This window comes from Brachycentrus maculatus, unplaced genomic scaffold, assembly GCF_059751285.1.
Source record: "Brachycentrus maculatus isolate JH-2025_06_01 unplaced genomic scaffold, ASM5975128v1 h1tg000248l, whole genome shotgun sequence".
Lineage (NCBI taxonomy): Eukaryota > Metazoa > Arthropoda > Insecta > Trichoptera > Brachycentridae > Brachycentrus > Brachycentrus maculatus.
This window is the reverse complement of record NW_028280999.1, coordinates 258287-330375: the sequence shown is the minus strand read 5'-3', so window position 1 is coordinate 330375 and position 72089 is coordinate 258287. Positions and strand designations below refer to the sequence as shown.

Sequence of the window (72089 nt, the reverse complement as noted above, 5' to 3'; positions counted from 1 at the left end):
GCACTGAAATTACAAGATGGTAAAATACTGCCCGCGGATTTTTTATTATTATTTTTTAATGGGAGTTGTATTAATTATTTACAAGCTTTATAGATCATTGGTGGATTTTTGTTTCTTCTAACTAAAAACCATGTTTTATTTTAATTTGTGTTGAGAACAGGAGTAGTGTGAGTAACTAGTTTAGTTGTCTATCATGGGTAGAATGGTGAATGCTATGTGTGTAAAGTAAACACTCAAACCAGCTGATGACAGATCGTATGCGCACAAATACCCAGACTTCCAAATTCTTTCTCGTCTATATTGAGATGTCAAAGTATGGAAGTTTTTAGCTTTGTTTCTGAATTTGAGTAGTGTGGTTGTCAATAATGGGTAGAATTGGTGAATGTTACACGTGTGTAAAGTGATCGCTTAAACCAGCCTATGACGGTCGTCAGCCCCGTAAATGCCCAGGCTTCCATATTTTTCTTCATCTTTGAAGAGATGTCAAAAAATAATTTGTTTCTGTATATTTTATTTTTTTCGCTTGAATTTTTGGTACAGGTTTAAATACAAAACAGTTACAATTGAAGTTTATCGTGGCCAACGTCACCTAGGCCATGCCTTTCAATCATGTTATCTTTCTGTACCATCCATGTATTTGTTGATCTTCCTCTAAATGTCTTTCGAGATCGTCTGGTTCACAATAATATGTACAGGTTCTCCGCGCGCCCATTCCATCTTCTTCATCTGTGTTGAGATATCAAAGTGTAAAAAGTACTCCTATGTGGAGAAACCCAGACTTATGAACAAGGATTTAGATAATAATAATAATAAAACCCTTATCCGCACCCCAATGGTGCATAGGGCACTGTGTCATATAAACGCAGTGTTATCTTGATCGTTTACGCATGAAGGAAAGGTGATCAGCCCTCCGCTTCAGGTAACAGTCCATGGTAATATTTAATAAATATTACAGTGGAAAAATCACTTATATTTATTTTACCCCCCTTGGGAATCGAACCCGGGACCTCCAGAACGGTAGCCGAGCGTGCTGACCATTACACTACGGAGGCGGACATTGGGACAATAGGATTTAATGATACATCCAAAAATTTGTGAACAATTAATTTAAAAAAATATATTTGATTCAGAAGGAGCGACATTCGCAAAAGTTTGAGAGCCACTAAGATAAACGGTAGGTGGCTGCGTTTATTGATTGAGGTAGGTGCCTATATGTACATACCGAAATACTACCTTTGGCGTTCTTTATAGAAAACGATTCAATTTATAACCCAGCTTTTATTTGAGCCATGAGGAAATACGCTGGTATGTATGTATAAGTCCGCCTTCGTAGTGTATGTAATAAACAGCATGCTCGGCTACCGTACTGGAGGTCTCGGGTTCGATTCCCAGGGGGGGGGCTAAATAAATAAATGTATTTATATATTTGGCGTTTAATTCGTAGAACTCCAATTTAATGTATTTATTATATATTATTTTTTGACATCTCATCAAATATGAAGAAGAATATGGAAGTCTGGGCATTTACGGGGCTGACGACCGTCATAGGCTGGTTTAAGTGATCACTTTACACACGTGTAACATTCACCAATTCTACCCATTATTGACAACCACACTACTCAAATTCTTGGAAGTTCTGTATATATGAACCAATTTAGAAACCTTGTTCTTGAAACACTAGAACTTCACTAGAGACATCTATTGGTGAGATAGAAGATAGATAGCCCCGTAAATGCCCAGACTTCCATATTCTTCTTCATCTTTGATGAGATGTCAAAAAATAATATATTTTTTAGTTATGCAATATATGCATTATATTTGTATGAATTTATTGCATGTTGCTAATTAACCCTGACAAGACCCGTAAATGCCCAGACTTCTATATTCTTCTTCATCATTGATGAGATGTGAGAAAACAATATGAAAATAACTCCTGTAATTGGAGATAATCCAGATTTTGTGAACAAGTATTTGGACACACTCAAAATGTTATATTTATTATATGTTATATCAAACACTGATTTTTTGTGTCTACTAATATATATTTTATTGTTTAAAAAACACATAAAAATCTATTTTGTGACAGTTGTGTCGGGTTGTGGTCACGTGGTTAGTGACGCGGGCTCTCGAGTCAGAGTTTCTCGGTTCGAACCCAGTCTACCACAATTTGATACCATAGTAAAATAAACTCGTCTGAAAATGCCATATGTTAAACAATTTACACAATATTGATTTTTAACAATTAAATACAAATTCAAAAAAAAATGGCTCAAAAAATCTGTGTTTGATTTAATATTTAATACATAAATTAAAATGGAGTTCTACAAGTTAAACGCCAAATTAATAAATAAAATAAACTAAAGTGGTAAAAAACAAGTGTTTTTTTTTACGATTTCATGATAATGATAGGCAAAAAATAAAAACAAATTCAAGTACGTTTCATATTATTTTTTGACATCTCATCAAAGATGAAGAAGAATATGAATGTCTGGGCATTTACGGGGCTGACGACCGTCATAGGCTGGTTTAAGTGATCAGTTTACACAAGTGTAACCTTCACTAATTCCACCCCTTATTGACAACCACAGTACTCAAATTTTTGGAAGTTCTATATATTAAAATTATATAATTTCAAAACATTGTTCTTGAATCACTAGAATTTCACTAGAGACATCTATTGGTGAGATGAAAAGAAGCTTTTTATTTGGCAGAAACTCTTTTATTAGTATGTGAGGTCCGAATCCTAGATTATAATCCCACATGAGAAACGTCGGAAAATATCATTTTCACATTCTCAACATTATTAATATTTAAAGCATTTACTTTGTCGTTGGTCATTTTTACTTATTTGTTTTTATTACATAAATCTTAATAATATAAGTATATAACCACTCACCAAGATTTTAATGTCTACCGGTTTCGAGACCCGTCTCTTCGTCGCATGGTGGTGAAGGGTGGTATTGTTTGCATGCTGTTTTATAAATTGTCCTGACGAAGAGACGGGTACGTCTCGAAACCGGTAGACATAATAATCTCGGTGAGTGGTTATTTACTAATATTAATATTATTTTTGTAAAAAAATAAAAAAGTATTATTTTCATTTTTATTATTCAAGCTTATAATTTGAAGTACGTTTGCTGAACGTTGGATACCTCTGATAAGGATTATTGATGTAAAATTAGTAGGATATATTTTTCAATCTTCTTTGATCGTCTGCCATCTCGTTTAATCTATCGGTCATGCTCCCGATGAAAGGAGGAAGACTGCGACAGGATATTCATATTGACGCACGTATTTAAGTGTTTTATTGTGGATGCTACAAAGGAAGAATGATCGTTGTTTATCGATCAAAGGTGAATGAGCATTAAACAAAGTACTACCAACCTGTCAGAATGGATAAAAACATTAACTGCAGACATGTGTGCTTAGGGGGTTAAATTATGTGAACTACAGGGTGACAAGGAAATACAAATGAGTATCTTTTTTCCTTGTTAGATAATATATCCAAAATTAAACACGGTTATTGGATTGAATTTTACTTTTATATTAATATTTTATTTTATTTATTTTCATATTAATTAAAATAGGTAACGCGTTTCGTTTTATTAAGATATTATCAAACACTCAATGTGTTTGATAATGTCTTACGATAATAAGACACATTTTCTCTCCCAGTATATAACAATAATATGGCACACTTTAACTCCATTTCTAAGATGCTAAGATTGTATAATAATTTAGAAAATACTGATAATGTCACTATCGACATATTTAATGATGGCACGGAGAAATACAAGAGGACTATTACCGGATTGGTGAAATCAATTTCAAATTGATTTCACCAATCTGGTGGAGTCTTGAATTTTGTACCTTATGTAGCGTAGTTTAATTTCACTTTTAATTTTTACTTCTAATTTTTATTTTTATTTTTCTTATTTCATAACTTTTAATTGTTATTACCCTTTTTACAACCAAATTACTATTATGTGGATATGTGTTTAACCTGCACCATTATTGTTTCTGTAAGCTTGTTGTGTTCCCATCTAATTGATGAAAAACATCAAAACTGTTTGTATTGCACTGTATTTCGTTTATTGTAATATGTTTTTCATTGTTTGTGAACCGTAAATAATAAATAAAAAATAATAAAAAAAGACTAAACGCGTCACATATTATCATATATGTATATATAAATAAAAGAAGAATTCAATCCAATAACAGTGTCTAAGTTTGAATATATTACCCAACAATTGTCTGCAGTTACAATAAATAATCTTTTTTCCTTTTTAAAAACCCTTATCCGCACCCCATGGTGCATAAGGCACTGTATCATAGCGATGCAGCGTTATCTTGATCCTTAATTTCATGAAGGGAAGGTGATCAGCCCTTCTTGTACCTGTCCAGGGTGATATGAAGTAAATTAACACAATGTGCACCATTTTCGTAAAATATTACCCCAAGGCCGCTTATACAGATATGGATTATGATAATGATCAAATGAATAATAGTGATAAATACAAAGAAGATAATGATAAATAATAATAAAAATATGAAAGGAAAACGTCGTCAAACGGCTGAGTCTGAAGGGGGGAAAGTGGAGCCGTCGTATTATGGCGCCTTCTTCTCGGTCTTCTTGGGCTGGAGCATGGCCAAGATGTTGGGCAGGACGCCTCCCTGAGTATGGTAGCGCTGGAGAGCAGCTTGTTGAGCTCGCGTCATTGTGGATAGTCAACTACAGATGGTGGGGGGTGATGCTGGTCTTCTTGTTGTCACTGGCGGCATTGCTGGGCATCTCTAACACCTTGGCAGCCAGGTACTCCATGACGGCGGCGAGGTATACGGGCGCACAAGCCCCAACTTTCTCAGCCTAGAAGGTGCGAGCTGGCGTATTTAGGTGTTTAATATTGCCCCTGTATTTACATTTGTATAAGATCAAAAATAAAACCGCATAAAACATCATTATTTAAGATCAAATAAAGTTGAGCAGATAACTTACAAGCTAATAAATTAATGACATTGCTTTTGAAAGATTAATGGAATTACATATTTCAGATCTGTGTTACAAAATATTTTTGACATCTCATCAAAGATGAAGAAGAATATGGAAGCCTGGGCATTTACGGGGCTGACGACCGTAATAGGCTGGTTTAAGTGATCACTTTACACACGTGTAATATTCACCAATTCTACCCATTATTGACAACCACACATTATTGTCAGCCCCGTAAATGCCCAGACTTCCATATTCTTCTTCATCTTTGATGAGATGTCAAAAATAATATGAAAATAACTCCTGTTATTGGAGATAATCCAGATTTTGTGAACAAGTATTTGGGCACACTCAAAATGTTGTAAAAAAATATTTGTTTGGGAAAGTAAAACAATGCATATACCATGGGAAATCAACTGTTTAAATAGTTAAATAACAGTCTAAATGTCGTTTGTTGTAATGATCGGGTTGGTATAAAATGTATTTAATTATAAACCTGTAACAAAATGCAGAGCTATGTGTACAATAAATGTACAACAAGTGTATAGAATGATAAATTTATGAAGTTTAATAGTTTTAAGTATTTTTTACTGCAAGGATATTTAAAGTAAGGATGGAACCAGGAAGAAGAGGCAAAAGACACATTGTGACCACCCTATACATCAGATTTTCTAACCCATTACCGCCCGCCCCGTGTTATTTGCTGCGCACGCTCCGGACACGGCCCGGGCACGCGGGCCAGGTGACGTCACGCGCCCGCCGCGTGCCGCCGCGTGGCGTGCCGTGATTGGTCGCCAGCAGGGGGTAAAATAAAGGCGGGGATGATTGAAAACGCAAATAATAAACGCAGGTAGATAGTGATTATTGTTATTTTGTTAACCTTTTTCGTGCGTGGGGGGCTAATCTGCGACACGCCATTTCAATATATCATCTGCCACTTCCAGTTAGGTCGTATTGGATGAGATGAATTCATTAAATCATCGGAGAATATCAGAATTTTTGCTGTACCTGTTATATTATATTAAAGTAACATCATATTAATTTAAAGTAATGAGGTTGAATGTATTTTACCTTGAGGTTGTACATATCGCTCACTCCTTTCAAGAACGTCATAAATCAAAAATCGTCAATTTTCAGTTGTGCATGTTTTTGGAATGCCCAGATAATGTACTATATCCCAGCAAAAGAGGCATATTTTAACTTAATATTTACCCGCTATAAGGCAGAAAGTGTTGTTTTTGCATTTTAAAGAAATGGTATTGTTTAATTATTTTTTTTTAAATATACTTAATATTTTTCAAATGGAGAAATATCCTTCAGGTTTTACCTGTAAATATCTGTTGCACAGTCAAAAGTTCAATAAGTGGCTAGTAATTTATTTTTAATACATTGTATTATATTTTTAAAATTTAAAAATGTTATCCGGAAAAAATCAAGTTTATTGATTTATGACTATCTTGAAAGGAGTGAGCGATATGTATATTAACTTCATAAAATAAAATAACTTTTTTTAACCACTTTTTTTCAAAATATATTTTTTAAATCATATTTTCATATGGTGTACGGAGTGCGTGGTTTTTGGTATCGTAAGGGAAGGGTAATTAACTATAACCTAACTATGAGTATTGCAATGTTTTAGAATTTAGTACATAATCCCTGATGATGAGAAGGTTCTAGACGAAACCGGTTGAATAAAGCGTACCAATAAAAATGGTTAAAACAAAGTAGTTTTTATTTTAAAACAAAGTTTATAAAATGGGCCACAAAGTATATTAATTCAGGATATTTATATGTATTTCTTTCTTATATTTATTTAAAGCAACGAATTAGTATTTTACATTGAGGTACCTAGTATATATTAATTTTAACTATTTCCAAGCAATAAAATTGTATTTTACTTGGATATAGTGTATTAGTTTATATTTATTATAATTTATATATTTATTTAAAGCAATGAAGTAGTATTTTACCTTGAGGCAGTACATTTATTAATTTATATTTATTTTAAGCAAAGAAGTAGTATGTTACCTTGAGCTAGTATATTTTTTTTTCATATTTTAGCAATGAAGTAGTATTTTACCTTAAGGTAATATATTAATTTATAATTATTATTAAATTTATTAATGGCAATAAGGTGATATATTAATTTCTTTAATTATTTATAATTTCTGACATCTGAACATAAATAATGAAGAATATGAAACTCCAGTAGTATTCCTTGAGGTAGTGTTTTAATTTATATTTGTTTATTGTATTTATTTAGAAGGAATGAGCGAGTATTTAACCTTGGGGTAGAATGTATTTATGATATGTCTTTATTTAAAACAATGAGGTAAACTTGAGGTAGTATATTAAATTATACATTTTTACATCTCAGCATAGATGACGAAGAATATGAAATTCTGAGTATTTACATGGCTTATGACCTATCATAAATTGTATGACGTTTTATGTATGAGTTAACGAAACCCATTTTAGGCTGATTTTATGAAGCTCTTTTATTTTGCAGAGACCCTTACATTTATTTATTTTTATTTTTCATGTCAAAATGTAAATATAAAACTTGTTGGTATGTGATGACAATTAAATTCAATTAAATTGATTCCTGGCCCCTTAATGCGAATCGAGCGTTTAATGACTGGCTCCTTAAATCATCCCGCTAGTGGCTGGTAGGTACACTTCGCAGGATGTATACCATATATATATATACATACATATATATATATATATATATATATATATATATATATATATATATATATATATATATATATATATATATATATATATATATATATATATATATATATATATATATATATATATATATATATATATATATATATATATATATATATATATATATATATATATATATATATATATATATATATATTATATATATATATATATATATATATATATATATATATATATATATATATATATATATATCGTAGTCATACAGGAGAAAGTGACCAAGTGCATTGTTTTTCATATATATATTTATGTTATAACTTCGAATGACTAAAGGCATCAGTGTTAATTTTCTTGCCAAGCAAAAGGGATTTAAATGGCCCTCCTGAACATTTTACGTTTTGGTAGTTGGTCACTTTCTCCTGTACGACTACGATATATATATATATATATATATATATATATATATATATATATATATATATATATATATATATATATATATATATATATATATATATATATATATATATATATATATATATATATATTTATATATGTATATATATATATATATATATATATATATATATATACATATATATATAAATATATATATATATATATATATATATATATATATATATATATATATATATATATATATATATATATATATAAATATATATATATAAATATATATATATATATATATATATATATATATATATATATATATATATATATATATATATATATATATATATATATATATATATATATATATATATATATATATATATATATATATAAGGCTTTCCCAGACTCTACCCAATACGCGCAATAAATCACTGCGGCTCAATTTCCTACGGCAAATACTTAACAATATAGTTTTCCAATACAACCGATCCGTTGGTCGTTACGTAACGGTCGTTAAACGGCCCATTCGTATGATCCCGACCCGCCGTTACATCGACACATCGCACCCTGTACAATATCACGGTGTATATGCAATACCGGCTACAGGGTGACCGAGATATGACTCATCCCTTGTAGTCGAGTTGCAGTCTGTTATACTGTTGTGGACTATGTATAGAGTTCGGCATTGCATCATCCTTTAAATGCACACCAAGTCCTACCGAAATTCATTTGTAAATCGTGCCTGCGATATCGCTTACTCCTTTTAACAACGTCATATATTTAAAAAATTGATTTTCAGGAGATCGTTTTAAATGTTTTAGAATATATGAAATGTATTAAAAATAAATATCAAGCCACTTATTGAACGTTTTACTGTGCAACAGATCTTTCCAGTTGAAACTGTATGGCTTTTTCTCCATTTGAAAAATATTTAGTGTATTCAAAAAAATAATTAAACAATACATTTTCTTCGAAATGCAAAAACAACACTTTCTGCCCCGTAGCGGGTAAATATTAAGTTAAAAATATGCCACTTTTGCTGGGATATAGTACATTCTCTGGACATTCGAAAACATACATAACTGAAAATTGACGATTTTCGACATATGACGTAGTTGAAAGGAGTGAGCGATATGTGCAATGTAATGCTTAATCAAATAGACATAAATAATGTTTCTTTTAATACGTTTAAGAGAAATATTGTTGATGTCTATTTGACTAGCTGATAAAGAAAATTTCCATTCATATTCTTTTTGACATCTCATCAAAGATGAAGAGGAATATGGAAGTCTGGGCATTTACGGGGCTGACGACCGTCATAGGCTGGTTTAAAGGATCACTTTACACACGTGTAACATTCTCCAATTCTACCCATTATTAATAAATAACTCCTGTAATTGGAGATAATGCAGATTTTGTGAACATGTATTTAGACACAATAAAATGTTGTTGAAAAAATTATTTGATGAATACATGTAATGTAAGTTTATTATATAGTTATACTTGTATGTACATGACAGTTTATTTTTATTTTGAGGTTACTTAAGTAAAAACATCTAATTGGAAAGTTATTTTAAAAATTCTATTAAATTATGTTATTTTTGTTAAATATTCTGTTGGTTTTCCAATAAATAATAAATAAATAAAATCACAACTTGATTCTGTTTATGGGCCACAAAATGGGCCGCAAAATAATAAATATTAAATATTTATCCATATAATATTACCAGTGACTCATTGCCCTATGGTGCATAGGCATGACCCTTTTCCAATTTCATTAATTGATTCGGCAGTCACTTTCTGGTAACATCTTCATATTTTAAATTAGGGTTTTAATTGGTGAATTCTACTATTTCTAAAAAAAATCTTGTGACACGTGCTTCGATGCATTCCGCATCATTTTGTTTGGAAATGTTGCGGAATGCATCGAAACACGTGTTACAATAGATTTTAAGAAATAGCGTTGTTTACCAAGTATAACCTAATCTTAAAATACTTTTTTTTCCTAGCTACATCCTATGTTATCGTCTTTGTAGACTGTTAAGGTCAGCTCTCTTCGTCTTCAGGTTGTATAATAACGAGAATAGTGTAATAAAGTTCGTATGATGTGATCACTTAAGTCGGCCAAGTACCAGGTCATCAACTCTGTAACTACTTCGACTTACAAATTCTTCTTCATCTATGTTGAAATGTGAATAAAAAGTAACATTTGTTGGAGGTGTTAATTAATCATACACCTTCTCAGTCAAGGTTTACAAAGAATAACGTCTTAACTTTTGGAATACCCTGTATCACCTATGTAGTCGTTATATCGTCGTTGCTTATATCGTAACGGCCGTTATTGAGCAGTTTCGTTATACCGTGAGCCGTACGTTTAGCGCTGATGTGCCGTTAGTGGCGAAGGCACTATCTCAAGGGTGGCTACCCTCCCTTCAGCGCACAGAGTAGCATCAATATTACGCTTAGGTATAGCTGTATTATCGTTTCTATGCTGGCAAAAGACCCAGCACAAAATACTATTTTTTACATTTGAAATTTTAAAGAAAAACTTAAATTATCATAGCCAATCCTCAAGATTCTAAGATTTTTTTTATTTTTTATTTATTTAACACTTGTATAATACCTACCAATAATTGAGTTTTATTTCATTATAAATTACTAGTTTCGACAACTACAGTTGTCTTCATATGAGTGAAAAATCTCTTAAATATATTTAAACCCCCCTGGGAATCAAACCCAGGACGGCCAGCATGGTAGCCAAAAACTCTAACCATTATACTACGGAGGCAGACAATTTTGTACGAACCTTTAATTCGAGCGATGTATATATATATATATATATATATATATATATATATATATATATATATATATATATATATATATATATATATATATATATATATTTATATATATATATATATATATATATATATATATATATATATATATATATATATATATATATATATATATATATATATATATATATATATATATATATATATATATATATATATATATATATATATATATATATATATATATATATATATATATATATATATATATATATATATATAAATACATATATGTATATATTTACATAAATTTAAAATAGTTTAATTAACAAAATGGCAATTTGGTGTTGTTTTACCACACAATCGTTTAAATGATCGCATTTCTTCTCCTCTATATGTTTAAACATATTTTATTTATTTTTCAAAATGAATATTTATTTCTTTAAAGTGTTAAACCAACTCTAGCTTGAAATATTAAAAGTTACTAATATTTGTTCGCAATACGGCCTGCGCGAAAGCCTATTTGTCCTTGCACTCACGCCCTTCAAACAGGGTAATAAATTTTCCCTTCATAATCCTACCCGGGCGTAAGGGATGAATCGCGGAATAAGGGAGGCTTTCAGGGCGATTACTGAAACGTATTCCTTGCATCTGAATTTCAGCAAGCTGTGCTGAAATATTTCACAAATTAATTTATATCTTTTCATAAGTCAATTCAGCAGTTACTTATATCTAGATGCTTTTAATTTAAATTTTACTTAGTAAATACAATTTTTTTTTATTGTTTTTTGTGTATATTATTTATATCTGAATTCCATAATTTTAGTAAATCAACTTTACATGTAAGCCTTTATTTCTTTGTTTTTGTTTAGATAATCTAGAAAAATTAGAAATATGTAAAGCAATAAACAAAGACTTAGGTACCCATAATAAATAACTTTAAAAAAAAATCACTTCAAGTCCACTTTTAAAAATATTCACATTGTAATTCATTTGCTTCTTTCTCTCTTTAAAAAAATTATTGTTGTATAAATATCAAATTCCAATCATTTTATTTTACTGACCTGATGATGGAATGATTGTTTCGAAACCGATGGTCACGAATGACTGTTTGCAAACGTGGTATCACACAAAGTGAACGATGAATGATAAGAAAAGTGTTATCATACCATTATTTCTTGAAATCTATTATTTCTTTATTTATATATTTAAAATTTATGTACAGAAAAGAAATCAGTACAGTATTGCGACACGTGTTACGATAAATTCAGCATCGTTTTCAAATACCGTATTCATTATGGAGTTTAAAAATTATGCGAAATGTATTGAAACACGTGTCACAATAGATTTTAGGAAAAAAATGGTATTTATTAAGTAAAATTTATGTTCATAATTTCATATAATTCTTTATCTATGGTGAGATGTCAAAAAAATTATGAAATTGTAAAAGAAAAACACATGTTTTTTTACCACTTGAGTTTATTTTATTATGACAACTAGTTTCGGAAGCTATGCTTCCATCTTCAGGTCTAAATATAAACATTACATTTAGACATCTAGTTTACATTTAGATCAGAGGATTGAAGAATAGCTTCTGAAACTAGTTGTCATATTAAAATAAACAAGCGTTTTTCTTTTACAACTTCATCATGTTTTACCACAAAGTAAATGCCGAAAAAATGAATAAAAAAAGTATGTAGGTAATTAAGTAGTGTATTATAATAATATTACATATTTGATATGGTAAATAATATTACATATGTTATGGAGTACTTTTGGCCATTTCGATATTCGCACTCGATCCAAGCATCCACATATCCCTCGTACGATATTAACAATTACGTCTTATTACGGTAATTGGGATAGCAATGCGACACACGGCTCGTTGATTGAATGTCGCGTTCATATTGGATACAGGCAATAATTGTCAAAGACCAGGTAGGTACGTGCGCCCTAATCAGATGGTTCTCTAGCTACCTCCTCTGATTCCTGCCTCCCTGGTAGCGCGGCACAAAGGAACCGCTATTCTCGTCGATGCGCAAGGCATTTCTGATCAAAAATAACTAGCAAAATGTCCAATATTAAACCAATTTGACGTTTCATTATTTAAAAATTAATATCAGCTTTCTTTGTGGAGCATATAGAGTCCATAAACTGATTCCAAGGGCTTCTGTCATGATTTCAAATCATCGCGACACAAAGGAACCACTTTTCTCGACGCAAGGCATTTCAGATAAAAAATAACTAGCAAAATGTCCAATATTAAACCAATTTAACGTTTCATTATTTAAAAACTCATATCAGCTCTCTATGTGGAGCATATGTAGTCCACAAACTGATTCCAAGGTCTTCTGTCATGATTTCAGATCAGCGCGACACAAAGGAACCACTATTTTCGACGCAAGGCATTTTAGGTTAAAAATAACTAGCAAAATGTCCAATTTTAAAGCATTTAAACGTTTCATTATTTATTAATCTATATCAGATCCCTGTGTGCAGCATATGGAGTCCTCTAACTGCATTCAAGCTCGTCTTTCCTCTGTCGTCAGGTATAACAAAAATAACGCTTTAACAAAATTTTGAAAAAAATCTATGATCTCAATTTTTTTGGTATGAATAGGTATCAGATGGTTCTCTTAGCTACCTCTTTTGCTTCCTACCTCCCTGGTAACGCGGCACAAAGGAGTCACTATTTTCGTTAATGTGCAAGGCTTTCTGTTCAAAAATAACTCGCACGATGTCCAATATTAAACCAATTTAACGTTTCATTATTTAAAAACTCATATCAGCTCTCTATGTGGAGCATATGGAGTCCACAAACTGATTCCAAGGTTTTCTGTCATGATTTCAGATCAGCGTGATACAAAGAAACCACTATTCTCGACGCAAGGCATTTCAGATAAATAATAACTAGTGAAATGTCCAATATTAAACCAATCAAACGTTTCATCATTCATATCAATCCATATCAGATCCCTGTGTGCAGCATATGGAGTCCACTTACTGCATTCAAGCTCGTCTTTCCTCTGTCGTCAGGTATAACAAAAATAACGCTGTAATAAAATTTTGAAAAAAATCTATGATCTCATTTTTTTTTTGTATGATCTCATTTTTTTTTGTATGAATAGTTATCAGATGGTTCCTTTGCTTCCTACCTCCCTGGTAATGCGGCACAAAGGAACCACTATTCTTGTCAATATTCAAGGTATTTCTAATAAAAAATAAGTAGCAAAATGTCCAATATTAAACCAATTTAACGTTTCAATATTTAAAAACTCATATCAGCTCCCTACTGGAGCATATGGAGACCACTAACTGCCTCCAAGCTCTTCTGTTGGCTGACAGCTCCATAGCATCCTTACAAGTAAAATATGAGATTTTCATAATAATAAAGAAGAAAAAAATCTTATAATATCTTGGTATGAGTAAGTATTAGAGTTGACCTAATAAGGGAATAGTTATTCCGAAACCGACAGTCGTGAAGTACAGTTTTTAAGTGGTATTACACAATGTGAAAAATGAATGATAAGAAAAGTGTTATATTACCTAACCACAAATTCAATTTGCTTTTAAAATACAAAATAAATTATTTGTATATTTTTGACATCTCAACAACGGTGTCAGTCTCCGTAGTGTAATGGTAAGCACGCTCGGCTACAGAACTGGAGGTCCCGGGTTCGATTCCCAGTGGGGGCTCAAATAATTATAAGTGATTTTTCACTCTATTATTAATATTTATTCAATACTACTCTTGACTGGTACCTGAAGCGGAGGGCTGATCACCTTTCCTTCATTTGTTAACGATCAAGATAACACTGCTTTTATATGTTGCAGTGTCCTATGCACCATTAGGTGCGGATAAGGGTTTGAAGACAACATAGACGAAGAAAAATATAAAAGTCTGGGTATTTACATAGCTTATGGCCATACCAAATTCATAAACATTTATATACGTTATACATATATACGTGAATTTGAAATTCTTCTTCATCTACATATATATAGATGTGAAAATGTGGAGAAACCAGATTTGTGAACAAGGACCTACCAAAAATGTTGTGAAACCGCCTGTAGTTTCATAAAAACGCTTCGCAAATTTGTAATTATTTTTCTGAATAACGATCGAATCAATTCCGGATTCTCTCGGTCGGAATGAATTAAGAAATACCCGTCCTTAAAAAAGGTGGAATGTATATTTGCCGGGAGCTTTCTCCTATTCTTACAAGATGGCACTTGACGTTTATATTGAAATTAATATCCGCCCCAAAGAAGAAAGTTTCTCCAGCCACCGATAGGGTGGAAACAGGGGGTAGGGCGGTTTGAGGGTGTGAGGGTGGCAGCCTGGCAGCCTGGTAGAACGAGGGTAGATCTCACCCTTATTCCAAACGCTTTGCACGAGGAAATTCAAAGCTCCTAAACTGTGGAAAAGAAAATATATCACAAATATTTTTTTTTATTTTTATTTTTATTTATTTAATATAGTTTTTTATTATTTAATTCATTTTATAGATATTTCTACTGTACAATCGGAAAGTTAATAACGCTGTTCTCTCGTTTATAAAAAAATCATTATTCCACATATAGATGATTACTGCTCGACAATATTATATTTAGCAAATGAAAAAAAATTAAATAAATTAGAAATTATACAAAATAAAACTATAAGTAGAGTAATTAAGAAAAATAGATATAATAATACAGAAAATAATAAGGAAGATCTCAACAGGTTATCTATAAAAAAGAGACTGAAATTGAATATGCTGATCTTTATACATAATTTTTTTAACGAGTAATTACCCAAATATTTTATGGATAGAATGGTTTTTGTAAAAATTTCCATGAACATATTACTAGAAATAAGGATAAAATAAGACTGCCATTGTTGAAAAAAACCGAGTCGGAAAAATGTTTAATGTAGATACCTATTAGGGTTTGAAAATGTATGATGAGATGCCTGAATGTATGACGAATGATAGAGTCTGAAATAATTTTAAAATAAATGTTTTGCTTACTGTAAGGAGATTTAAATTTGTTAATATATAAAACCCTTATCCGCACCCAAATGGTGTATAGGGCACTGCGACATATAACGCAGTGTTATCTTGATCTTTTTTACACATGAAGGAAAGGTGATCAGCCCTCCGCTTCAGGTACGAGTCCAGGGTAATATTGAATAAATATTACAGTGTTTATTTGAACCCCCCTGGGAATCGAACCCGGGACCTACAGAACGGTAGCCGAGCCCGCTGACCATTACACTACGGAGGCAGATGAAATTTGTAAATAGATTATGTAAATTAAGTGTAAATAATAGTTTATATTGGTTGTAATATAAGCTAACATAAGAAATAAAAAAGAGACCAGGCTCTTGTGCTTGAAGAGGAACATAAACATTTCAACATTTTTAGTGTATTTAAATACCTGTTCACAAATCTGGATTATCTCCAATCAGGAGTTATTGTATTTTTAAATTGACATAAAAACATAGATGTAGAAGAATTGGAGGTCTGGGCATTTACGCGGCTTACTACCGTCATAGGCTGGTTCACTGGTTTAGGATGTAAACTTATTAATTATTTTTCTTATAATTTTTTGACATCTCAACAAAGATAAAGACGAATATTGAAGTCTGGGCATTTACGGGGCATACGACCGTCATAGGCTGGGTTAACTGATAGACCTTAGACACGTGTAACACTCACCAATTCAACCTATGATTGATAATCACATTATTTAAACTCGTGGAACTTCAAGATATTTTATATTATTTCGAGAAATAAAAAGACTTTGTGTTTTGATCCACTCACATTTTTACTAACCAACTAGTTTCAGCAACAACCTGTTGCCCTCTTCAGGGTTTAATTAATGACAATTTATGACTATAAACCCTAAAGAGGGCAACAGGTTGTTGCCGAAACTAGTTCTTTAATACAAATGTGAGTGGATCAAAACACAAAGTCTTTTTATTTCTCGAAATAATATATCAATATGATCCACAAAGTTAATGCTTTCAATTTTCAAAACATCAAGATATATTGATTAACACAGTCATTAAATACAAATAAATTCACAAGGGATATCTATGGTGGGATGAGGCAAGCTTTTTAAACATTGTAAAAATAACTCCTAATTGGAGATAATCCAGATATGTGAACAAGTAATTGGACACATTCAAAATGTCGTAAATTAAAATATATTTTTTAGATTAATAAGTATAATAAAAGTATGTTTGGGAAACGCTGGGTGCATCTCGGCATATGAAAGAATAGAATGGAGATATCAACTCTGTGATGGATGCTAAGTGAAAAACCACGTCGCACAGAGATTCTAAAACTGTGCTCCTCCTCGGCTGAAGGATTGCTTTTGGATATTGAACAGTAGGCACCACGTATTGGGTAATATACGGGTATGTGAACGATTTTTCGTTATTTTTATTTGTCTGTCTGGTTAAAAATTAACGGTTCCAATAATAGCAATCATTATTTTGTAAAAATTCAAACTGCAGACAGTATAAAAACAAAAATGAAGTTTTTATTTGAAAATTTAAAAGAGCTCCGTTCATTTTAATAGTATAGGTACGGCTGCATTCTCTACAAAAATGAAAGTTTTATTTATCATTTATGGACATTTCAAGATAGAAGAAGAATATGGGTATTTATAGATATTATGACCTGTCATACGCTGGATAAGTGATCACTTTACGCAAGTGCAAAACTCAACATTATACCCATGATTGACAACAACACTATTCAAATTTTTGAAATTCCTAGATACATTTTTGACATTTCAACATAGATGAAGAAGAATATGAAAGTCTTGGTATTTACATGGCTTATGATCTGTCACCAGCTGGTTAAGTGATCACTTTACACACGTACAACATTCACCATTCTACCCACGATTGACAACCACACTACCTACTCAAATATTTGGAACTCCTAAATACATTTTTGACATTTCAGTATGGATGAAGAAGAATATGAAAATCCGGGTAATTACAGGGCTTATGACCTGTCATACGCTGGCTAAGTGATCACTTTATACGAGTGCAAAACTCACCATTCTACCCATGATTGACAACCACACTACTCAAATTTCGGATATATTTTTGGCATTTCAACATTGATGAAGAAGAATATGGATTTAGGCTGGTTAGGTGATCACATTTCACACGTGTAACATTCACCATTCTACCCATGACAACCACACTACTCGAATTTCGAAAATTATATTTACGCTTCATGCTTGCTACTTTTTCGGCACCATCTGTGGTTGAATTTAGTAAGTATATTTTATTACCAAAATAAACCTTTAAGAAATGTATGTTTTTTTTTAAGATGGGAATTGCATTTATTATTTACCTTGCTTATTATGTACAAGGTTTATAGATCATTTAGTGGATTTTTGTTTCTTCTGGCTAATTAAATATGTTTTTATTTGAATCTGTGTTGGGAACAGGAGGGATCATCTATTGTGGGTCAAATAGGAACTTCTCTGCATTTGCTCATCGCTGGGAGGAAACCACGTTGCACTCCTCAGGAGAAGGCGGACTGTTGACTGTCATCAGCAGACCTTCCGTTCCACTAGAAGAGGGTTCGCTTGGTGTCCTAGCTTGGTTTATGTTACCAATGTCCTTCACTATTTTTATCATGTATGATACCTCTTGTGACAGTTCTTTATGAACTATCACGGATTCGATGTTGGATAGGTCCTCACCCAGGCTCCTGCAACGCGCCTCCAGCTGTTGTCTTTGAAAGCTGAAAAGGGGACAAAGCATCAACAGGTGAGGGACATGTTGAGGTGTCTCATCATCACACGTACAGCTGTCGATCTCGGAGCTCTTGAAAAGAAATGTATGTTAGATCCTGAATTATTTTAGCATACCTACTAGGCAGTGGCATACCTAGGGTTTACCAGTAAGGCAAGCCCATTATTTTTCACATTCGTGAATACATGATGTACCTATAATTTCTTCACCTCATATTATTCCCAGTATAGTAAGCACCCAAAAAGTATTATAAATATAAACAATGTATTGTAATCATTGTAAAAATATGCTAACATGTAACTTTTGTAAGGTATAGCCATCACCTTGAAATAAAGAATATGTTCACGATAATAAAATATCTTCCTCAGATATTAACCATTACCAATAAGTACCATCACCATATAATGGCATGCATAGAGTTTAATAATAGTCATATATTAATTACGTATTTTTAATCATTTGGTCCAGATTAAGTCATTTTTATTTGGAGTTGTTAGGCAAGCTGGGCTTTTGGGCTTCTAGGGAAGTACCGCCACTGCTACTAGGATACTTAAAAATATCATTTTGAATATTTTTTAAACTTATATTATTACCGGTTATCTAAAGTTGACAACTGTGAATAAAAAAGAACTAAATATATTTTTCTATTTTTAATTTATTTTAACATAATCAAATTTAACAACATTTTGAGTGTGTCCAAATACTTGTTCACAAAATCTGGATTATCTCCAATTACAGGAGTTACTTTCATATTATTTTTGACATCTCATCAAAGATGAAGAAGAATATGGAAGTCTGGGCATTTACGGGGCTGACGACCGTCATAGGCTGGTTCAAGTGATCACTTTACACACGTGTAACATTCACCAATTCCACCCATTATTGACAACCACTCTACTCAAATTCTTGGAAGTTCTGTATATATGAACCAATTTAGAAACCTTGTTCTTGAATTGAACCATATTCTTCTTCATCTTTGATGAGATGTCAAAAATAATATAATCAAATTTAGTCACTATTTTGCGTAATAAAAGTTCCACCAAAATTTGCCATTAAAAATAACTTAAATCTCCTTTATAATTAAAGATGTTAATAAACTTTAAAAATCAAACTAAAAACTTGGCTCTTTCTATTTTTTTTTATATGACTTATTATCGTTTGAATGTTTTACTTTTTTTCCCAGTAAATGTGAATTGTTCATAAGTAATGTCAAATGCACGTGTGTAAAGTGATCACAACAGGTCGTCAGCTCTTTAAATACCCAGACTTATTATTATTTTTTATTACCTCATCAAAGATGAAGAAGAATATGGAAGTCTGAGCATTTACGGGGCTGACGACCGTCAACTGTCATTATTTACAACCACACTACTCAAATTCCTGGAAGCTCTATATATATTTATGTATGAACCAATTTCGAAACGTTGTTCTTGAATCACTAGAACTTCACTAGAGACATCTATTGGTGAGATGAAAAAAAAATATAATAAAAAGTTTTACTGGTGAATGCCAATATTTCTTAAAATTATTTAGACACATGTTTCGATGCAATGCAATGCCATGCTGAATGCATCAAAGAACGTGCCACAATAGAACTAACTAAAAAACTAACTAACCATCACGCCGCTTCACCGCAGGGGTAGGCAGAGAGAATAGAGCGCCACACCACTCTGTCCTTGCAAACATTCTTCGCCTCTTCCACGTTCATGCATCTCCTCATACATACCCGCCGATTGTTACGACTCCTAACCTGACCACTTTCAAGTATTTGGCATACCTGATCGTGCCATGTTTTTCTCGGTCTTCCTCTGCTTCTTTTCCCGCTAACATTCGCCTCATAAATTTGTTTTACCTTTCTTTCCTCACTCATTCGTTCTACATGTCCAAACCATCTCATCACACCTTTCTTAATTTTATCGAAAATGCTTATCTCAGCTTTGCATTCCTTCCTTATTTCACTATTCGCACATCTATCATACATCGTTTTCTCGCACCATTGCACCATTCACTTTGTTCCCAGCATTCACTCTCCTTTCTATTTCTTTATCAATCTTTCAAAAACAGTAGTTTTGAGAAACAAATTTAAAGTTAGCTTAAAATGTTACTGTTTGCCAAAACATGTATCAAATCAAAACAATTTTGGGGCTATTTGGATAATGAATATCTGGGTAAAGGAAAAAGATAGAATATAATCTGGGATTGTAAATGATAGAGGCCAGTTATAAGAATGCTTTGAGCCATGTTAAGCCAAACAGACGCAACTTGAGTTACAGCTAGTTGCCTCTACACATTAGATAGATTTTAAGAAAAAGCTGTTTTTACCAAGGAAAACATGGGTTTAAAATTTGTTTAAATTAAATATAAACATATTTGAAGAGACAATTAGTATTTTTTTTAATATATAATAAATAAATTGGTTGTGATTTGTTATATTATGGAGAATTTCAATTGTATGCTGAAAGGGGGAACCATATTCCATAAAACCATTTCCAAATATTTCAGCGTACAATATAGAAATAGCTCACGAATTCAAACAGCTATGAGCTATGAAATTTTCAAACCGACGAATTGGACGATCAGGAGCGAACTTACATATTTTTGGATAAAAATGCAAATTTTCTTAGATCTTTTCGGCAATAAAAATAAATTAAATTATATTTTGTAAACAATATGAAGTAGAATATTTGCTTTTCTAAATATCTAATCAAATTAGAATTTTCAACACAGATAAAGTAGGAAATGGAAGTCTGGAAATGGAAGACAGGACTTACGAGTCATAGGATGGATTAAGTAATCTCTTTCTACACGAGTGTGTCATTCACCATTCAAGCTATGGTTAACTATTCAAATTTTTAAAAAAAGCAAACCCATCATTACACAGATTGTAACCCACGAAGAAGATTAAAATTGATAAATAACAAAATGTTAAATGTGTCCAAATACGCGTTTTTCAGAATGTAAATATAAATTAAAGGGTGTCTGCTAAACAAAAGTTTTCCTCAATCCAACATAGGTGTCTGTTGTGAAGTCATATCGCTCACTCCTTTCAATAACGTCATAAATCAAAAATTGTCGACGATTCTACTACGCTATTCGGATATTATGATTTTTTTGATAAAAAACTAATAAGCGACATTAAGGGGTGATTTTTTTGTCCTTTCTGTTCTTTATTTACTTTAATATGTGCATGTTTTCGGAATGCTCAGAAAATGTAAAAATTACAATATTTTGACAATGCCCTTATAAAGCGAAACAGTTGTTATGACGGATTTTTATTTTTATGTTTAAAAAAAAACATTAATTTTAGCCTCCACTCGTTCTATATATCGCTCACTCCTTTCAAGTAAGTCATAAATTAAAAATCGTCAATTTTCAGTCGTGCATGTTTTCGGAATGCCCAGAAAATATACTTTATCCCAGCAAAAGCCACATATTTTAAAGTTAATTTTTACCCGCTACAGGGCAGAAAGTGTTGTTTTTGCATTTTGAAGAAAAGGTATTGTTTCATTATTTTTTTTAAATATTATAAATATTTTTCAAATGGAGAAAATACATTCAGGTTTTACCTAAAAAGATCTGTTGCACAGTAAAAAGTTCAATAAGTGGCTTGATATTTGTTTTTAATACAATTTTAAAAACGATGTCCTTAAAAATCAAGTTTTTTGATATATGACGTTGTTGAAAGTAGTGAGCGATATGTACTCTGTCATAAGATTGATCAAAAGATCAAGGAGTTCCAAAATAATTTTGCAGTATGGTTGTCAATCATAAATGTAAGTATAGTGATCACATAACCAACTGATGACAGGTCAAAAGCCCTGTTAACATGCAGATTTTTATATTCCTCTTCATCTTTTTTGGGATTCAAAAAAATTAAATGAAAATGATAGCAATCTCTGTTAAGACCCAGTATTCGACATATTGCAACATTATTTTCTTTAAACCTAGGTAACATTTGATGTAATTCAATTTTTTTCCTAAAACACCGTTTTTGTATTGAAAAACTAAGTATTTTTCCAAATAAATATACCTATGGTTTTAAAAAGACAAGAGTTTTTTTCCCAATGGATGCCCTATTCCTATATGCCTATATTCTTTAAAAAAATCATCGTTTTTGTAATGTTTTTTTTTTCTAAATAAATATGGGTCGCAGTGGCGGTACTTCCCTAGAAGCCCAAAAGCCCGGCTTGCAAATAAAAATGACTAAATCTAGACCAAATGATTAAAAATATGTAATTAATGTATGACTATTTTTAAATTATGGCGCGCTTACATGATTATTAAACTATATGCATGCCATTATATGGTGATGGTACTTATTGGTTATGGTTAATATCTGAGGAAGATATTTTATTATAGTGAACATTTTCTTTATTTCAAGGTGATGGCTTTACCTTACAAAAGTTACATGTTAGCATATTTTTACAATGATTACAATACATTGTTTATATTTATAATACTTTCTGGGTGCTAACTATACTGGGAATAATATGAGGAGAAGAAATTATAGGTACATCATGTATTAACGAATGTGAAAAATAATGGGCTTGCCTTACTGGTAAACCCTAGGCACGCCACTGATGGGTAGGTACCTATGGTTTCAAATAAACAAGAATTTTTTTTTCCAGTAGTTACCTACCTATGCCTATATTCTAAAAAAAAACCTGCAATAAAAAGTTTTTTTTTCGAAATAAATATACCTATGGTTTTGAAGAAAAAAAACTACCGTTTTTGTATTGCAAAAATAAGTTTTTCCTCGAAATAAATATACAGTTTTGAAAAATGATTAAAATTTATTGAATTATTTGAAATGTGAGAGTGAAATAAATTAAAAATTCAATACATTATCTATATTAGTTTTTGACATCTCATCAAAGATGAAGAAGAATATGGAAGTCTGGGCATTTACGGGGCTTACGACCGTCATAGGCTGGTTTAAGTGATCACTTTACACACGTGTAACATTCACCAATTCTACCCATTATTGACAACCACACTACTCAAATTCTTGGAAGTTATATATATATATATATGAACCAATTTAGAAACCTTGTTCATGAATCACTAGAACTTCACTAGAGACATCTATTGGTGAGATGTAAAGAAGCCTTTTATTAAGCAGAAACTCTCTCATTATCTATACTTGTTCTTTAAAACCAAATATACGTATTTTTTTAATTGGGTGTGAAGTGACGTCCGGCTCTCGAATGCTCGATGCTTACTGAATTTTTTTTATTATGAGTCAGGAGTATTGAAAAATAAACTTTAAAAAAATTGCTTCCCAATTCATACCAGGAACGAAAAATGTGACCAATTTTTAACTATTACTTTTTTCTCTTTTTTCTTTTTTTCACTTTTTTTACGTTACAATTTTCCCAGTCCACATCTCTCTACTAAAAAAGATTTCTGATGGCGAAATAATAATATAAAAATTTCACAAGTATCACTTCCCCACCCCTAGACTTTTCCGAAAGAGAAAATTTTCCGAATTCCATTTGCAGAACATTTCATACAGACCACTTCAACGTGCAATATACTCCTTTGTTCCAATAAACCAGACCGCGCCCACAATAGGCCCCGCCCACCCTTGCAATACTAGCCTCTTCCGAAATTGATTTTCCCCTGCTCCCATTGGCCAGCTCAAACAATGAAACATCCATCGAACGCGAGAGCGAGGTAAAAATATAAAATACGAACAAGAGTGATAGAGATGTACGATTCAATGCACTGTTTCATTTTGGCTTTTTAGTGAAACAGCGAATCGATTCTGGATACGAGGAAAAGGGATGAAAAATCGTTCCAATAATTTCAAATCTACTACTACAATTTGCATCTCATTCGCACTTATACATTTTAAACGCGTTAGACAAGGGTGCATAATTGTAAGCAATGGTTGAACAATCAAAGCAAAGGGAACAGTTTTGATTTGTCTCTTTTTCTCCATACGGGAGGTTTATAAGAAAGAAAGAGACGCAATATTTTTGTATGATCTTTCTCTTTCTGTCTATTGTCTCGCTTTAAGCAGAGGCAGGGAGGGGGGCGACTGTATTGAATAGGATCAGTCAGTTTGAAGATTTCATTACTAAGAGACAATTTCAATATGTCATAATTTTAATTCAATTTTTTTATCTATACAGACTCGAAATTGATGTTAATTTCTTTAACGAACGAGTGATACGCGCTATTGGCTGTTGAAAAATATCGTAATTGTGACAAAAAGTGAAGTTTGTCTTAGTGACACTTAGGTAATAAATCTTAAAAAAGTGACTTTTAGGCGCCCTGCAATATAATAATCATCTTTCACTTCGATTAGGGTAATGTAGAGTAATTTGGTGATATGTGTATTATTAGAATGTTCCAAATTCCCTCACATTACCCTAAATTTTCTTATGGGTTCATAAACTGAACACCATTTTAATGGTGTTTTTGGTATCTTAAACCAGCGGTATAAGATTTAAAAAAATTAAGCTTAACCTAAATAACTTAACTATGCTACGAGTGACGTTGTTGCTAAACTTTCGTAAAAAATACGACAAAAACGGAAATAAATAAGATAATCCAAAATTTAATTATAATTTTTATTATCTTAGAAGTAGGTAATAGTGACATTCTTTGGGTTTAAAATATCACGTAATAAAGAATTAAATGCAAATAGGAAGGAACAAAATCATAAAACATATGTAATTAAAATGTAACTTTATTTAAAAATCACTATAAATGTTTTATTACAACTTTGTTATAATGTCTACCGGTTTCGAAGCTAACCGCTTCTTTATCAAGACTGATTAAAGGCTGATAAAGACTGATAAAGAAGCGGTTAGCTTCGATGCACTAACTTTGTGATATTTGAAGCACTTACTTTGTGATTTTGCATTTTATAATTAAAAAGTAACTTTGTTTTAAAATCACTCTAAATATTTTATAATAACTTAATTATAATGTCTACCGGTTTCGAAGTTAACTGCTTCTTTATCAGTCTTTATCAGCCTTTAATCAGTCTTGATAAAGAAGCGATTAGCTTCGAAACCGGTAGACATTACAATTAAATTATAATAAAATATTTACAGTGATTTTAAAACAAAGTTACTTTTTAATTATAAAATGCAAAATCACGAAATTAGTGCTTCAAATATAAATTATTTAAAAAAATGTTACCTACAAACATTACTTAAAAAAATAATAACTCCTGATTGGAGATAATCCAGAATTGTGAACAGGTATTTAGAAACACTCAAAATTATGTAAAGTTTGAGTCCCTCTCCAAGCACAAGAGCTTAATCTCTGTATTGGAGAGAATTGCGTTATTCATTTTAAGATTGCAATAGAAGAAATGTCTAGAAAATGATTTAAAATTATTTAAAAAAAAAAAATTATCCATATTAATAAATAATAATAAAAATAAAAATAAATACTTTGAAGCAGGGGGCGCAGGAACGAAGCGAACATGTTTTTCCCCGGAATGCTTATTTTGTCGTCGTAATTTTTACGATAGGTTAATATTTAAGGGTTAAATAAAGGATGAAATTCAATCATAAATACAAATTGATAAATCAAATGATTCAGAAAAGTTTTAATAACAATTGTTATTTTTTTTTTAATGAAGCATGAAGTTCTTTGGATCGCGGAGTAAATCAAAACGATTTAAAAATATTCTCTATTATTTTTAAAAATCAATTATTAAAAAAATATATTACATGAATACTTAATTTCTAATGGGTCTGGGTGATCGTGATGTATTTTTCACATTTGCCTTCCCTATCCTTACCATCCTACCTGCAGACAAGCCTCTAAAAGTAGGCTTTGCGGATAATATTTTTTTAAACAATACTTCAATTATTTTTTTAAGCAGTATCACCAATTGCAAAAATCATTATACTCATCCGATAATTCATTTATTAATTGCTTCGGCAGTCACATTGTGGTAATATCTGTTCATTTTTAAATTAAGTTTTAATTATAAAATACCGCCTCCGTAGTGTAATGGTCACCATGGTGTTTTTTTCACTGAAATATTTATTTAATATAACCCTGAACAACATATATTTACCGATCAACTTTATATTGCATGAATTTGATGCAGTGCCTTATGCACAATTAGGTGCGGACAAGGGTCAGTATATAATAAGCAATATTTATAAATTAGTTTTTTTTTTCACTTTATGCAAATATTACTACCGTGGGAAATTAATTATTACTTTGACGTATCAAATTATTACTTTGACGTGTCTGCCTCCGTGGTGTAATGGTCAGCACGCTCGGCTACCGTTCTGGAGGTCCCGGGTTCGATTCCCAAGGGAGGTAAAAAAAATATAAGTGATTTTTTCACTGTATATATATATATATAAATATATATATATATATATATATATATATATATATATATATATATATATATATATACAGAAGCATAAATTTAAAAAAAAATTGTATATTTTCAGATTAATACGAATATGATAATAATTCTCAAATAAAAGAAAAATACATTTAATATGGCTACCAATTGTATACCGAGTAAAATAAGTAATGCGATAATGTTGTAATATTTAGATTTATAAAATCTTTAAAAAAAAAACAAATTAATAGAATTTTGAATAAATGATACGTTTAAAAAATTGTGGCGAAAAAAAATCATATATTTATATATATGGACAATTAGTTACCAAATCGTTTGTGATCTCCGACGTTAGTGAGATGGTTCGCGTGTAGGCTCCGCGTGTGATGTGTCGTCGTGTCGAGTGGACAGTGGACAGTGGACAGCTGTGAAGCAGTGCGCGTGCAGTATCGAGGTCGGAGCAGAAGAAGGCCCCAAGATTCTGTCACAATTCGGGCTGCGCCCCGGCGCGCCCGGCGCCATGCTCAACAACCTCACGGCTGTAGCCAACGCCATCGGTGGTAAGTTGCTCTTCTTCTTCTTCTGTGCGTGTCATGTCAGGTTCCCCCTCGTCGGCTAGTATCTTTCCGTGTCTGTCTGCTGTGCTGGTCGGGGTTGTGGGCGTCTGTGTACCGGCCAGCGTCGGGTCGGAATCGGACTTAGCTGACTAATTGAACTAAACACTAATCCCTTTCACTGCCTACACTGGGGTACTTCTAGAAAATTTCGTGATGGTCCTACAATCTTGTATTTATTTAGATTGGCAGTGACAGGTATATTGAAAGCTTTTAAATGTAAATTCACAGTAAAATCGGGTGACTATTTTATATTGTTTCACATTTTCAATAAATTTCAATAAACTAAGTTTAAAAAAAAATCTTAGTAAGAGCAGATCTGTCAGGAAGCCTAGATGCTTCTGTATCAAATCTGGGCATGCGGTGGGATAGCTTTCAATATCCCCCTAGTCGACTATCTCTTGAGAGTGATTATCCTAGTCTTGGGCAGCTCTAAACAGCGCCTCGACGGTTCTGACGTTGAGTTGTGTCAGAGGCGTGCATTCTATATAGGCAGAAAAGCAGTGCCTTCCCTGGTTTACTCGAATTCTATATTAAAAAAACACGACCAGTGCCTACTCGGCTGTCCAAACTTAAAACCCAGTAAAGGACATTTTTTTGTAATAGGTTTTTTTGTGCATTTTTGGACTAAGTAGATTCTACTTAGTCCAAAAATGCAAGAAAAACGTACTCCAAAAAACATGTCCCTTGCTGTGTTTTATGTTTGGACAGCCGTACTTTGCCTAAGGCGAGTGTTTTTGCCTAGAATTTTCACTCATGAATTACATGAAATTATAGTAACTTTAAACATAAAGAGTAAATCTACTCACTAGTAGGCATAGGCTATGAAACTTAAAAAGTTGAAGAGTCAGTAGGGTCATGATAACCGGTGTTGCATAAGCCGTAGCTAGATTTCAGAGTCACTTGGACGTTAGATAATTTAAAAAAATCACTACTATGCCTAACTTACCCAACCCTACTGCCTACGCTGATTAAAAACTCTGCGCACGCCACTGGTTGAGGAATGATGTTTTCCAGTGATGGAAGGTTTGAGAAAAATGTTTTTTTTAAATTGCATTTATTATTTACCTCTGTAAAGAATAAATGCAACTCTTATAAATGAACAAGGTTTATAAATTACTAAGGGGATGTTTTTTTCTTCTAGCTAAAAAAATGTGTTTTTTTTCAATCCGTGTTGGGAACAGGAAGGATAATCTAGTGTGGGCCAATCAGGAACTTGTTTGCATTTGCTCATTGCTGGGAGGAAAACCACGTTCAACTTCTCAGGAGAAACCGGACTATTGACTCTCGTCAACAGGTCTTCCGTTCCACTAGAAGAGGCTTCGAATTTTTGTGCCCTAGCTTGGTTTATATTATATTACCAAAGTCAGGCACTATTTTTATTATAAAGATGAAGAAGGGTCATTGGAGGGGACAGTAATGATGGAGAAATTTATACAAAGCCGGTTTCCTGGAAAATTTCGTGGAAATAAAGAGCTCTTTACATTATATAGTATTTTTATCAATATATATATAAGACAATGATAGGGGAAATATATATATATATATATATATTATATATATATATATATATATATATATATATATATATATATATATATATATATATATATATATATATATATATATATATATATATATATATATATATATATATATATATATATATATATATATATATATATATATATATATATATATATATATATATATATATATATATATATCGTAGTCATACAGGAGAAAGTGACCAAGTGCATTTTTTACAAAAACGTGATCATTGACTATTTGATATCTCACTAGCTTAATATTGCACAGAATAAAATCCCAAGGATTTCAAACTTGAAAGTGTAATATATTGACTTGTTAAAAATGACAAACTGCATTGATGTTTATTTTCTTGCCAAGCAAAAGTGACTTAAATGACCTTCCTGAACGTTTGACGTTATGTTAGTTGGATACTTACTCCTGTACGACTACGATAAATTTATGTAAATGCATTCGGATATATTTTATTTAAACAAAAGGGACAATTGATGTATACAGTGGGTAACATTTTTTTAAAATATATGCATTTTTTTAAATTTCTTTTTCTGACTACGGTTATCAATATTTCTTTTTATTAAAAATATTAACTCACTAACTAACCATGACGTCGATTCTCCGTTGGGAAACGAGTATAGAATGCCTAGAATGAGCATCAAGAACGACGAGAATAGAAAAAAAATATTAGGCATTAAAAAATAAAGTAAGCATACTCTTTTGTACGAATATAAGTTAACAATAACAAAGTTTCACCATATTATATTTTATATTTTAGTTACCATACCATCGTGTAGTGACCCTAGAATAACATGGTTCTAAACGCAAAAAAAAATGTTGCAAAATGGTTTTTAAAATATTTCTACTCTACGTTAGCAAAAATACACTTTTTAGAATATGAAAGTGTTTTGTTATGCAATTTTGAAAGAACGTATGTTTTAATTTTTATAATATACGTATATATATTTTCGGGTCCTGAATAAAGAAAAAAAATTCTGATCAAAGAAAAGAAAAATTACTTTACATTTATATTTTTTTTAATTTAATTTTTAATTGCGTTTAACAAAGTTTTTTTTGACCATCAAAATCTTTTAATTTAAGAATTTAACAAATACATATTTCAAATTGAAAAGCACTATACGAGGGTTAGAAAATTCATCTAAAATCACTTGATAAACAATTATTTAAAAACATTAGACTTCAAAAGTATCAAAGTTAATTAAATGAGCAAAATACATACGAATTTAAAAAAAAACACACATATATATATATATATATATATATATATATATATATATATATATATATATATATATATATATATATATATATATATATATATATATATATATATATATATATATATATATATATATATATATATATAAATATATAATGTATATATATAATATATATATATATATATATATATATATATATATATATATATGTATGTAAATACTGATATTTTTTAAAATCTTAATCGATACCTAATCGAATTTTAAATGAAAGCGAAATTGTTTTGCCCCTTACTCCCTAACCTTGAGTTCTTTCAGGACATTCGCTCAGAGGGTTTCTCCTTCCCGCTGAATGTCCAACACCTCTTATCAATGAACTCCCAAAATGTCAACAGTGCGGTCATAAAACATTTTAAAAAGTATGGCAAAAACGTTTGAGTAACTTCAAGTAAAATCATAAAAAAAAATGTTCAAGTAAAACCATTAATTAGTATGGCATGTATCTCGCAATTTCGGGTGCTTTGCCAATAAAAATAAATAAATTAAAAAAAAAACAAGTTGGATCCTTGTCGTTCTAAGCGTGATATGTACCATTGTTTGTCGACTAGTCGAGCGGTGCATATTGTTGACTCCGAAAGACGAAGAGTTGGAAAAGTGAGACATCGTGATCGCCATGTTTGCCCACCTTTTAGTCCTGCCAGGTATCGAACTGGAGGTGCTAATTTCTTTACCACACAGCCACGGGACCCAGTCACGGAATGGCAGCTGCCAGTCCATAACGTTGCAAGGTAACAAAGCAGTGATGGGCTAGTGTACAGTCTGTTCACAGTTATTTTACCTCTTCTATTATTTTTTGTATTTATTTATTAATATACTTACATTTTAAAGTACAACATAATACAATTTCTAAACATTTATACATATGGTTAACTTATAGTTTTAGATTCGCTGTGCCTCTCCAAAAAAAGAGACTGAGCTCTTGTACTTGGAGAGGGACTAACTTTCTAGGTTTAATGTTTTATATAATTAATGGTATAATAGTTTTATTTTCATATATTTTTTCAAGATTTATATGTGGACGTATTATCCACAAAAATTGCCCAAAAAACGCCACGCCAATCTGTCTTTGCAAACAAACTTCATCTCTTCCGCATTCAGGGCGCTCGGAGGGGCTTGTTAAATTAAGAGAGATCAGTATTTTCTGATTGAATCAGTACGGTTGGTATATGGTTGGTTTAAATGTATCATGAAACATTAAACTTTGTTGCCTTTTGAAATTTCTCTAGAAATATATTTATTAAGGATGTGCAATAACAGAGACTTGAGAGTGTGTGTGCGTGCGTCTGTGTGTGTGTGTGTGTGTGTGTGTGTGTGTGTGTGTGTGTGTGTGTGTGTGTGTGTGTATGTGTGTATGTGTGTATGTGTGTAATGCTGTAGTAGAAATGCATAATATTATTTGTAAACTGGTATAGTTTTCGTCCTGACGGAGAGACGGTACACTTAAAACTACATAAGTGCTAAACTGTATGATCTCGCATATTTCCTGGTTTTCCTTATTCTATCTCGTAGACTCTTGCCAGATATGCTCCAACGGGACTTCTTTTCTAACACTCTTAGACCGTTTTTTGTAAATTTAACGTTCGATGTTATGGAATGGCACCAGACATTTATTTCTTATAGTCGTGTTAAATATCTGCAATGGCTACCGACACGACATGAGATTCAAAATGTATTTTTCTGCACGACTTTAAGGTCGGTGTATTTTAAACATTTGAATAAGTAAACAGTAAATTTGCAATATATTTCCAAATACCTTTTTCACACCATACAACTACATATCTAACTACAACAGTTTGACCGTGTCCAAATACTCATTCACAAATCTGGATTATCTCCAATTACTTATAAGCTTAAATAATAAAAATGAAAATCATATTTTCTGGCGTTTTTAGTGATTCAAGAACAATGTTTCAAAATTGGTTCATATATCGCTCACTCCTTTCAAGAACGTCATAAATCTAAAAACTGGATTTTTCAGGAGAGCGTTATTAAAGTTTAAAAATATAATACAATGAGCTTATTGAACTTTTTACTGTGCAACAGATCTTCATAGGTAAAACCTGAAGGTTTTTTCTTCATTTGAAAAATATTTAGTATATTTAAAAAAATAATTAAACAATACCATTTCTTCAAAATGCAAAAACAACAATTTCTGCCCTGTAGCGGATAAATATTAAGTTTAAAATATGCTTCTTTTGCTGGGATATAGTACATTTTCTGGGCATTCCGAAAACATGCCGATTTTTGACGATTTGACGATTTTTGATTCATGACTTTCTTGAAAGAACGAGTGAAGGCTAAAATAAATGTTTTTTTTTAACATAAAAATATAGATCCGTCATTACAACTCTTTCGCCTTATTAGGGCGTTGTCAAACTACTGTTATTTTCACAGTAGTTTAATAATGCCCTTATAAGACGAAATATTTGTCAGGACGAATTTTTATTTACGATTTTTTTTAATAAAACATTCAACTCAGCAGACCCTTAAAATCAGTTTTTATTTTACCTAATATTTAAAACTTGGTTTTACACATAATAAAGATTTTATTTACTGATAAAAAATATTTAGAAAGTAATATATTCATAAGATCACTACTATGAAACTCCATTGAAAGTGTGATCAAGTCAGGTTTGTATGTCGTAATTTTTATACCATCGCACGTTTCCAGGTTCTCGTCAATAAGACGAGTTTTCAGTTTGCTTCTAATCAGGTTCACGCTTCAAAAATATTGTTCGCATGAATACGTAGAGTCGAAGAGCCTTACCGAGGATATTTGTACCGGAGCCGTACTTAAAAGGTCAAGGTACCACATGCGGTTCCTGAGCCACACTTTGACGACCTACGGGCTAGATGAATGGATGTATAGGAAGCTCGGAGAGTTTAAAATAAAAAGCTTCTTTACACCTCACCAAAAGATGTCTCTAGTGAAGTTCTAGTGATTTAAGAACAAGGTTTCGAAATTGGTTCATATATTATATATACGTGTGATTATAATCCAGGATTCGGACCTCACATACTAATAAAAAGAGTTTCTGCTAAATAAAAAGCGTCTTTTCATATCCCCAATAGATGTCTAGTGAAGTTCTGGTGATTCAAGAACAAGGTTTCTAATTTGGTTCATATATATAGAACTTCCAAGAATTTGAGTAGTGTGGTTGTCAATAATGGGTAGAATTGGTGAATGTTACACGTGTGTAAAGTGATCACTTAAACCGGCCTATGACGGTCGTCAGCCCCGTAAATAGCCAGACTTCCATATTCTTCTTCATCTTTGATGAGATGTCAAAAAATAATATGAAAAATAACTCCCATAATTGGAGATAATCCAGATTTGTGAACAAGTATTTGGACACACTCAAAATGTTGTAAAGCTCGGAGAGTATATCAGGAGAGACGATTGTGGCGTTCCATCCTCTCTATCTTACCCTGCAAAGATACGACCTGATGGAAGTATTAGCACATTTGCCATAGGTGCTACAATACTCAACGCATAGTTAAGCAGAAAACTTTTTTTTTAAATTTTGTGAAAACATAATTTATTGTTATCTGATGGTTCGGACAGTGTTGCCATATATGCAGATTTATCTGTATTGATACAGATTTTAGGCTGCCGTAACAGATAACAGATTTTACTCTTAGATAGTACTTTTAGTTTCATACAGATTTTTGGAATTGGACATAGTAGGTATATGATAAAACAGAAGAATGAAAATATGTATAGATTCGAGCAAGATTAACATTTGAAAATAAGTAGGTGAGAGTTTGTTTTATATTGGAGTGCGTCATTTATCATTGGGTAGGGCACTATTTTGTCTTGTCACGGAACATTACGCAATTTACAGCAAAACATGCCTATTTTGTTCATGCGACCGAGTGTTCATTTTTTATACACGCCGCGTAATACGCAAAGTTCAAATCAGTGCTGGCTGGAAGATAATTATCTAAAGACTTACAATGATTAAAGAAAACACTTGTTTTTTACCACTTGAGTAAAAAAACTAAAAAAAGTTTATTCAAGTGTAAAAAAAAGTGTAAGTTTGTTTACTCAAGTGGTAAAAAACAAGTGTTTTCTTTAATCATTGTAACATGTCTTACCACAAAGTTAATGCCGAAACAATAAATAAAATATCTAAAGACTTGTTTAGGAACAAGTGAAAAGGGTGAAGAATATGCATACTGTAAGATCTGTTTAACAGATCGTGCTTTTTGTATCAAAATTTTAAAGCAATGGCAAATAGGCACCTACACAGATTTTGGGTAATGTTGGGATTGATGGTAGGTACCTGGGATTTTTTGGTTTCGCATATGGCAACACGTGGTTCAGACTTTCCAGGATTTGAAATCTCAATTTACTTAACATAATTTTTGTGTGTGTCCCGGGTGGGCTGTCAATTTTTTAAAAAGAAGCTCACGGGTGGAGGGGGAGGTGTTTAATTTTGTTTTAAGTATGCAAAATAATAATTAAAAAGAAAAACGCAATATGCACATCAAACGACCAAATACAGATGATTTTTTTGGGAGGAAATTCTTTAATTCACCAAGTGAAAAAAAAGGGATAGGTTTCATTTATTGCACATCCCTAATTTCTTGAGAAATTTCACAAGGTAACATTTTTTTATGTCATAATACATTTGAACCAACCTATATTTTATAATAACATATGTTTGAGTTTATTATAACATAATGACATATTTATGAGTTCCAAAAATTTTAGGTAGAATGCTGAAAGTAACACATGTGTAAAGTGATCTTTTAACCAGCTAATGAAAGGTCAAAAGCCCTGTAATTACTCAGACAAATTCTTCAATGTCAAAATTAGTATAAACGTTTTAAAAATTACTCTTTTGTCAGCTCTCTCGATTGTTTGCGGTATAATGAATGTTTACAACATTTTGAGTGTGTCCAAATACTTGTTCACAAAATCTGGATTATCTCCAATTATAGGAGTTATTTTCATATTATTTTTTGACATCTCATCAAAGATGAAAAAGAATATGGAAGTCTGGGCATTTACGGGGTTGTTTCAATAAAAGAGTTTCTGCTAAATAAAAAGCTTCTTTACATCTCACCAATAGATGTCTCCAGTGAAGTTCTAGTGATTCAAGAACAAGGTTTTTAAATTGGTTCATATATATAGAACTTCCAAGAATTTGAGTAGTGTGGTTGTCAATAATGGGTAGAAATGGTGAATGTTACACGTGTGTAAAGTGATCACTTAAACCAGACGATGACGGTCGTCAGCCCCGTAAATGCCCAGACTTCCAAATTCTTCATCATCTTTGATGAGATGTCAAAAAATAATATAATGAACGTTGTTAAATGTAAATTATAAAACGTTAAACCAGCCTACAACAGGTCTTACTGATGAACATGACAAACTTTCCAACCCTTCGCTGTGTTCAGAATTCAAATCTATCACAATTAATTCTGAACACAGCGAAGGGTTGAAAAGTTTTATGTAGTTGGTGCAATTTTGTTAACATTTAAACCCCTGTTCCAGGGCATAAAGACTGCGATGACGTCAAGAGACACCACGACATTCTGCCTCAGCTGCCGTCTCATCTTCATCAGCTGCCCCAGCAGCAGTCGCAAGTCGGCTCGGAGGATGGGAAGCCAAGCAAACAGAAGCGACACCGCACCCGCTTCACGCCAGCGCAGCTCAACGAGCTGGAGAGATGCTTCTCCAAGACTCACTATCCTGACATCTTCATGAGGGAGGAGATTGCCATGAGAATTGGCCTAACAGAATCCAGAGTGCAGGTAACAAATATACCATATTATATCCTTCTTTGTGGGTTACATCTGTCTGATGATTGGTTTGTTTCTTTCATTATAAGTCTCCACCCGTCTCTTCAACTCGGCGTACTCACTCCAACACATGTCGGAGATAATTTGGTCCATGTACCTAGGTTTTTTTTTTTAATTAATTGGCAAAGCACTCAATTGATGTACCTACGTTAAGCGCAGTCGTCCTGTGTAGTTTGTGCCTTCGCACATGCCTTCCGCAATCGTACAAAGAAGGCCTGGTTGTCTTATATTATTTACAACATTTTGAGTGGGTCCAAATACTTGTTCACAAAATCTAGGTTATCTCCAATTACAGGAGTTACATTATTTTTTTGACATCTCACCAAAGATGAAGAAGAATATGGAAGTCTGGGCATCTGAAGCAGTGCCCTATGCACCATTGGGGTGCGGATAAGGGGATCAAATAAATATTGAAGTGAAAAATCACATTTATTTATACTGACTCCTCCGGGAATCGAACCCAGATCCCCTGGATAGATATTCGTCAGGTAGGCCAAAAATAATTGTGAAACAAGCTATTTAAATTTTACAACTCACATCCGTATTTCGTACGGACAAGACGGTAATAAAATTTAACAAAAAACTAAATTTGTTTTCCAGTCAGTAAAAAACGTGATAACAGTGACCAGCGTACAATAGTATCTTTTGTTATATTTTTTTTACAATACGTATTTCGTTTCGTGGCTGCCGACACAATCGGCTTAATGAACACGCTAAAATACCTCCCAAGTGAATGCTACCTCATCTCTGACGTAGGTCCTTCAATCGTCGATCCACTGACGAACGGTCGTATCTGCATTTTCACATTTTTCTTATCCACATCCGTAGGGTATAAATCAATTTATTTATTTATTCACGAAGACAATTTTACATGAAAATGTAACATTACAACATTTTGGGTTTGTCATACACCAAAAATCAATTTTCATTTGTGGATGTGTTCGGGATGTCCAGAAAATGTACTATATCCCAGCAAAAGCGGCATATTTTTAACTTAATATTCACCCCCTACAGGGCTAAAAGTGTTGTTTTTGCATTTTGAAGAAAATGTATTATTGAAAAAGATCTGTTGCACAGTAAAAAGTTAAAAAAGTGGCTTGATATTTATGTTGAATACATTTTATTATATTTTTAAACATCAAATACGATCTCCTAAAAATCTAGTTTTTTGATACATGACGTTGTTGAAAGGAGTGAGCGATTTGTGAACTAGACAGATGCAGTATGCAAACAAAATAAGTGGCCCAGAATTAATCTTCCAATTTTTTTTTTCACATAACTTTTTTATTTAAAAAAAAGTTACTGATGGAAATCTTTCATATAATTTTTTGACATCTCATCAAATATAAAGACGAATATGGAAGTCTGGGTATTTACAGGGCTGTCATATGACTGGTGTAGTGATCATTTTATACGCGCATAATATTCACCAATCTACCCATGACTGATACACACATTCCTATATCTCGTAGTAAGTCATAGTTATTCACGACATTTGTGGTGTGTCCAAATCCTTGTTCATAAATCTGTGTTTCTCCACTCAGGATTTGAGATATCAACATAGATGAAGAAGAATATTGAGGTCTAGGAATTTACAGGGCTTGTGACATGTCATAGAGTGGTTATATGATTATGTATACGCGAGTGGGTACTATTAACCATTCTATCCATGATTGACAACCTCACTTCTTAAATGTTTGAAACTCATGTTTATCACATTATTCACACGGCACTACATGTGTAAGTTCGCCGAAGCATCTATGGTTGATTTGAGTGCACTGTTTATTAAACAGATACCCTTATTTCTAAATGTATGCAAACTCCTTCCCAAAATACTTCACATAATAAGAGAGACGCCTGAAAACATGATTTGCAATATTTATCTAGCTTATAATTTGATCAGTTATTTTATTCACAACAAAATATAATATTGATCATTTTGTTATTCTGAGCTGGTACTTGAAACGCAGAATGACTGCCGGAATTTCAATATCGATCGATTCAATGCAATACCAGAAGATAAAAGACTTATTCTATATGTTTTCTCTCATGGGTAGGGAGAATGTGTTAAACATAAAAGGTAGCATCCCCCCTCAATATTGACGATCTTATACGTACTTACTTTTATCGACTAACCATAAACGAAGTTGTAAAAGAACGCTAAAAGGAAATTGCCAGAATATCAAAAAAATCGGTTTTACAGTGGTAGGAACTTTGAATAGATTACGTGATTGGGTTGAAATACAAAGAAAATTTGTTTATTTTAAATATGCTTCTTACCTTATGTTTTTCTCATTTATTTCTTTTAAATATGCTTCTTATGCCTATACATTATACCTGTTTATTTTTTTTATATTTTGCCATGTATTAGTATTAGTTTTGGTTATTTAAAAGACCGAGAAAAACATGGCACGATCAGGTGTGCCAAATACTTGAAAGTGGTCAGGTTAGGAGTCGTAACAATCGAGTATGTATGAGGAGATGCATGTACGTGGAAGAGGCGAAGAATGTTTGCAAAGACAGAGTAGTGTGGCGTTCTATTCTCTTGCCTAGCGGCGTGATGGTTACTTAGTTTTAAAAAAAAACTTTTTTGTTACTTTATTATTTGTGTTCCAGTCTTGTTAACCTTAATCCCATGTCCCAAAATGAGAAATAGAAATTACTCCTCGGGAATATTATATGGATATATAACTTATGTATGTAATATGTTTTTTTTTTGTTGAAATGAATAAATAAATAATCTATGGTTTTAAAATTTAAACAGATATCTATATTAATAGAAATATAAACACTTACACAAGCGGGATTCTTCTACACCTTTAGCAATAGTTTTTGCACATTTTAAATTTTTGTATGTATTTAATGTATACGATATTTTTTTTTTGTTTGTAATGTTAATTGAAAAAAAAAATTAATTGAATTGATTTGAAATAAGCAAGGTTAATAATAAATGCAACTCTCATGTAAAAAAATCCTTGTTCATAATTCTGGGTTTCTCCAAATAAAAAGTTTGATCAAATCACCTATAGATACTGCCTCGAACTCGTACATGAAGTGACGTATGAATTATATTATATGTATTTTAATTTCAAAAAAATTATCACCACATACATTCATAATTTATTATTTATTAATATTTTGTCCGCCTCCGTGGTGTAATGGTCAGCGTGTTTAGCTACCGTGCTGGAGGTCCCGGGTTCGATTCCCAGGGGGGGTGAAAATAAATATTAATGATTTTACATTGTAATATTTATTTTATATTACCCTGGACTGGTTCCTGATGCGCAAGAGTGATTACCTTGCCTTCATGTAAGTAATGATCAAGATAACACTGCGTTAATTCGATGCAGTGCCCTATGCACCATTGGGTGTAGATAAGGGTTATAAGTAAGTAAGTAAGTATATTCATAACATTTTGAGTGTGTCCAAATACTTGTACACAAATCTGGTTGGCTTTGTTGAGGAACAACATTCCACAACACAGACTTAAAAATTTCTCGCGAATTTGTTTTAGAAATACTGAGTCATACACTCCATCTAGCACCTCCCGTGTAATGTTTTAATCCTTACGAAATCACATACATGGAAAAAAATCATCTCAGCACCACAATGATGTATGAATATATACATACATCGGAGTGTAAAATACGCCAGTGTTTTTGCCTAGAATTTTCACTCATGAATTACATAAAATTAATTACTTAAAGAGTAAATCCTCTCACGAGTACGCATGGGCTATGAAACTTATAAAGTTGAAGCCTGAGTAGGGACATGATTAAACGGTGTTGCATAAGCCGTGGCTAGATTTCAGAGTTACCTAAATGTTAGGTTATTTAAAAAAAAGGAGTGTAAAATAGTATATAATGGGAAAATTTTGTAAATTGTGCACGATAAGCAAGTTTGCAATACTGTCTTGTACATATGATTAGGTATTTTTAAACGAAATTCCTTTAGTGTATAAAGTGTATATAATTTTAAATTCCCCTGCTTATAAAAGCAATCTAAATTTACAAATAAGAGATTTTCACATATTTACTACAGTGTTTTCAAAGACTTAGGGCGTTTATCCATTGGAAGTTTGTTATTCATAAGATATTCTTTCTTTATTTGACATATTATAGAATTAATAAAACGGCAGGCATCGTGGCGTAGTTGCATAGACGCCCTACTGCGAAACTAGCATTGCGGGTTCGATTCCCGCCAACTGTAAAGTGAAATTATGAAATATTCATTTTCAATTGGTCTGGGTAGGTCCACGCAATCCTTAAAAAATCCCAAGTGTCATTTTTATTGTAAAAAAATTTGAAAAACAAAAGGGAATTTGATTTACAAAAACGACAGTACGCATTAAATTAAGTTAGGTAAGTCTGAGCAAAGTTTTCATTGTCAGTTATATTCTAGCAAAATTTCATGAATATTTTAAAAGGTGAATGAAATACTGTGTAAAGGAATGAATGGGAATGAACGCCATAAAGGTGATCGGTAAAGGTATCAGTTCCCAAGCGAAGGAAACTAAAAGTTGTTTCGGTACAAAAGGTGAGAATTCTCGTCAGAGGTTTTAAACACACCACATGTCGAGGTCCAGCATTCGTCAAGTCTTAATTAAATGTTTTCTATATTTTTTTTGGACAATTGTCCGCCTCCGTAGTGTAATGGTCAGCACGCTCGGCTACCGTTCTGGAGGTCCCGGGTTCGATTCCCAGAGGGGGGTCTAATAAATATAAGTGATTTTTTCACTCTAATATTTATTCTATATTACCCTGGACTGGTACCTGAAGCGGAGGGCTGATCACCTTTCCTTCGTGTGTTAGTGATCAAGATAACACTGCGTTTATATGATGCAGTGCCCTATACACCATCGGGGTGCGGATAAGGGTTCGAATGTTTTTTTTTTTGTATTTTTTTTCAAAGATAACTGGATTTTTTTTTTAAATTTTAAATTATATGTATATACCGAAATACTTACATGTTAATACAATAATTTTTTAACTACTAAATTTTATACATTACATACAACAGATACAATAACAAATAATAGTAGAAAGGTTTAACAATAATAATTAATAAGGTTACAAAAGTTTTTATTTAATAATTTTAATTCATTTTCTAAACTTCTCTACTTACAATCTTAAAATTTAAAACGCAGTTCTCTCCAATAAACGACTGAACTCTTGTGCTTGGAGAGGGACTTACACTTATTAATTATATTTGTCGGTAATACAATTTATTTTTTAACATCTAAATTATGTTTTTTTTTCTTTCTTAGATTAACATATCGCTCACTCCTTTCAAGAACGTCATAAATAAAAAACTCGATTTTTCAGGAGAACGTTTTTAAATTTTAAAAATATAATACATTGTATTAAAAATAAATATCAAGCCACTTACTGAACTTTTTACTGTGCAACAGATCTTTTAAAATAAAACCTGAAGGTTTTTTCTCCATTTAAAAAATATTTAGTTTACTCCTTTCAACAATACTCATTTCAACAACGTCAAACATCAAAAAACTTGTTTTTTCAGGAGATCGTTTTTAAAGTTTAAGAATATAATGAAATGTATTAAAAATAAATATCAAGCCACTTATTGAAATTTTTACTGCGCAACAGATCTTTTTAGGTAAAACCTGAAGGTTTTTTTCTCCATTTGAAACATATTTAGTATATTAAAAAAAATAATTAAACAAAACCTTTTCTTCAAAATGCAAAAACAACACTTTCTGCCCTGTGGCGGGTAAATATTAAGTTTAAAATATGCCGCTTCTGCTAGGATATAGTAAATTTTCTGGACATTCCGAAAACATGCCCAATTGAAAATTGATGAATTTTGATTTATGACGTTCTTGAAAGGAGTTAGCGATATATAAAATACACTTAATTTTTTTTTATTGCATTTTAATGTCTTCAATTTTTTATGTCTGTAGGAAGGTTGTTAAAGTACTTAGTTCCCAAATACTTAAAATTCTGTTGGAATTGTTTGGTATTGCATTTTGGTATTTATCCAGGTAAAATTTAATTTTTGTATCTTAAATGTTAAATTAAATTTTGGAAAACTTAAAACATTTTGAGTTTGTCAAAATACTTGTTCACAAATCTGTATATCTACAATTAAGAGTTTTTTTTTAAATATTATTATTTTTTGACATATCAACAAAATAATAATAATAAAAGAACCCTTATCCGCACCCCATCAATGGTGCATAGGGCACTGCTTCATATAAACGCAGTGTTATCTTGATCGTTTACACATGAAGGAAAGGTGATCAGCCATCCGCTTCAGGTACCAGTCCAGCGTAGCATTGAATAAATATTACAGTGAAAAAATCACTTATATTTATTTTATCCCCCCCCCTGGGAATCGAACCCGGGACCTCCAGAACGGTAGCCGAGCGTGCTGACCATTACACTTCGGAGGCGGACATATCAACATAGATTAAGAAAATATAGAAGTCTCGGCATTTACGGGGGATTAAAGTTTTTCAACCTTTTTATACTATCTATAAAGTCATTAAAATTTGAACTAAATATAAAAGTGTTATTCATAAGTGGAAAACTCTGAAATATGTCGGACATTCAGCCATATCGTATTTGATTACATTAATTACATTATAATTTTTATTTTATTTTTTGACATCTCATCAAAGATGAAGAAGAATATGGAAGTCTGGGCATTCACTGGGCTGACAACCATCATAGGCTGGTTTGAGTGATCACTTTACACACGTGTAACATTTACCAATTCTACTCATTAATGACAACCACACTGCTCTTTATTAAAAATTATATAATTTCAAAATTTTGTTCTTGAATCACTAGAACTTCACTAGAGACATCTATTAGTGAGATGAAAAGAGGCTTTTGTTGAGCAAAAACTCTTTTATTAGTATGCGAGGTCAGAATTCTGAATTAAAATCACATACATGAGAAACGCTTGAAAATGTCAGTTTCATTTTATTTTTAGCTTATAATTTAACTAGTGATACTATGGTGTAATTTCTAATTTATACAGTAACTAACAATATAAATTTTATAATTAAAATGTAACTTTATTTTAAAATCACTGTAAACATTTTATTATAACTTATTTATAATGTTTACCAGTTTCGAAGCTAACCGCTTCTTTACCAAGACTGATACTGAAATATCTTTATTAATACTTTATCAAGACTGATTAATACTTTAGTGTTAATCAAACTTGATAAAGAAGCGGTTAGCTTCGAAACCGGTAGAAATTAAGTTATAATAAAATATTTATAGAGATTTTAAAACAAAGCTACGTTCTGATTATAAAATGGAAAATCACAAAGTGCTTCAAATATAAATTAAAAGTATAATTTGTAAAATGTTCCTTCGACAAGGGAAAACTCAGTGTCGGCAGATTTTTGTCTTTTATTTTTATTTTAATTAAGTAAATAATGAAATAAATAAATAAATAAATTGATAATATCTGAAAGGTCTGTCTGAAGAATGGTTCAGAGTTGTGTGAGATTTGACCAACACGTGTCAAAACGGTCAGAACATCGCTAACACATTAAAACCGTTAAAATACTTTTATAAATTATTTTTATCGAATTATTATATTTATTTAAAAAATGGGCTTTCTGCGGGTAAATCATACAAAAAAACACATTAGTTTATTATAATGTATTTATTTATTTAAAATAAATTATTGATTTCATTTTATATTGTCAAAATATATTTGACAGACGTCGTGTCGTAGTTGTGTGTCTACTCGACTGTAAAACTGGCGTCACGGGTTCGATTCCTGCCAATTGCAAAATGAATTCAAGAATGATTTATTTTCAATTAGCCTGGTTGTTTGTAATGTATTTTTCTCATTTACCTTCCCTATCCTTACTATCCTACCTGCAGACAAGACTCTAATAGAAGTTATGCAAAAAAGTCCTGTAAAAAAATAATAAAAATATATGTTTACTTATAAATAGAGATATCTAACTAACTAACTAACCATCACGACGCTTATCCGCAGGGGTAGGCAGAGAGAATAGAAAGTCACACCACTCTATCATTGCAAAACATTATTTGCCAATCAACCTACGGTAGGGCATAAGTCCTGTAACTACTGTGAGTTTTATATTCGTCTTCATCTATGCTGAAATTTCAAAATGCAAAAATAATTATTTTGTTAAGAAACCCTGATTTGTGAACAAGGATTTGAACGCACCCAAATGTTGTAATAAGAATAATTTTTTTGCTTGATTATATTCCATTCGAGCTTATGTTTTGGAAGAGGCGAAGAATGTTTGCAAAGACAGAGTGGTGTGGCGTTCTATTCTCTCTACCTACCTTAGTTACTTTTACAATATTATTCCCTCTCTGAGTTTTCTCGTGCCGAGGGCACACTTTTCAATATTTATTTATTAAACTATATGAAAAAGATTTTTTTCTGACATACAATCAAATACTGGATAACCAATAATGATGCGATGAATTTCAAATTCATCTGCCTCCATTATGAGAATGTTATAAAAAATATTTTAAAATATGTTTGCCGGATCTGAAAGTGTTAATGTCAACAAGTGAAAACAAACAAAATTTTACTGTCGTGTTGTAGTTTGTGATTTGTTTGTGAGATAACTCTAAAAATGACCAAACTTTTTCGTGTATTTTCAGTGGGATATATATTTTTGTTGATATATAATTGTATTTGTGTATAAACCAAACCGATGGGTAAGCATTTTATTTACGTTAAAATATATTACATACATAATATAAAATACATAGTTACCCGATGAGTAGTTTCCATTACTCGTTTTGGAATTGTAGGGAACAAGACTGAACACACAAATAAGAAATTTAAAAAAAAAATAAAAAAAATTAAACGAACTAACACAGGGCCACTGCAGGTTATAAAACAATAAACGAGTATGGTAAATAAGCTTATTTTTCAACCTACTCGTAAGGCATGAAGCATGTTTAAAGGAAACACTTACTGCACTGTAAATGTAACGAAGTAAATGCTCTAAATATCAATAATATTGAGAATATAAAAGGAATATTTGATTTTTCACATTAAAAACGCCATTAATTCTTGATACCCGCAGGGGTAGCCAGAAAGGATGGAACGCCACCCTCTTCTATCCTGACGTACACTCCTCGCCTCTTTCACATCCATACATCTATTCATACATGTCCTCCGATTACGCAGATATTATTTATATATATATATATATATATATATATATATATATATATATATATATATATATATATATATATATATTTATATATATATATATATATATTTATATATATTTATATATATATATATATATATATGTATATATATATATATATATATATATATATATATATATATATATATATATATATATATATATATATATATATATTTAAATACATATATATATATATATATATATATATATATATATATATATATATATATATATATATATATATATATATATATATATATATATATATATATATATTTACATATATATAATAATAATTCATTGTATGTAGCGCTGGTACGGAAGAAATCTAATCATTATATTACAAAATTAAAATTGATTGACTTAAAATAACTCCGACTTTTAGCAGATGTTTCGAGGTTTGACCCCTTCTTAGTATGATTCATAAATCTATGTTGGGTACGGTTTTATTCTGATAATGATTCGTTTTTAATATTAATAAGTATGGTACTATTTTTAACCAGGTGGTATTTTGACGAGAGTGCTATCTATCTGCCTAAAAACATATGTAAAATATTCGTCCAGGTGTTTTTGTAACAGTAGGTATTCATAATACAACATTTTGAGTGTGTTCAAATACTTGTTCATAAATCTAGATTATCTCTAATCATAGGAGTTATTTTTTATATTATTTTTTGACATCTCATCAAAGATGAAGAAGAATATAGAAGTCTGGGCATTTCCGGGGCTGACGACCATCATATTAAACATAAAAATAAAAGTATTTTTGTATTAAAAATAAAGTATCTCACCTTATGAAACATTCTTCCCTTTATGTGAAAGAAGATGGATGTTTGAGCATCCCAGGGCTTACGACCTGGCATTTGGCTGGCTTAAGCGATGTCTTTATACACTTGTGTAACGTTCACCGTTCTGCCCATTATTGAACATCCATATTGCATTAATTCTCGAAACGTAATAGTCTTAGAACCTTCCGTATAAAGGTAACGTTTTCGATTCTTTTGTAAAGTATGGCTGATTGTAGAGCCATCAGTTGAGTAATTGATGAAGTATTTATTAAGATAATTCCATAGCATCTTCTTAAATGTAAAGGGAATAACGATAGATGTTATATATTAACTTGGAATGTTTGCAAAAACTGATCGGTGTGGCGTTCTAAATGGTTATTTTGAACTTAATAAAATAAAATAACATTGTTTTAACCACTTTTTTACTGGTACACTTTTTCCAACCGGTTTCGACAACAGTCTTATCATCATCAGGATTTATGTACTAATTCTTAAACATTGAAACACTTAAAGTTAGGTTATATTTAATTACCCTTCCCTTACGATACCAAAATAAAAAATCGTTAAAACAAAGTTGTTTTATTTAATAAAGTTTATAAAATGTGCCTCAAAGTATTTGCCACAAACATTTAAGAAATGGTTACATTGAAAATTAAACACTTGCATAATACATTCATTTCACACACTAGTTTCGAAAACTACGGTTGTTTTGATCGACAATTGTTTATTAAAACAGATTTAGTAATTACCTGTAGATGAATACGAATTCTAAGTTGTTAGTCAGTTTTGGTGAATCTAGGCGCACTCAAAATATCGTGAAGCCTACAGAACGGTTGGTGAATCTCGTTATTTCACACAATATTGCAGCCCTTTGCTCGATAATTTATCTGGAGAAAGGGAAGTGGCTAGTAGCTAGTAGCTGGTAGCTGGTACACAGCACACCTACGCGAACAGCGCCCCTCGCTATAATCACCGGCGGCTGGAATCACGGGATTACGTCACGACATCCCTTATAATTAGTTTTGTAATATATTGCGCCACCCTCGTCGGCGCGAACACAACTAAAATCATTTCTGCCTTGTAAAGATACCAAGGCGAAAGTCTTGAAAAATCCGCAATGGAAAAATATGAATTTCATTCGAAATTTACCATTAAAATAAATATTTTATTATCTTTTATTGAATGTTTTTCGCAGATACTTTGTGGCACATTTTAAACACATACTTTATAAAATAAAACACAAAAAAATTTAAAACACATTTTCATATCGACGGCCCCACGTAAAGTTCTCTATCTGCAAATCTGTTACTTTACAGGAGAGAGCTTAGAAGATTTTTTCAACGTATTATTTTTTTATTAATTAGCGGTTTTACCTGAAATTCTAAACTAGTATTTTTCATTAAAAATACGATAAAATCATGTATTTAATCGTTTTAAAACTTTATGATTTGTCAAAATTAAGTAGTTAAGATTAAGCGTTTTAGGAGTTCAGTTCATTTCGAAAATTTGATGTAGATAGCGTCTAAAGTTTTTTTTTACGCCGAGACTCTTTTTAATTGTTATAAAGTGTGTTTTAGTATTCTTCTTCATCTCTGTTGAGATGTTAAAAACAATGTAAAAATAACTCTTAATTGGAGATAATCGAGATTTTTAAAGTATTTGGACACACTCAAAATTTTGTAATTTTAAAAACTATATATATATATATATATATGTACGCTGTAAAAACCTATCAGCGGAAGCTAAACTGGCAGTGCACAACGAAGTCCTGGTTCCAACTCTAATGTATGGAAGTGAAACATGGAGTTGGCAAAAGAAGGATGAAAGTAGACTGAATGCAGTCGAAATGCGATCTCTCAGAAGAATGTGTAACAAGACGATGTATGACAGATGTGCGAATAGTGAAATAAGGAAGGAATGCAAAACTGAGATAAGCATTATCGATAAAATTAAGAAAGGTGTGTTGAGATGGTTTGGACATGTAGAACGAATGAGTGAGGAAAGAACGGTAAAACAAATTTATGAGGCGAATGTTAGCGGGAAAAGAAGCAGAGGAAGACCGAGGAAAACATGGCACGATCAGGTATGCCAAATACTTGAAAGTGGTCAGGTTAGGAGTAGTAACAATCGGCGGGTATGTATGAGGAGATGCATGAACGTGGAAGAGGCGAAGAATGTTTGCAAGGACAGAGTGGTGTGGCGCTCTATTCTCTCTGCCTACCCCTGCGGGGAAGCGGTGTGATGGTTAGTTAGTTAGTTAGTTAGTTTTTTGTTTATAAAATAAAATGCAGTTCCACCAAGAAATGTCAGTACAAAATGTCAGTCATTTATATTACACGTATTATTTTCTTCACAAAATATTTTCGGAGTAAGCCGGGGTGACTTAGTGTTTATTGGGTGCACTATGCTAAAAAAACAGAGCATGTTTTTAATAATCAGTGCATCATAAAGCCATCCATGTGCCCCACACGTTTAGCATGACGCACAAGTCACCCCTATTTTTAATATTAAAAGGATTTACCATCCCCTAATGCGGTGTGTAGAATAAACGTCAGATTAAAGTTCCACCTGCAATGATTTAGCTCGAAGTAACCCCGCTATACGCTCATATGATATTAACCTGATCACCATACAACGAAATGTGTATTACAAAATGTAGTCGCATTCATGGAAAAATGTAAAAAAAAAAAAATAATAGCAATAGAAGTGGGGGAATGGCGTAGAAAACATGGCATGGTCAAATATTTTAAATGGTTTAAGATGGTTTGGTCAGAAATCGGTAAAATCGGTGGGTATGTATGAAGAGATGCATGCATGTGGATGAGGCGAAGATTGTTGTCAAAAAATATTGTTGTGGCGTTCTATCCTCTCTACCTATCCCTGCAAGGAAGCGGCGTGATGCTTGATTAGTTAGTTTTAAATTATTTTGATAGTGTATGGTGACATTGATCTGCATAATTTATTTCACGTAAAAAATCGAATTTTATTATTTTAAAAAAATATGCCTAATTTATACTTGTGGCAAAATAAATATGAGTGTTTTTTTCACTGAAATATTTATTTAATATAACCCTGAACAACATATATTTACCGATCAACTTTATATTGCATGAATTTGACGCAGTGCCTTATGCACAATTGGGTGCGGACAAGGGTCAGTATATAATAAGCAATATTGATAAATTAGTTTTTTTTTCACTTTATGCAAATATTACTACCGTGGGAAATTAATTATTACTTTGACGTATCAAATTATTACTTTGACGTGTCTGCCTCCGTGGTGTAATGGTCAGCACGCTCGGCTACCGTTGTGGAGGTCCCAGGTTCGATTCCCAAGGGGGGTAAAATAAATAAAAGTGATTTTTTCACTGTAATATTTATTCAATATTATTACCCTGGACTGGTACCTGAAGCGGAGGGCTGATCACCTTTCCTTCATATGTAAACGATCAAGATAACACTGCGTTTATATGACGCAGTGCCCTATGCATCATTAGGGTGCTGATAAGGGTTTTATTTTTTATTATCAATCGATATTAATCTAAGATATAGTCTGAATAGTTTAAAGTTTGGTGACGTACAACACTACATAGCCATCACCCGTTCTACCATGTTATTGGTCCCGTTATGCAAATACATATGTAGATCAAACCGATTTATGAAAATCTGTTTTGCGCCCCTCACAAAAACGAAATTGGGTATCAAAGATCAGTCAGTCTATTACAGAACAAAGTCACCCCGACTCACTTAAGTAAATTTACACCATGGGTCGAAAGCCGAGGGTTTGTGTACCAATCTATTAACTGAAAAAAAATTAATTATATAATTGTGTTTCCTTATATTTTTAGAAGGTTATTTATTCATACAAATAATGACGAATCTGGTAATTTTTCAATGAATAATTAACAATTGTTCCTTTAATCGTGCTTTATTTTAAAAAAATTGCTAGTGGCATAGAAAGGAGAGTAAATGCCGTGAAAAGAGTAAATACAGAATTTAATTTTTTTCTTCTCCCTCTTCATTACTGAGGGTTGTGACCCTTGTAGAAGCAATGACTCTTCTCCAGTTATTCTTTCACTGCGCTGCACGTAGCGCTCCAACCACCGAGGTGCCTGCTGGTGCCTTTGGTGTGGGAATCTTCCTCTTCATTTCTTCTCTTCCTGGCTACCAATCAAAACCAATCATTAATTTAAACTATTCTCACGTACAACGTGTCCAAAGAACTGAAGAACCCGTCATATACAGATATTGTCCAGAGTCAAGCTATCCCAGTGTAACTCCTGACGAATGGACACGTTGGTACGTCTAGCTGTCCATGGGATTCGGAGCACGCGCCTCCAACACCACATTTCGAAGGCGTCAATTTTTCTCTTTTCTGCTGCTCTGATGGTCCATGATTCAGCAGCATAGAAGTAAATGGAGTGGATCAAACTTCTGACCAGCTTTATTTTAGTGTTGCTACGCTATTACCAAAAGTGCCATGTCTAAGCTAGACAAAATCTGGAAAGACCGGTGTTTAAATCGTCATCTTATTATTCAGATCCGATGGTGCATAGGGCATTGCATCATATAAACGCAGTTTTATCTTGATCGTTAACACATGAAAGAAAGGCGATCAGCCCTCCGCTTCAGTTACCGCCTTCAGGAGTGTGAGTAACAACATTTAAAAAAAATACATAGCAACACGTTTATCGGTTTCCAACCCCTGCTATGCAACGTCGTCAGGAATTATAGGATATTAAATGTAAATAAGTAATCGCTCCCTATTTATCCAATATCTTTCCACCCCTGGTCTAATGAAATTTGTACCCCGGGTAGTGATCGGGATTAGAACCCACGGCCTGGACTTGCACAAACGGTTGCAGGGTGTAATCCGCCACATTGATTGCTAGTTCTGACACGCTCCGTCTTGTTATTATTTTATTTGTACATTTGATGGGTTTGAGTACAACTTTATATTGCTGGGTTAATAGGTTTTGTTTAACAGCCTTTTTTATTTAATTTTTTTATTTGTTATTTATTATTTCTTTTTTTAACAATACTTCGTACAAAATTGTAATATATTTTTTTTTACAATTTTATATATTTTTTTATAAACGCCTCACTAAGCATAGCCCGTGACAAGACGATTTGAGTTCTGTGGTTTTCAATCATGGGTAGAATTTTGAATGTGTAACATGTGTAAAGTGATCACTTTATCTTCCTGGAAATATCCAGACTTCCATATTCTTCTTCATCTATGTTTAGATGTCATCATACTTCCATATTAAGTCCTGGAAAGCCCTATAAATACCCAGACTTCCATATTAAGTCCTGAAAAGCCCTGTAAATACCCAGACTTCCATATCAACTTCTAGAAAGTCCTGTAAATACCCAAACTTCCATATTAAGCCCTGAAGAGCTTTGTATATACCAAGACTTCCACATTAAGTCCAGGAAAGCCCTGTAAATACCAAGACTTTCATGTCAACGTCCGAAAAGCTCTGTATAATTCAAGATTTCCATAATTAGTCTTGCAAAACCCTGTAAATGGTCAGACTATCATATTAGGTTCTGGAAAGCCCTGTAAATACCAATACTTTCATATACTTCCTCATATGTCGCTCACTGCTTTCAAGAACGTCATAAATAAAAAAAACTTGATTTTTTAGTAGAACATTTTTAAAGTTTAAAAATATAACACAATGTATTAAAAATAAATATCAAGCCACTTATTCAACTTTTTACTATGCAACAATCTTTTTAGGTAAAATTTAAAGATTTATATTATCCACTGACACTTCGTGGTGGAATTGCATTTTAATTTATTATTAGATTAAAACCAATATTTTTAGCTTTTCCACTTTTTTATTTGACCAGCGACCGGGTTTCGTCGTTACCGACATCATCAGACTGGTGATGTCGGTAACGACGAAACCCGGTCGCTGGTCAAATAAAAAAGTGGAAAAGCTAAAAATATTGGTTTTGATCTAATAATAAATTAAAATTTAAAGGTTTTTTCTCCATTTGAAAAATATTAAGTATATTCAAAAAAAAATATTAAACAATACCTTTTCTTCAAAATGCAAAAACAACACTTTCTGCCCTGTAGCGGGTAAATATCAAGTTAAAAATATGCCGCTTTTGCTGGGATATAGTACATTTTTTGGGCATTCCGAAAACATGCATAACTGAAAATGGACGATTTTTGATTTATGACGTTCTTGAAAGGAGTGAGCGATGTGTTGAAATATCAAGACAGCTTTTGAGTATGGCGTTGTTTCACCCATGCTGGTGTTATATGCTAGAAAATTCCTACAAACTGCCTAAGAAAGTATCGTAGAATGATTTCATTGATTTCGCCGAACACAGTATGACCATTACCGGAATCCCGCGAGACGGCCCACCCCTATGGTCTGACGTCAGACGGGGTGACTCTAGTAATGGTGCTACAGCGGGTAGCTTGGTAAACATTTATACACGGATTGGTGTTATCTGAAGGGTGGTATGCATTAGCGATGTGGTGCGATGCTCGTCGGCGCGTTTGATATCAATCCTTCAAAGGATGGGTGCGTTTTATTTTTTTTTACTTGCATATGGGTTTTTAAACGATTTTATAGCAACCAGGTGTTTGTATAAATAAAGAACAAACTATGTAATTTCATTATTTGATTTGGCAGTCTTTTTGTGGCGAAATCTATCCATTTTTAGTATAAGTTTTACTCGGTTAATAACACTATTTCTTATGACACGCGTTTCGATGCATTCGCATCATTTTCAAACACCTTACGCCTATTCCCTATAAAGGTAGGTATAGAGAATAGAACGCTACACTAATCATCATGCATCTCCTCTCACCCGTCGATTATTCCCACTCCTAAACTGCCACTCTCAAGTATTTGAAATGCTTGACCATGCCAAGTTTTCGTCGGTCTTCCTCTGCTTTAATGAAAATTGATTCTAATTATAAATACTAATATGACCTTTCATATATCATCTCATAAACATAAAATATATAATTTGGTGATGTCAAAATTCTACGTAATCGGAGGGTATGTATGACCAGATGTCTGATATATATATATATATATATATATATATATATATATATATATATATATATATATATATATATATATATATATATTTATATATATATATATATATATATACATATATATATATATATATATATATATATATATATATATATATATATATATATATATATGTATATATATATATATATATATATATATATATATATATATATATATATATATATATATATATATATATATATATTTATATATATATATATATGTATATATATATATATATATATATATATATATATATATATATATATATATATATATATATATATATATATATATATATATATATATATATATATATATATATATATATATATATATATATATATATATATATATATATATATATATATATATATATATATATATATATATATATATATATATATATATATATATATATATATATATATATATATATATATATATATATATATATATATATATATATATATATATATATATATATATATATATATATATATATATATATATATATATATATATATATATATATATATATATATATATATATATATATACATAAAGTGTGTGTGTAAAGTTGCCTTTATTTTGAAACAAAGTCCATTGGCTTCGATTTCAATAAACCCTACACACCTTGCTACTCTGATTTAGGGGACGGGAGATGTTTCCCTTGGGAAATGGAAGTTACATTAGAGTGACCGCGCGCCATAAGGGATGGCCACCCTCATATCAAACACCATTAATTTTTAAATAAAGCGCATTACCCCATCAATTTTTCACGTTCCAAATCTGTGATCATTTCGGGCGTCATATGTGGTAAAAGGGTTAAACTTTCTTATTTGATTTTCTTCCCTTATTATAAAATATATTTTTTCAAGAGTATTTTTTATTTATTTACTTAAATAATTATTATTTAATTGATTTGGCAGTGACTTTGTGGTAAAATGCATTTTTCCTTCAAAATCCATTTTTAATATAAGATTTACTGACAACATATCGAGTGTGTCCAAATACTTGTTCGCAAATATGGATTATCTCCAATTACAGGAGATATTTTTCATATGATTTTTTTGACATCTCAACAAAGATCAAGAAGAATATGGAAGTTTGGACATTTACGAGGCTTACGACCGTCATAAGCTGGTTTTAGTGATCACTTTACACACGTGTACCATTCACCAATTTTACCCATGATTGACAATCACACTATTCAAATTCATGGAATTCTATATATATGAGTATATGATCCAATTTCAAAACATTGTATTTGAATCACTATAATTTCACTAGAGACATCTATTGGTGAGATGCCCCGTAAATGCCCAGACATCCATATTCCTCTTCATAATTAAGATGGCAAAATATAATATGAAAAATAACTCCTATAATTGGAGATAATCCAGATTGGTGAAAAAATATTTTGACACACTCAAAATGTTGTAGATTAAGTTTTACTATTCACCTTTCGATGAAAGCATTTTTAATTTTTTTTATAAATTTTCCACTTGAAAAGAGATTCTTGTCAAATATTAGAAGAAATCTGGTTCGTAGAACCGCTTCGATAATTTTATTAAAATAAAACACTTGAATATACCACTTTAATGAGTTTTATTTATATTATTTTTTGACATCTCATCAAAGATGAAGAAGAATATGGAAGTCTGGGCATTTACGGGGCTGACGACCGTCATAGGCTGGTTTAAGTGATCACTTTACACACGTGTAACATTCACCAATTCTACCCATTGTTGACAACCACACTACTCAAATTCTTGGAAGTTCTATATAAACGAACCAATTTAGAAACCTTGTTCTTGAATCACTAGAACTTCACTAGAGACATCTATTGGTGAGATGTAAAGAAGCTTTTTATTAAGCAAAAACTCTTATATTAGTATGTGAGATCCGAATCCTGGATTATAATCACACACATGAGAAACGCCAGAAAATACCATTTTCATTTTTATTATTAAGCTTATAATTTGACCAGATAATTTACTTACAACATTTTGAGTGTGTCCAAATTCTTGTTCACAAAATCTGGATTATCTCCAATTACAGGAGTTATTTTCATATTATTTTTTGACATCTCATCAAAGATTTATTTATATTTACAACTAGTTTCGAAAACGACAGATGTTTTCATCTTCTGGTACAAATTAAAACTAACGAACAAAAATATATTTAAGTGTATATATAGGTAAATAAAAACAGGGAGGGGTGTTAAGAAACAAGATTTTTTGTAAAAGGAAACATTGATAATGGTAACGTTTTTGAAACAGTAAATTATTAATTAATGTTTTATCTGAATTTAAATTTTCATATATTTCAAAATTTTCTAAATTATTCATGACTTGACCTTTATTTGTAACCTCTTCGATAACATGAAACAGATCAACAACTGAAACGATACCTTACAGCTGATCTTTGGCTCTTCCAACAGGCAAAACCTTCATCAAATTGGCTCTGCACATCTCTTAGAAGCGTACAGCAATAGAAAATAAATTTGTTTAAAAAAATATTTCAAAGCCATTTGATAGTAGGTACTTCACATCCAAAGGTGTCGCTGCATTCCCCTGCGGGTCGCTTTGAAGGCATTTCATTGTTGCAATATGACAACAGAAGGGGGGTGAATAATCTACCCTTGTTGCTACACAGACAGCCCATCCCTGCGGACCGTATTGATAGCATAAAAAGCGTGAAATTATAAGTGCTAGCTTGTGTAATGCACTTACCAATTTTTAGAAGTATTTCGCTACTCATTTTTTCTTATTTTATTACGCCTATCTGTATGCAGATGGTGCATAAGGTATTGATGTGGTGTTAATTTGATTATTAATTGTATATTAGGTGATCAGTCCTGAGCAGAAATTATCAACATCCAAATGATGATGGAGGTTGGGATAGCAATTTCTTTATTGAATTCTTTTTCTTCGAATTCTACTTCTTAAATCGATTCGGCACTTTGTGGTAAAATCTATCAATTTTGAATAAATGTTTACTTAGTACGTACGACTATTTCTTAAAATCTACCGTGACACGTGTTTCGATGCATTCCGCATGATTTTCAAATACTATAAATAATAAGTTTTCGGAATTCGCTAACCATTTAATAGATAATGATCACAAATTTAACCACAATAACGTAGAAATCCTAAAAATAATTAATACGGAAAGCCATAAACTGCAACATTTTGAAACAATAGAAATTCATACAAATATAAAAAACAAAAAACCCATGATTAACAATATGACACACTACTGTGTCTTTGCAAACAATCATCGCCTATCCACATTCATGAAATTCTTAACACATTCCTGCCGATTATTCCGATTCCTGACTTGAACATTTCAGAATCTTTGTGGAATTCGATATATATATTATAAATGAGAGGTTTCTGTTATTTTTATCTTACATTTTATTTGACTAAACCACAGTAATTCGTGGCCAGTTTCAGCTAGTGAAATATATAATTGAAATTAAATTTAATTCTAGTAAACTTAACCCTTGAAGGGCGTTATGAAAGCCGTGGCAGTGATTTTCATCCCCCGAAATCACTTGTGTTGTCGTCTGAATGACAAAAGTTACAATTCCTCGCATTCCTTCCCGAGATCCTGTTTAGTCCTTACGGGATTAGCGGATCCTCCCTTCCCACAGGTTGTAGGGAATGAAATAAGGATTCACCTCACCGTACATCCATCTTGAAGCTTTGCACACGTTCTCAACATTTTATGCAGGTAGTTGGGAAAATTCATTTCTAGGATAAAATTTATATTAAATCCTGGTTAAGGGGGTACTTGCAAATATACAATTCACTACGTGACCGGATGAGCGAGGAGCCACAGGTGTACCTGCGAACTTTTTCTAGAAAATAAATATTGTAATTAGATTTTTTGTTTTGAGTATTGGAATTTTTGTTTTTTTTCAAATATACATCTATTGGAATACGATTTTTTTCACAATATGTAGTGGATTTTTTTATGTTTTTTTAATTTAGATTTTTTTTATTTCATATTAAAGTTGAATTTTTTTTAAATGAACGTTTTTTGAAATTTGATTTTTTTTAAATATATAGTGGAATTTGATTATTTTTTAGAATACACTTATTGGAAATAGATTATTTCATTTAAATACATATCGGAATTATATATTTTTTTAGAGTATACATTGGTATTAGATTTTTTAAATATATTGAAAAAATACTTTATTATTCAGACTTCCATTTCATCTGTGTTGAGATGTCAATATACAAAAACAACTCCTAAGCGGAAAAACCTAGATTTGTGAACAAGTATTTGAACACACCCAAAAATGTTTTGGTGCATCCAAATGTTTTAAAAATATAATTTTTTGACATCTCATCGAAGATGAAGAATATAGAAGTCTCGGTCGTCAGCCCCGTAAATCCCCAGACTTCCAAATGATTCTTCATCTTTGATGAGATGTCAAAAAATAATACGAAAATAACTCCTATAATTGGATATAATTCAGATTTGTGGACAAGTATTTGGACACACACAAAATGCTGTTTTTAAAATGTTTAAAAACATTTTGGTTATGTCATTGAATAGGTAAACCTATTTAGACAAAAGCAGCCATTCATGTATAAAATTGTACGTACTACTATAAGTAATATATAAGTAATATAAAACTATAAGTAATGTTTGTGCATATACTGTTCATAAACATGGAACTGGCAAGGGAAGGATGAAAGCAGAGTGAACGCCGTTGAAATACGCTCCCTCAGACGAATGTGTTGGAAAATCATTGTATGACAGAATTAAAAACGAAGATATAAGAAAGGAATGTAAGGCTGAACGAGGGAAAATTGAAAAGATTAGGAAGAGTTCTTTACGGTGGTATGGACATGTGGAGCAAATGGATAACGAGAGAATGACTAAGAAAATATATGTGGCGAATGTGAGAGGGAAAACAGAACGAGAACGACCGAAAAAGTCTTGGCATGTTCAGATCAATCAGAACCTAAAATCTGGCGGTGTCAAAAGTCTACGTAATCGGAGGGCATGTATGACTAGATGTATGGATGTGAAGGAGGCGAGGAGTGTATGCCAGGACAGAAGAGTGTGGTGTTCCTTCCTATCTGCCTACCCCTGCGGGGAAACGGCGTGATGGTAGTGGTAGTAGTAGTAGTAGTAGTAGCATTGTGTATATTAAAAGCGTCATTTACTTTGTGGTATGGTAAAATAATTTTCTCCATATCATTTAACGTTTACTTTGTTTAATACCACTTTTAAAAACACAACTTCGTATTACACAGAGTGAACGATGAATGATGAGAAGAGTATTATCATATGTATAAAGCCAAATTAATGAATTGATTAATTATTATTATTCAAACGTTAAAATATTGATATATTCTAGAAAAACATTTAGCTACAAAACTTCTGAAAAGCTTTCAAAAGCCAAAAAAGGTTTTCCTAGGAATTCCTTCCTCTCCGCGAAACTCACCCCCCGTCATCCCTTGTTAAGAATTAAATTGAACGGTGAATATTTAATTTTTATACTCCCAGCGGCGCGTGCGCTTTGCATTTCAGGGGTGAGATGCCTTTTTTCTATCAAAAATATCATTTCAAGAGAATTGGGCTTCGTTCTTTACCGGTCAACGTCGGGTTGAAATCGGATCCAGCTGACTAACTGAACTAATTTACTACTAATTGTAAGAACTTTCGAAAATTTGAGTAGTATGGCTGTCTTCATGGGTTGAATTGGTGAATTTTACATGCGTATAAAGTGATCACTTATAATTTAAATACGTATAAAATTGGTAAATGTTACACGTGTGTAACATTAACCAATTCTAATTCGATCACTTTAACTAGCCTAAGACGGTCGTAAGCCCTGTAAATCCCCAGACTTCCGTATTTTTCTTAAAGAAAGTATTACTTAGTAAAAACCACGTTTTCTTATAATCTACTGTGACACGTGTTTCGATGCATTCCGTATCATGTTCAAACACCGTATGTGAAGCTTGTTCTAAATTTTAGAGTTGGGTCCTTGGGACGTTGAAGGTTGAAGAGGGGGTAGGAGCTGTTTCTTATTTTTATTTATTTATTTGATTTAAATGAAACAAGCTTGTCACCATATAGACTTTAAATAAGAACTACAGAAAATTTCGGTTACATAATCATTGCTAGCCAGTGTTATTAGTCATAATTCTATGTGTCGCTAAATGACAATACAGGTTTAGACAAAATTATCGACATTTATGGTAGAAATCGATAAGTTAACAGAAAACTGCTTATTGTTTTCGCCAAATTCTAAAATGCTTGAATGAATTCACACCCTGAAAAGTCCTTCTATTTCATTCGTTGGTTTTCCACCCCTAAGCAGTGGAAGGGACTGAAAGATAGAGCACACTGAACTGTTTCTGAAACCTTATTTCGCACCCTCCATTTTCACATCACGCCCAAAACCAAATTTGTTTTTCATAGATTTTATCACAACACACCTCTGAAATAACTACCCTTAAATTAAACCAGTGAATAAACCGATAAATCATTGGAAATCAAATAATTTTTTTAAATAAAATTTTAAATTATATTTCTTCAAACCCTTATCCGCACCCCTATGGTGTATAGGGCACTGCATATAAACGCAGTGTTATCTTGATCGTTAACACATGAAGGAAAGGTGATCAGTCCTCCGCTTCAGGTACCTACCAGTCCAGGGTGATATTTTATAAATATTAGAGTGAAAAAATCACTTATATTTATTTGACCCCCCTGGGAATGGAACCCGGGACCTCTAGAATGGTAGCCGAGCGTGCTGACCATTACACTATGAAGGTGGACGAGAATTATTAAATTAAATTTAGTTATGGAAAATAAAAAGCTACCAGCGAAAGCTAAGCGAGCAATGGAGTATATTAAACAAATGTTAAATGAAAAAAATATCACGAAAAAAACTAAATTTGATTTGAGTGCTTCCAAAATTTTGTTCTGATATTCAGAATTTTACTTCACTTGGAATTTGTGAACAAAAAATTGAACACATAACCGAGTGTGTAAAAAAAATTGGGAAAAATCTCAAATAATATACATATATTATATAATATACTCGTATTAAGGAAGGTTTCTGGGACGAGTATTAAAAAACCTTACTAATTTCAACCATACATACTTATATATCGGCGAAAAAGTTGTAAGTGGAAGATATTTAAAATTGATACATGAAATACAATTCTGGGCATTTACAGGACTTACGACCTGTCATAGGCTTAAAAAACGCACTCAACTCAACCATAGATGGTGCCGAGTTATCACATGTGAAAGAATGTGTCAATAAAAAGACATTGTTCACTCCTTTCAACAACGTCATATATCTAAAAGCTTGATTTTTCAGGAAATCGTTTTTAATGTTTAAAAATTTATTACATTGTTTTAAAAATAAATATCAATGAAATGTATTGAAAATAAATATCAAGCCACTTTTGAACTTTTTACAGTGCAAGAGATCTTTTTAGGTAAAACCTGAATGTTTTTTCTCCATTTGAAAAATATTTAGTATATTTAAAAAAATAACTGAACAATACCTTTTCTTCAAAATGCAAAAACACACTTTCTGCCCTGTAGCGGGTAAATATTAAGTTAAAACATTTTATAGAACATTTTCTGGGCATTCCGAAAACATGCATGACTGAAAATTGACGATATTTGATTTATGACGTTCTTGAAAGGAGTGAGCGATATATCGAATTTCACAATGATTCTGAAATATTATTTTTGGACATCTCATCGAGGATGAAGAAGAATATGGAAGTCTGGGCATTTATAAGGCTGACGACCGTCATAAGCTGGTTTGAGCGATCGCTTTACACACTTGTAACATTCTTCTTCTTCATCTTTGATGAGATGTCAAAAAATAATATGAAAATAAAGTTAAAAATATTTGCTTTTACTGGGATATAGTACATTTTCTGGGCATTCTGAAAACATGCACAACTGAAAACAGACCGTCATGGGCTGGTTTAAGTGATCACTTTACACACGTGTAACATTCACCAACTCTACCCATTATTGACAACCATGGCAAATTCATGGAAGTTCTATATAAATGAACCAATTTCAAACATTGAAAAAAAACTTTAGTATTTATCAGTCTTGATAAAGAAGCGGTTATCTTCGAAACCGGTAGGCTTCGAAAACGAATTATAATTAAGTTATTATTACATATTTATAGTGATTTTAAAACAAAGTTACATTTTAATCATAAAATGGAAAATCACAAAGTTGGTGCCTCAAATATAAATTATTTTTGAAAAACTTGATAAATTTTATCGATTTATTTCTTACGATGTGAAAATCTTTTGGTTTTTCGTAATTTATTGAGGTTGGTATGGAGGTTTTTTTTAGTACCCAGATGTATATTGTGTAACTCGTATTCTTAGGTACTTAAGCGGGAAAGAAACAGGAATACAGGGTGTGTGAGGGATGGAAAACGGATGTCGGGGTGTAGGCAGGAGAGGGGATGAACGCGGAAGTGGGGAAAAGCAGGGAGAGAATGGGAGGGGTTGATAGTACAGTAGGTAGATGTCAAAAACAGAAAATTCTACGCCATTGCCTTACCTAGTATATGCTTTTTACATATACAATTGTGAAGTCCTCACCAAAACGTTACATTTCCATTATAAACGATTTTGAGTAATCGGGAAATGTAACTTTGTAAAAATTTATTTATTTTTTCAAAACATATTACATACATAAGTCATAAATATAATTTTCCCGATGAGTAATTTCTATATCTCATTTTAAGACATGGGATTAACCCTTTCCGGTCCATAAAAAAAATTCCACCAGGCCCAGAATAAAATTACAGCATTACAGAGTTAAACAATACATTCAAGTTTTTTTTTAAATAAAACAACACTTGTGTTAAAAAATTATTTTTATTTTTAATGTATACAATGTTGTCTCTTATTATATTATATTTTACTCTAAATACGAGTGAAAAAAAATATGTTAGCTTGTATTTTAACACTAAACTGATAAAGAAAAAAATGTCGAATGACATTCGACGTAGGACTCACCGGAATAAAGTCGATGTCGAATGACATTCAACATAGGACTCACCGGAATAAAGTCGATGTCTAATGACATTCGACATAGGACTCACCGGAATAAAGTCGATGTCGAATGCCATTCCACATAGGACTCACCGGAATAAAGTCGATGTCGAATGACAATCGACATAGGACTCACCGGAATAAAGTCGATGTCGAATGACATTCGACATAGGACTCACCGGAATAAAGTCGATGTCGAATGACATTCGACATAGGACCGGTAAAGGTTAAGGTTAACAAGACTGGAACACAAATAATAAAGTAACAAAAATGTTTTTTTTTAAATAACCAAAACTAATACATGGCGAAATATAAAAACAATAAACAGGTATAATAAATAGGCATAAGAAGCATTTTTTAAAGAAATAAATGAGAAAAACATAATAATTTAATGATTTCAAATTGGTTAAACACAGGATTGGTCATGTTTTGTCGCAACTTTAATTAAATTTTCGATAGAATACAGTAAACAGAACAGATTTGCATTTAAAGGATTTTTGGTGCAATAGGAACTTTACAATTATGGTAAACATCTTGGATTGTTTCAGCATACATTCTGGACATATCGCTCACTCCTTTCAAGAACGTCATAAAAAAAACTTGATTTTTCAGGAGAACATTTTTAAAGTTTAAAAATATTATTCGATGTATTAAAAATAAATATCAAGCCACTTTTTGAACTTTTTACTGTGCAACAGATTTTTTTAGGTAAAACCTGAAGGTTTTTTCTCCATTTGAAAAATATTTAGTATATTTAAAAAAAAAATTAACAATACCTATTCTTCAAAATGGGCAGCTGTATGCAGTCAATAATATGAACATTAGTTTGCTTTTAGTTTGCCTTAGCTAATAAAAACATGTACTTGTTGCGCAATGCAGTCAATCTTCTTCTTCGTTATGTGTCATGTCAGGTCCCCCTGACGTCGACTAACACTTGAGAGTAATTGTCCATCTCGGGCAGCTGTATGCAGTCAATAATATGAAAATTATGTAGTCTATGGTGAAAATTTCATAGAAATTGTCACAATATAGAAGAGGAAAATGTGAAGATTCCCGATGTTCAAACAAAGCAATCTAAATAAATACTTCACCAATTTCTCAACTGGTGTCGCCACACTCAGTCATACATACAAACCTATCGAAAAGTCTACTCGTATGTGGAAGATTCTGAGACCATTGCACATATCGCTCACTCCTTTCAAGAACGTCATAAATCAAAATACTTGATTTTTCAGGAGAACGTTTTTAAAGTTTAAGAATATAATACAATGTATTAAAAATAAATATCAAGCCACTTACTGATCTTTTTACTGTGCAACAGATCTTTTTAGGTAAAATCTGAAGTTTTTTCTCCATTTAAAAAATATTTAGTTTTTTGAAAAAAATAATTAAACAATGCCTTTTCTTCAAAATGCAAAAACAATACTTTCTGCCCTGTAGCTGGTAAATATTAAGTTTAAAATATGACTCTTTTGTTGGGATATAGTAGGTACATTTTCTGGGAATCCCGAAAACAAGCACAACTGAAAATTAACGATTTTTGATTTATGACGTTCTTGAAAGGAGTGAGCGATATTATACTTATATAATATTTTTATTTTGAATTAGTCACAGTGGCTAAAGAAAATAGGTAAGCGATAACGTAACCACCCTATGACAGGTAATAAGCCTTGTTAATATTCATATTTGCCTTTATCTGTATTGAGATATCTAAAATGTAAGAAAAAAGGTAATTTGGACAATAATACAATGCAACATTTTGAGTGTGTCCAAACACTTGTTCACAAATTTAGATTATCTCCAATTAGGACTGATTTTTACACTTTTTTGACATCCTAACATAGATGATGAAGAATATAGAAGTCTGGACATTACAGTGCCCAGACTTTTATATTCTTCTTCGTTTTTGCTAAATTGTTAAATAAATAATGTAAATAATATAATGACAATTGCCAACAACAATAAAAAGTGGAGTTCCCAAATTTGTAGACATATTTTATATTTGGAAACACTCAAAATGCTGTGATAAGGAGTTTTATATTACTTTGCCACAAAGTTAACAATGCTTTTAATATACTGTAGAACGGGGCTACTTGAACTTTGATGTGTTACTTGAGCCCAGTACAAAAAAGAGATTTAAATCTGTATTTGGTCTACAATAATGAACGTATCGTGACAATAAGTGTCACCTGTCAGGGAAACAATGAATCATGTCGATACGTTCATTATTGTAGACCTAATACAGATCTAAATCTCTTTTTTGTACTGGGCTCAGGTAACACATCAAAGATCAAGTAGCCCCGTTTTACGGTACTAAATATAGAACATTTTGTCTGATAACAGACCGACCCGGTTATAATGTCGCCTTTTGACCTATGAAAAGCATAGCTTTAATAAAAAAAGAGGTTAGTAGAAAGTTGTCATATTCCGTTTAATCTCCACCAATAACCTAGTCATGTTATGGGTGGGGGTGAACGGTGCATGACAATTTTTTTTCTGTATATGTAATGTATATGTATATGTATGTATATGTGTAAATGTATGTATGTGTGTATGTATGCGTATGTAAATTTATAAATATATTCTTATTTTTAAACTTCTTACCTAGAAAAAAAATCCTTTAACCACCCTCATTAATTCCTCTCCTTTCCTTCTGATTCCTGCAAAATATATGATATTATATCATACCCTTTTTTTAAATTTCTGAATGTTTTTTAATAGTTTTATAACATAAATGTGGAATTGTTTAATTGGCTTTTTTTTAACGTAACTATTTTTGTTAATTTAATGTGATGTTTAATATTGTTTATTATATCTTTTTTTTATATGTAAGCTGTACAATTCCCGAACAAATAAAATAAAATAAAATAAATAGCTAAAACATTTTGTCTGGTAACAGACCGACCCGGTTATAATGTCGCCTTTTGACGGATGACGTCGTTTCCCTTTCCAGGTCTGGTTCCAGAACCGGCGCGCCAAGTGGAAGAAGCGCAAGAAGTCCAGCAACGTGTTCAGAGCCCCGGGCTCCCTGCTCCCCTCCCACGGGCTACCGCCCTTCGGCTCCGGAGCCGACGGGCTGTGCCCCCCCGCGTGGGGGGTCGCCTCGATGGGCCCCGGTAAATATAATGTTTAATAATAATAATTTTGGATAATCAATGCAGATTTTTTGACATCTCAACACAGATTCACATTTTAAAAAAGGTCCCAATAATTAGTTATAAATAGATGCAGTATACTAAAAAATTTCTTCGAATTTTTTTTCACATAACTTTTTTATTAAAAAAAATTATTGATGGAAATCTTTCATATTATTTTTTGACATCTCATTAAAGATGAAGAAGAATATGGAAGTCTGGGTATTTACAGGGCTGTCATATGACTGGTTAAGTGATCACTTTATACGCGTATAATATTCACCATTCTACTCATGTCCACCTCCGTAGCGCAGTGGTCAGCGCGTTTGGCTACCGTCCCGGGTTCGATTCCCAGGAGGGTCAAAATAAATATGGCCGATTTTCACTCTCATATTTATTTAATATCACCCTGGACTGGTACAAGAAGCGCAGGGCTGATCACCTTGCCTTCATGCAATTTACGATCAGGATAACACTGCGTCGCTACGATGCAGTGCCCTATGCACCATTGGGTGCGGATAAGGGTTAGAGTAATATTCACCACTCTACTCATGACTGATACACACATCGTAATTCTTATGTCTCGAAGTAACTCATAGTTATTTTATTCGCGACATTTGGGGTTTGTACAAATCCCTGTTCACAAATCTGTGTTTCTCCATTTAGGAGTTATTTTACATTTTTTGACATCTCAACATAGATGAAGAAAAATATGGAAGTCTGTGTATTTACCCATCATAGGGCGGTTTAACCGATCACCTTATACATTCAACATATTTTTACCTTTTACTCGCTTTCTCACACCCACACTCGCTCTTTTTTATTTTATTTTTTGTCTAGTGATGTTTTTGATCGTTATTATAACATTAATGTGGAATTGTGTAATTGGGGTTTTTATGAATGTAACTATTTTTTATTATATACTTTTACTAAATGTAAAACTGGAAAATTCCCGAATAAATAAAAAATTAAAAAAACGTTCACCATTCACCATTCTACCCATAAATGACAACCACACCACTCAAATTTTGTAACTCTTCAAGTGCGAGTTCACGGAGATATCTATGGTTGATTTGAGTAATCTTTATTTAACAGAAACCCTTGTGCCCTTGTAAACCCAGTAAAATAAACTCTTGCCAAAAATAATATTTTTTTAAATATTTTTTGACATCTCATCAAAGATTAAGAAGAATATGGATGTCTGGGCATTTACGGGGCTTACGACCGTCATAGGTTGGTTTAAGTGATCACTTTACACACGTGTAACATTCACCAATTCTGCCCATTATTGACAACCACACTACTCAAATTCTTGGAAGTTCTATATATATGAACCAATTTAGAAACCTTGTTCATGAATCACTAGAACTTCACTAGAGACATCTATTGGTGAGATGTAAAGAAGCTTTTTATTAAGCAGAAACTCTTATATTACACCTTATATTACACTTGGTTGTCAATAATGGGTAGAATTGGTGAATGTTACACGTGTGTAAAGTGATCACTTAAACCAGCCTATGACGGTCGTAAGCCCTGTAAATGCCCAGACTTCCATATTCTTCTTAATTTTTGATGAGATGTCAAAAAATAATATGAAAATAACTCCTGTAATTGGAGATAATCCAGATTTTGTGAACAAGTATTTGGACACACTCAAAATGTTGTAAAAATAATCTTTGTTGAGATATCAAATATAACTCTTAGGGTATTTTTTCTTAAGCATATGTCTGTTTTCGATTGTCACTAAAGGTTTGAGTCAACTAAGCCAGAGTGGAATGGGCGGGTTTGGCCAAATGGGCCAAATGGGCCAGGGGTCTCCATTGACCCCATCTCTCCCCATCAGCTCGGCCATGGCCGGCAACGGAGGAGGCGTCTACCAGGCCCATTACGGCCTAAACTCCTTAGGTGAGTTCTGTAAGTATATTTTCATTTTCATTTATTTTTTCTTTGTCCCTTTATATAATTTTTTATTTATATGTAAAGTGGCGTTTTTTTAAATATGTAATTTTTAACGTTACTACACCAAGGTAAACCGAATCAATAAATAATATAATAGGCGGGCATGTATGAGGAGAAGCATGAACGTGGAAGAGGCGAAGAATGTTTGCAAAGGCAGAGTGGTGTGGCGTTCTATTATCTCTGCCTACCCCTGCGTGGAAGCAGCGTCTTCATCTTTGATGAGATGTCAAAAATAATACAAATCTACTGATTTAGTGAGGTGATTTATTCATATATCAAACATCGTCAATTTTCAGTGCTGCATGTTTTCGGAATGCCCAGAAAACGTACTATATCCCAGCAAAAGCGGTATATTTTTTAAATTAATATTTATCCGCTACAGGACAGAAAGTGTTGTTTTTGCATTTTGAAGAAAAGGTTCTGTTTTATCATTTTTTTTAAAAATACTAAATATTTTTCAAATGGAGAAAAAAACCTTCAGGTTTTACCTAAAAAAATCTGTTGCACAGTAAAAATTTCAAAAAGTGGTTTGATATTTATTTTTAATACATTTCATTATATTCTTAAACTTTAAAAACGATCTCCTGAAAAAACAAGTTTTTTGATATTTGACGTTGTTGAAAGGAGTGAGCGATGTTAGCAGGATTCTAAGAGCAAGAAATATGTTGATGCTTCTCTAGAAATATGTTGCAAAGTTTGCGAATTTTATTAAATAAAGTATGTATAAACAACAATACGTTCTCATATTTTCTGAAAATACAATTTTCTATGGAGTAAAAAAAGCGTGTGAGATTATTTCAAATTCCCGCCGCTAATAGCTAAAAGCAGTGCGCATGACCATTAGTAGCGTTAATTGAAATGGCAAACAAAACATTGCGGCATTTTTCCGACATTGAGACAAAATCCTCTATTTTAGTCCATTTTTAAAAGCTTTTAATTAACATCCAGCGGCCATTAGCGGGTCAGATCGAGTTTAAACAAGACGGTGTTTGTCCCCGTAGCCGCTTCTGTTTGAGGAGTCAACAGTCCCCCGCCGACCGTCACGGAGCCGCGAGAGGCACTGGCAGGCCGGTGCTAATTAATCGTTGCCAAAACTCGCCTTTTTCGGCGAATTCCAAATTCAAACGCGTGGGTAAAGAAAGAATTGCCAGCACTCGGATTTTTTTTATACCTTTTAAAATAAAAATGGTACCTACCTACTTTTTATTTTCTACGTGTCATTATTCTGTCATTCTCTGGTTATATTGTTTAAATACTCGGTATTTTGACAGTATAGATGAAGAATATAGCGTTGGGGGCTTTATTTATGTAGCGCCGTTTTCGTGAGAAATCACCTCAAGGGCGCTTTATAATTCTCAGTAATTTTAACATTAAAAACGACATCGACGAAGTAAATAATATCATCATCAGTATATAAAATATAAAAATAAAATATATGATAATAAAGATGTTTGAACGGTGAAATAAGGAAAGAATACAGCTGAGAAAAGCATTATCGTTAAAATTAAGAAAGGCGTGTTGAGTTGGTTTGGACATGTGGAACAAATGAGTGAGGAAAGAACGATAAAACAAATTTATGAAGCTTATGTATTTGGAAAACGAGGAGAGGAAGACCGAGGAAAACTTAACATGTTATGTCAAATACTTGAAAGCGGTCAGATCTGCGGGTATGTATGAGTAGATGCATGAATTTGGAAGAGGCAAAGAATGTTTGCAATGATAGAGTTGTGTGGCGTTGTATCGTCTCTGCCTACCTTCATGATACAGCGGCGTAATGGTTAGTTAGTTATCCTCCTTGTGCTAACTGCTAATGGCTAACTGCAGACGTTGGGGGAAATACTAATCACTTTCACTGCCTACACCGGGGCATTTCTGGAAAATTAGCTGGTGGTTTTACAAACTTGTATTTATTTAGATTGGCAGTGACAGGGATATCAAAAGCTTTTAAATGTAAATTCACAGTAAAATTTCTTTTTAACATTTTCTATACATTTCACAACTTAGTTCATAAAACCAAACAAAAAAATTGCTTTGCAAGAGAAGGTCTGTCAGGATGCCTATATGCTTCTGTATCAGATCTGAGAATGCGGTGGGACAGCTTTCAATTACTGAAGATCGAGACCATCTGCCGACTTCCTCTAGAACCTCGGACAATACTCGGCCATTGGCTTCTGGATTGTTAAACCTTTAGAGCTCCCGCAACGGAGAGGCCTGTGATCTCTTTCACCTGGTCAGTCCAATGAGTTTAAAGTTGTTAATCTTTTACCGTATTTCCAGGCGACACAATGATGACATACTGCAACAACATGTCCAACAACGAGGCCCCGAACTCTCCCAGCAGGGACGGCAACTCTCCCGGGGAAGGGGACCTCTGGAGAGGACACAGCATAGCGGCCCTCAGGAGACGAGCCTCCGAGCTGAGCTCGCAGCCGCCGCCGTATCTCCAGCTACCCTGTGACACCCACAACAGCCCCGTCTACTGACAGCAGAGATACTCCTGAGGTAACTTTGGAGAATGCTTCGAACGGAGAGGCAACGAGTACAGCAACGATTGCTAGACGCTACTACTAGAAAAAAATCAAACACGTTTGATATCCACGACCTTTTGAGCCTGTCCAAATACTTGTTCACAAACCTTCTTCTTCTTTTTGTAGATCCTGGGGATCTGTTTGTGCCTCCACATGTCGCTCTTGGGATGTCAACTCCCAGCTGTCTTTCCATCTTTTCGGAGGTCCGCCTGGGGGTCTGCGTCCTTCAGGGTTGCCTTGGAGGGCGATACGTGGAAGTCTGTCTTCTGACATTCTGTTTATATGTTCCTTCCAGTATCGCCTTCGTAAAATACACAAATAATAATCATACACATATCTGTGTTTCTCTTTTATTATTCTGTTTGTGTCATGTCAAGTCCCCCTGACGTCGACTATCACTTGTGGAGCTCCTCGCCAAAACGTTACATTTCTATTATAAATGATTTTAAGTAATCAGGAATTCTAGCTTGTAGAATTGTTACTTTTTGGTGCAATTTAATGATTTCATATTGGTTTAACGCAGGATTTGTCACGTTTTGACCCAACTTTAATTAAGATTTTGATAGAATACAGTAATCAGAACATATTGGATTGAGAGGATATTTTCAGCAATATTGGAAATGTAACCTTTTTGGCGAAGACCTCCACACTTGATGTAGGAGGTAAATAGAGAATAGATAGTTATTTAGTTCAATATCTTCATAGTACCTATGTATGTGTTCTTCTAATCTACTTCTGTGCGTGTCATGACAGGTCTTTCTGACGTCGACTATCACTTGAGAGAAATTGTCCTTGTCTTGGGCAGCTCTAAACAGCGCCTCGACAGTCCCGATCCCCTTCCAATCTCGTATATTCCGGAGCCAGGAGATCTGTCTTCTGCCCACACCTCGTCGACCCTCTATTTTGAATTTTATGATTAGGTTCAATAGATGGTGCTTTTGTCTCCTCTTAGTAAATGCCCCAGATAGGACACCTTCCGGACCTTGACACCAGTCAGCAACTGTGTCCCTGCTCTTGCTCTTTTTCTTGCGTAGCATTCTACCATGTAGCTACATTTCGAATGGGTTTCACCAATTGTAAGTCTTTATTTAATTTTGACACCTTAAAATAGATGAATGAGAATATGGAAGCGGAGAAAGCTAGATTTCTGAACAAGTATTTGGCCATACTCAAAATGCTGTGAATATTTGATGTCTCTTGATCGTGCGTCGAAAAATCCGAAAAATTGGACCGCAATCCACTAATGTTGGCATTTGAAAAATTATTCAAATTGAAATTTGAAGTGTTTTATAAAGAAAAACTGACTCAAACCGTTGTGTTATTACTGAAACAATAATTATTATAATGTAATCGTAAGAAAATGGAAGTACGGTATGTGTTAATATCACCGAAATATGTTTTGGTTATTATGTGGTACCACGAAATTACAAAAGATTGAAAAATCGGAATCGTTAACCCTATATTTGGCATTCTTTTTAGTTTTTAGTAACATATTTGAACTTGCAATATATAAAATCGATTCATAATAGTACTTTTTTTTCTTCTTTTTGTAGATCCTAGGGATCTGTTTGTGCCTCCGCATGTCGCTCTTGGGATGTTGACTCCCAGCTGTCTTTCCATCTTTTCGGAGCTCTGCCTGGGGGTCTGCGTCCTTCAGGGTTGCCTTGAAGGGCGATACGTGGAAGTTTGTCTTCTGACATTCTGTTTATATGTTCATTCCAGTATCGCCTTCGTTGTCGTCCCCACCTCACGATATCCTCCGTCTTACACATACTCCGGATGTCGGTATTTCTTACTCGGTCTCGCAATGTGTTTCCGGTTATGGATGGGATTCCGGTTATGAAAATGCGTACAATATAGTTGAACTTTGTTCAATTCAAGGTTGGTTATCATACAATCAAAATCTAGTGCTAGACGTATGACGTCATTATCATCTCCGCTAAAAAAATTACATGCGGCGAAATTTGAATATCAACACGTATAATATTAACCGGACGTTTTATTTTTTTTAAATTTGATCTGATTTTTTATTCGTTATATCCG

At 32.3% G+C, this 72089-nt stretch overlaps 1 protein-coding gene across 1 annotated transcript; it reads left to right on the top strand.

The window, feature by feature from the left end:
- The first annotated feature begins 26280 nt into the window (after window positions 1–26280).
- On the top strand, window positions 26281–70103 carry LOC148306157 (homeobox protein orthopedia-like). Its single transcript, XM_088265527.1, has 6 exons — window positions 26281–26302; window positions 27383–27568; window positions 35966–36225; window positions 65379–65541; window positions 67309–67464; window positions 69796–70103. Exons 1-6 carry the CDS (start codon window positions 26281–26283, stop codon window positions 69999–70001), a joined length of 993 nt encoding a protein of 330 aa, XP_088121653.1. The 3' UTR covers window positions 70002–70103.
- The last annotated feature ends 1986 nt before the right edge of the window (window positions 70104–72089 follow it).

What these genes read in the sequence shown, in the direction of transcription:
- LOC148306157 (XM_088265527.1), top strand. Translation starts at nt 26,281, where the DNA reads ATGAAGTTCTTTGGATCGCGGA. An exon ending in TGTAGCCAACGCCATCGGTG is followed by an intron (nt 27,569 to 35,965) that starts GTAAGTTGCTCT and finishes CCCCTGTTCCAG; the next exon opens with GGCATAAAGACTGCGATGAC. An exon ending in GGTCGCCTCGATGGGCCCCG is followed by an intron (nt 65,542 to 67,308) that starts GTAAATATAATG and finishes TTGTCACTAAAG; the next exon opens with GTTTGAGTCAACTAAGCCAG.